We start from the raw sequence: 59,696 nt of genomic DNA, 5'->3' as shown, positions 1-59,696 counted from the left end.
AAACAGGATACAAATGAAGGCAGCAGGAGTGGACAGATAAGATACCTTGGAGATTTATCCTTTGAGGCCCAGTCAGAAGCTACTATAGGCTGAGCATTCTACCTCTTGGACTGGAGAAGTAGGTATTCCCCTCTAGGCTCAGATTTAAGGGCCTGCACACAATCCCTCCTGACCCCAGCAGAGTACCCCATGGGCCTCCCTTGCAATGAAAAGATGGCCTGATAGGAGAAGGGCTTGGAGACAAGAAAGGGGTTGCTAATTACAGTAAGCCAAAAGTTTGTGTTATAATGGGCTTTCAGGGAGGAGGCATTGGTCTTGGTGTCAGGCATAAAGTTGAAGCTGAGATGCCTCCATAAAGCCAGAAGACCTGAAGAGATACTACTTCAGTGAGAGTATCAATTAGTCAAAATCTGCAACAATAGACAACAAGAAAGTTTGTCTATTTTGGCATGAAATTTATGTAGATTAAAAAAAAGTTCTGCCCTGCTCTGACTCTGGTTTGGGGTTTGAATTTATACTTTCTGCTAGCCAAGATATTAAAATGAAAAGAGTCCTGTGCTTGTAATACTTTTAGGCTGTGAGGAAGAAGCAAATGTAAAAACTGTGTGGAGGAACACACCTTCAAAATCAGGCCAACCAGTATTCTCTGTGATAAAGCCATGCCAAGTATGAGCTCATAATCCAAAATTGTAAGATAACACACAAAACACACAGTCAGATTATGTTTCCAAGAGCTTCAGATAATAAAATGATCAGATACAGACTACAGCATGAGTATGTTTAAAATGAATAAAGAAATTTTAAAAGCACTTAAAATAAGAAAAAGGAATAAAATGTTTTTAAAAAACAGATTAAAAATAACCAGAGTAGTTCTAGAAATTAAAAAATATAATCACTAAAATTAAAAAGGTAATAGATTGATTAAACAGCTGATTAAACACAACTGAAGAGAGAATTAGTGAAATTGAAGATAGAGTCAAGGATATTACCCAGAATGAGAGTAATGCAGAACACACTGTGGTGAAAATTCAAATCAAAATCAAAATAAAATTCTAAAATATCTCAGTAAGAACAAAAAGAAGCACACAATTATCTATAAAGGAACAATGGAGTAATCAGATTGATATTAGGCTTTTCAACAATTCTGATGGAATACAACAATGGAACAATATCTTAATATAATGATGAGGGAATGTAAGTTCAAACAAGAATTCTAAACCCAGCCAACCATCATTTGAGTGTAATAGCCCCAATCTGGAAACAACCCCATCAACAACAAGTTGATGGATAAACAAATTTGTTATATTGACACAATGGAATATTACTCAACAGTAAAAAGGAACACTCTCCTGATGACATATGCAATAACATAGATGAATCTCATAAACATTATGGTGAGGTATATAGTATATGATTCTACCTACATAAAGTTCTAGAGAAGAACAAATCTAATCTATAGTGATATAAAGCAGATCAATGCTTGGTAAATATGGTGAGAGCAGATGGAGGTAGATCAGGAAAAGGCACAGGAAAATTTCCTGGGTCAGGGTGGAAATGTTCTATAGTTTGATTGGGTGGTGGTTATATGACAATTGTCAAAATTTAAACTCTACACTTGTCATAAGCCTTCAACAAAACACAGCTTCAGCATACTTTCCATCCCAGATCTGGGAGCTGGGGAGAAGGGAGGGATACTGGATGAGGAACAGCAATTTCCACTCAACAAGTCAACTCATATTGTCCCCTACACCTTGCATTTAAGGAAGACCACTATCTTAGAATTGGCAGCAGAGTCCCAATTTCAAAGGTTCTGTCCTGGGGTTCCCCAACTCTGTCTACGAGTACTAACAAACCACATACCTGGATGTTCCAGTTTTTCAGTCGCCTGGGCAACTCCACTTCTGAACTTACTTACCTAAGTATTTGTGGAATACCTCAGGTGACTCTTAAGACTGGGAAAAATTATTAGCCATGACCAGTCTTTCTAGGTTGTAAGAACCTTTCTGGAGACCACATGAACAAGTGAGATATGGGTATCCTTAGAAGCTGGGGTCTGAGACAAATCAGTCAGCTCAGAGTGAGCACGGCACAGCCCCCCAGGCATTTATTTACCTGCAGTCCTCAGGAGCATCTGACTCCCAGCAGCTGGACTCCTGTGCTGGCTCTTTATAGCCAGGCAGCTTCTCCCAGCCCAGGCCCGTCCAGACTTGCTCAGCTCTGTCTTGCTTTCTCCTTCCTCTTGGAGTAAGAGTTTCCTCAGCAGGCAAAGGGCCAGCTGGATGATTGCTTAGTTTGTAAGCAGAGTTTCTTCTTTTCTCCTCCCCTTAGACAATGCCCTTGTGACACGCACAATTAGCCAAACTGGATGTGCTCAGTAGAGCTAGAACTAGATGCTCTATCAGATTTGTCTTCACCTGGAGGCACCAGAAAGAAGGGCACCTGAGAGTTTCTTCTGCCACCAGGTAGTGCTGGGCCTAATCTTAGTTTTTCATGCAAGTTGTGCCCCTTCTTCACTTTGCAGGGCAGGAAAGCAGGGAAGTCACAGATCCTCATTCCTCTGACAGCCACAGGGATCAAATTGCTCTGGCCCAAGTGGGGGCCCTTTGCAATCCTTTTGTCCTCCCCACCTTCCCCCCACCCTCTTACAACAGGAGTAGGTAGTGAGCAGCAGGGGTCCATCCAAACCACCTCTTCCTAAGGGGGCTGTCCCTGCCTCTCCTCCGAGGATCCTTGGAATGCCCATGGCAATCCTACCCAGTGAAAACTGGGATTCCCTGACCCTTCCTTCCACCAGACCCAAGGAATGTTTGACATTTTCCAGATTAGGCAAAGTCTGTTTATTTACTGTCTCTCTCCTTGATATTAGGGACCACTTTCTGTTTTGTTTATCACCATATCCCCAGTGCCTAGCAAATTATAGATGAGGAATACATGAATGTTTATGGAATGAAGACTGCCTGTCTTGAGTGTGAGTGGGGGAGGGTCTTTCTTCCACAGAAAGTCCCAATTTTCTATGTATGCCAGGGATGAGAGGACAGAAGGACCATGACCTACCAGCAGTCCTTTTTTTCAAGACTTCAAATTAAATGAAAACATTGGTGAGTTAATCAATAACATATTGGTCCATAGACTCTCCCACCATTTATCAAATGCATTAAAATCAATAAAGATATGCTCATTCAAAAGCTTTTATTATATAATATTTTGTTTCCAATAAGTGTTTTGACCCATGATTAGAATAAGAATCATGACCTTGATCAGAGCACTTGTCCTGGCTTGTTTCATTTAACTCTCTTATTAACCCTTCAAGGGAGGGGGTGTCACCGAATTCTCACATTAAGGGTGATGAAGATGAGGTACAGAGAGGTTAGTAGCCTTCCCAAAGGTTGCACAGCTAGTAAAAGGATGGCGGATTTGAACCCAGAAATTCTTCTATATGGCCTATTAGGCCTTGTTTTCTCATGGAGGAAAATAATATTTATTTTTTAAGGCAGTGTTGAGGATTAATTTGGATAATGTCTGAAAGGAGTTTTATTGCAATGGTTCTCCAACTTTGGTCCTGTCAGAATCACTGGGTGAACTTGGAAAAAGCACAAAGGCCACGGACTCTGCTACTTCAAGGGTCCTGGGGCTCTGTGCCTTTTTATCTCCCTAGATGATTCTGATACCCACTGAAGTGAGAGAACCACTGATGCAACACATTATATACACTAAAACATGGGGGAGCTAGAAAACAAACAAGCAGATACAAAATTCCCACAGGTCTCAGAGGTGAAGAGGGAGTAGAGGGTGGCCAAAGAGAAGGGGCCAGAGAAAGTGCCAGTATTGTACCATCCCCGTAGCACCCCGCATTCTGCAGGTGCTGCCCCCCGGGCTTGGGAGAGCCAGGCCTCTGGAGGAGGTATTAGTGATAGCCACAGCCATGCTGCCCTCGTGCCACAGCAGCCTCAGGCAGCCACTGGGGAGCGTGCCCCTGTGTTTGGGCCGACGCTGGGCTGCTGGCGAGGAGCACCTGGTCATGCTGCCCTTCACCAGGCAGGTCGCCCGCCCTTGCCATGGACGTAAGACTGAGTGTTTTCCAACCCAACAGCCCCACGAGGCTTTTGGAGTCAAGCAAATCTGTCGCCACTGCTGACAAGAGGTGACCCTGAGTAAATCTTCAGAGCTAGTCAGGCTGGGGTATGAGCTATCAGATTTATTTTCACCTGGAGGCCCCAGGAGGAAAGGATCTCAGAGTTCCTTCAGATCACATGATGCTGTCAGGTGGCACTGGCTCTCAACTTAGTTTTTCATGTAAATTGTGCCCCGTCTTTACTTTTGCTCCCAGAGGTCAGGGCAGGAGAGCAGAGAGATCACAAACCCTCATCTCTCCTAGAGTGAGAGGGATCAACTTGCTCTGGCCCAAGAAGGGATCCTTTGCAATCCCCTTGTCCTCCCCACCCTCCCCCCACCCTCTTACAACAGTCAGGAGTAGGTCATGAGCAGCAGGGGTCCATCCAAACCACCTCTTCCTAAGGGGACTGTTCCTGCCTCTCCTCCAAGGATTCTGAGAATGCCCTTGGCAATCCCACCAAGGAATTGTGATTCCCTGACCCTTCCTTCCACTAGATCTAAGGAATGTCTGACATTTTCATTTGACATATTGTGGAAATATTTCTAAATCAACACATATGATCTATTTCATTCTTGTTTACCTATTAATATTTTATTAAAAGTTTTGAATAGGTAGCATTCACATGGTTCAAAATTCAAGCAATATGAAAGATATGTAATGAAAAGTCTGGTTCACCTATGTGAATTGGTTCCCACCACTGTTATTGCCAAACAGGAAACTATTTGTGTTAATTTCTCATGTATCTTTCTAGAATTTCTTTATGCACATAAAATCAAATATGAAAATACATTCTCCTTCTTGTCCTTTTATCCAAAAAGTAGAATACAACAAACTTGTGTCCACATTTTTTATTTACTTAATAGATCTTGGCAAACTTTCCATGTCAATGCAGAGAGAACATCCTCATTCTGACTACTACGTAATATCCCACTGCTTGCAAGCACCGTAATTGACTTAGCCACCCCGTTCTTAGTCATAGGTCATTTGGGTTGTTTCTCTATTGCTTGTAATAACAAACAGTGTTATTCTGACCTGACTGTATATTTTTGTGCACATTACACAAATGTCAAAGAGGTTTTCATGTATGTTGTCCCAGTATATGAGAGTTCTTATTTTTTTCACATTCTTGGCAACCATGAGTATTAGTAAAATGATTTAAATCTATCTGCCAATCAGATAGGTTTGTAAAAAATGTATTTTGTTTTAATGTGAATTTCTTTGATTGTATATACAATTGAGTATATTTTCAAATAGTTGTGAACTATTTTTCTTTTTTGTGAGCTGCTTTTTCATGTCCTTTGTTGATTTTAATTGGGATGTTAGTCTTTTTTAAATTGATTTAATGAGAATTTTTTATATATTAAAGATTTTTATATATTAGCTGATTTAAAGAGCTTTTTATATATAATAGATATTAATATTATTATGTGTTAGTTAAAAATATTTTCCCCAGGCCGGGCGCGGTGGCTCACGCCTGTAATCCTAGCACTCTGGGAGGCCGAGGCGGGTGGATCGCTTGAGGTCAGGAGTTCGAGACCAGCCTGAGCAAGAGTGAGACCCCGTCTCTACTAAAAATAGAAAGAAATTATATGGACAACTAAAATATATATATACAAAAAATTAGCCGGGCATGGTGGCGCATGCCTGTAGTCCCAGCTACTCGGGAGGCTGAGGCAGTAGGATCGCTTAAGCCCAGGAGTTTGAGGTTGCTGTGAGCTAGGCTGACGCCACAGCACTCACTCTAGCCCGGGCAACAGAGTGAGACTCTGTCTCAAAAAAAAAAAAAAAAAAAAAAAAAAAAAAATATTTTCCCCAGTTTCTTGTTTGCATTTTAGCTTTCTTTATTATAGTTTTATAACATTTTTTATTTTCTCCCAAAATGATACATGTAGTTATTAAAAAGTAAAAGTACTATAAGCCTTATAATAAAGTAGAAGTTTTTGTCCCACCCCTACTCACTAAGTCCCTGATTCCCAGAAGCAACTGTTCTCACCTCTTTTAGTTGTTTCTCTGGCACTTACCTTCAACTTCTAAATAATAATAAGCTTGTGTCGCTTTTCTTTATTATATCAGTTTTAGACATTTTCTATTGACTTCTGTCAATGGATTTTGAAAATTTATCACTTTTATACCAGCTTCTCATTCTCCTCCCAAATATACATTTATACCCTCTGTTGGCTCTTTCTATATATGTACCATTTAATTTTCAGTTAGGTCAATATACAGTGCTTATATTATTTTGATTATTTAAATATTATTTGTATTTGGGCCGGGTGCGTTGGCTCACGCCTGTAATCCTAGCACTTGGGAGGCCGAGGTGGGAGGATCACTGGAGGTCAGGAGTTCGAGATCAGCCTGAGCAAGAGCGAGACCCCCATCTCTACTAAAAATAGAAAGAAATGATCTGGACAGCTAAAAATATATAGAAAAAATTATCCGGGCATGGTGGCACATGTCTGTAGTCCCAGCTACCCTGGAGGCTGAGGCAGAAGGATTGCTTGAGCCCAGGAGTTTGAGGTTGCTATGAGCTAGGCTGATGCCATGGGACTCTAGCCTGGGCAACAGAGTGAGACTGTCTCAAAAAAAAAAAAAAATATATATATATATTATTTGTATTTGAACTAAATAATTTACTGTGATTAGATTTCCATTCCTATCAACTCTTTGTTTTTCCTGGAGTTAGCAACAACCTCAGGTTTTTGTTTGTTCAGTTGAAATTGTTGGTTTTTGTAGGTCCAACATAGTTGAATATTTTCAATTTCATATATTCCAATCTAATACACACCTTTCACTGATTCTTTGCAAATGCTCAAATATATCATAAAATTATCCTCACTAGAATCAAGCACACTGAATAAGATATTTTTTCTTGAAGATACCATCCTGGAGCCCTTCAACCTCTGTAGTCTTCCTGCTTAGGTTGCAAGATGCAACCTAAGAAGGAGGGCTGCTGTGTCTGGTGTGCTGTGCCTGGTGTCCTTGAGTCCAGAAGCCCACTGGGATAATTTCTTAGACAGTAAACCTGCTGTTTAGGGTCAGGTAGGCTTGGTCAATTTTTTGGATGGGATAGAGGTCAAAATATGAGATCCTAGTTTTTCTTTTTATAAACATTTAATTGATTCTTCTGCTTTCAGTCTTCATCCTCACCTTCTGGGGCATTTGGTGCTTCTAGCTTCTGAGCCCCTCAGGGGTTCTGTGAATAAATTGGATTGCTTCTCACTGACGTATGTCTTTGTGACTCTTGGGTTTCCATTTTCTTGCTCTGCTAAGTCAGTTACCACTCATCTAACCACTTTTATAATTTTTCCCATCACTCATCTGCTTTCACCTCTTTCACTTTCTTTGCTTTTGTGAATTTATACCATCTTTACTGTTTTATGAAAAAACTGCCAAAAATTTTGAAATGGTTAAAAATTATTAGTGAGTGTTCTGTCTAGGCCACTCATTCAGGTGATCTCTGCCTCTGGCTATTTTACAATTAAAGCAAAGTTAACTTGTAGAACTGAACATAATGCAAGTATTTCCAGTCTATACCTATGTAAATTATTCCTGACCACAGCAGTGCAAATAGGTTTTGTCCAGTAGGGAATGTAAATCTCTGCAAGTCAAATCCTCATTTGAATCAGTAGTAACATCTTACTGGTTCCCTCATTAATTAATGAGTTAATTTAAAATCTTTGCCAAGTGTTCATTTTATATTCATGTGAGTTATGATATTATCTTTTGAAAAAAATTATCTTTTAACAATTTTGGAGTTCCTGCTAAGATACATAATAAATTCATCTGGCAGAGCCAGGTAAACTATGTGCCCAGAGAAGTACACTTCATGAGCAGCTTAAGCCAAGACACATTTTACTCTTGGCTTCTGTGGGTGAATACCAAGTGGCAATAGACCTTTAACATTGCCAGCTCTATTCTCTTGGCTTTTTCCCCCCTCTCAATTAATTTTGTGTTTTGTTTTAGATTCATTTATGGCCAATAGGTTGTACTTCATTGGTAGTAGCAATGACTGGGAATTTGGCTTTAAGGTCTGACCATTTGGTGATCTCTGTAGATAGGTGATAGATACCTATTCTCTGTTGGGTAAGAGATGACAGAGAATCTGATTTGTTTGCTTCCATGTTTGTCTATTTTGAATGCAAATCAATTAAAAATTTCATGCCTACTAGAAAGGATATTTCTTTGCTATCTGGAATGGTGAGGGTTTTTTTTTTTTTTTTTAAATTTCTGTGTCTCTTGTGTCACTTGACTTGTGGCTCAAATTGTAGAATTGAGGCTATAAGCACTCTAACTGCCTATAATTTGGAAAAGTCTTTGCCTCTCAATGTGTGTGTATATTTTCCTATTTCTGGAGGGTGTAAATAAATTAGATTACAAAGTCTTTTAAATTAAAGAAACTTTGCTCTTATTGGTTTATAGAATAAATAAGTGCCTATATAAAATCCCTAAAACATAAGGTAATTAAATTTCTACTACTTTAATATGCTATAAAAATGTACTAAAAATGGTTCTTCCTAAGCTAACTCAAAAACCTTTTAAGAATCTGAATTCACATAACTAAAATAAATGTTTGGCAAACAAGACTAGTTTACCAATGTGGGTTCATAAAAACATCTTTGTTTTCTCTGATTTATCACTGTTAAGTATAATACAAGAAAGTAGTTTATTCTACTTGGGTATGCTTTTCCTAAGCACTTTTTTACTGATCAAATAAGCTAGCTTTACATCTATGTAATGTTCAAGATTCTGAAAAATGTAAATTTATGTTCAACTAAATGGAATCATTATTCTGACAAACTTTTTATTTCAATAGTAATTATGTTTTCTAGTATGTCATATTGAAAATAATTTCCAAGATCTATAGGAAACTTAAAACATTGACCTGATAGCAAATTAAATTAATTGGTATGTAATCAATAGATATCTAGGTACTTTCTAAGTAGGATAGAACACTGACACATTGATTACTAAGCATAATTTTGCTTGTTTTTTTATGATATCAGGGAAGCTATAGCCACGGGTCATGTTAATGAATGTGCTCATTTTTGCCACACAGGGATGCATGTGACTGTAAAAACTTGTGCTATGAGCGTTGTTAATCTGCTAAAATGCTTCAGTATGACAGAAAGCTCTTAATTATCCAGTCTTTAGTTCTCTCTGAGAAATAGAAGCTAATTACTTCAGTTAAAAGTTATAATTAATATGAGTGGTTTCAATTGCACCTGGAACAATAATGACGGAGACATGCAACTGAAATATGCTTTTGCTTCTCCTTAAAAACAGCAGTTCTTCAGAATTTTTATTTTCATACCACTTCACCCTTATTGAGGACCTCAAAGAGCTTTTGTTTAGGTGGTTACAACTATTTGTGTTTACTATATTAAAATCAAAACTGAGAAATATTTAAAAGACTCATTTATTTGAAGAGGGCAATGATAAATGTATAGCATGCTATCGTAAATAACACCTTAATATTATTATAAAATTAGTTTTGAACTTGTGAATCCTCTGAGACTGTAGTAGAATAAAAGTGTCACCAGAGTATTAAAGAGCATAATAAATGAATTTTACTTGCCTGATTTATAATATTAAGCCTGAAAAGCCTAGTATTTAAGCTAGCAAATGTATTAAACATTTTTGCAACATTCACTCAGTCTTGATGGGCTTGCTTCCTTCATTTACTGATTAATGTCTTCACCTACAATGTGAATGGCTATTCTTTCTAGGGTAAACAACCTCCCAGGGACTGAAGGGTTTCCTGGATGTGGAACTTTCTGTGCTGGAACCAGGACAGTACTGGAGAGAACAGGATAGCTGGTTGCCCTACTTACCTTCAGTGTAATCTGCCTAGAAAGCAAAGATTCTGTGACTTATCTGAATAATTTTATATCTGTATGTTGACTTTATGCTCTTAGTTATGAGAAAGAAGAAGAAAAAGAGAAGGAGGAAGAGGATGGAAAAGATAAGGAAAAACGTTCCTCACTTATGAAAGTGCTAAGGTTATTTACAATCATGTTGCCCTCTATTTTTATTGTTAAATGTTTTATTGTCACTTTGATTCAGTAGGAAACTGAGTACTATTTCTCAGGCACCCACGATCCTATCTTAATCAACTGTCCTAATCTTCTCTGACCTTTTTTTTTATTTTTGCCTTTCAAAAATAAGGTCTGAAATATAGATGAAAATAAAATAAAACTTGCAGTACATTTTTTACACCTAAAACAGTCTTTGAGATTTCTCAGAAGTTTCCTGGAATATCATAAAGATTTGTTCTTTGATCTTATAAAGAGAGGTACTAGGAATAATTAGGTTTGGTGGGGTGCAGGGGAAAAGTTGTGAAATCAGGAGAGATATTCAGTCATTCATAGGTTAAATTTATATAGGTAAGATGCTATTAATATAAACATTTCAGAAACTTTATGCCTTATGAGGTATTTGTCAATGTTTTGATTTCTCTATGTTTTAATTTTAAGGAAAACACTGATCAAAAGTCTTACAAAGTAGTTCTTTTTTTTTTTTCTTTAATGGCTCAAGCACAATAGTTTATTTCTCACATAACAGTTCAAAGCAGATGTTCCTGTTTAGCCAAGAGCTTTCCTCTGTCAGCGATTCAGGGATCCTGGCTTTCTTCCTCCTGTGGTTTCGCCATCATTTCCTGGGACCTCATCATCTGCAATCAGCCACTGGAAATGGAAAGAGTGCCTGGAGTGGACACATCTGCTTCTTAAATGCTTTGACCTGGAAGTACCCCATATGACGTCTGCTCACAATTCACCCTTGAGAACCAGTCACATGGGCACACAAGAGGCAAAGAGGGCTGGGAATTGTAATCCCTGGTTGGAAGACTCTTTCTGAGAGACATGGGAAGGGGTAGGGGAGCACAAATTTTAATGGATACCTACCTACAGCCACCACGTCACCTAGTACCAACTAATGAAGAGAAGGCTCTAGGAGAATCACTTGTAGAGATCGGAGGTGCCCACAAGAAGGGAGAGCTACCACCTCACCCCTTGGGTGGAGGCTTGCTGAGCTGCACAATCTCAATCTTGCTCTGGCATTGCCTTCCAGAGAGGGGCGGGGTTCTCAGGACATCTTATCGTACATCCACTGAGTCCAAAGACTAGAGCTTGCTTTTTGTCTGGGTATTTCTTTTTTAAAATTAATTAATTAATTATTTTTAAATTTCAGAATATTACGGGGGTACAAACATTGTGGTTACATATATTGCCTCTGCATGGCCCAAGCCAGAGCTACAAGTGTGCCAATCCCCCAGACAGTGCCCTCCACACCCATTAGTTATGAATTTAAAAATATGGAACACTTCACAAATTTGTGTGTCATCCTTGCTCAGGGGCCATGCTAATCTTCTCTGTATCGTTCCAATTTTAGTATATGTGCTGCCAAAGTGAGCACCTTATAAAACAGTTCTGTTGAATTTTCCTGTATTTATCTGAATCTTAGTGTTTTACCTGATGGTATTGAGCAAATATATATTTCAACTGTTCTTTAAGATATTGATTGGCCAACAGCCTTTTTTCTTTTTTAAAAAAGCTTGAATCAAGTAATTTTTAGGTCAGTGGTTTTCAATGAATATCAGACCTACTCACGAAGTTTTGTAGAAATAGAGATGTCTAAGCCTTACTCCGGACTTACTGAATCTCTTTACTTCACATTCTTGATAGATTATATTAACATAATGCTATAGCTAAGGATTATTAGATATTTTGTATCTTAAGAGTTTTTTTCTCTATGAAAATATATTCATATAGTTTTATAAAGTAGACATTCACTGACTTCTTAGAAAGTAGACTGAATTGTTACCCTAGGAGATATTTGTTTAACTTCTTTTGGTGAATGGGTTTATCATCTTTGTTTTGCATGCCACCAATCAACAAACGTTCCTTGTGTTATTCTTGCATTATTCTTATTATGGATTCTCATCAGTCCTTTTACATTGAGAAATTTTCATTAATAAAATAACCACAGGTCTGTCATTTATAAGTAGTTTTTGTTTTACTCTAATGGTTGCTGAAGTCTCTCCTATTAGCTATAGGCCAGAGTTTGTGTCTTCAACAAAGAAAGACAGGCTCAGAGCTTTCTGGAAAAAGATAATTCAAATACTGACCTTTCCAAGAACTGACTCTTAGGTAGAGGTATCTGAACTGGAATCACTTAGGCAACTTTCAGATCATCTCAGTGGATGGAGCCAGGATTTCTAGAACTCTTTTTAGTTGAGAAACAGGTGGCCTCCTGAGACTACTATCCATGTATAGATTTGTATCATCTATAGATAATGATAGTCTTGCCTCCTTATTTCCAATTTTTATACTTTATTGCTTTCAATTGTCTAACTGCAATGGCTAATCCTTCCAGAAAAATATTAAATAAAAGTGATGATAGTGGACATCTTTTTTATTCTTGATTTTAGTGAAAATGCTTTTAATGTTTTGCCAATAAGACTGATTAGTTTTTAGTCTAATATATCTTGTTAAGAAGTCAGCCATTCACATCTATTTTATTAAGCGTTTATTTTTAAGTTAGTATCAGTAGTGGATGTTCAGCATCATATGACATTCTCCTTTGACATATTAATATAAGAAATCATATTGACTCTTCCTTATATTCTAGGAATTAACATCATTGTTTGTGGTATATTTCTTAATGTGCTTCCTGATTATATTTGACTATATTTATTTAGAATATTTACATGCATATTTATAAATAAGGTTAACACATCTTTTTATTTATTTAGAATATCTTGTCTGATTTGGGTATAAATATTGCACTGGTTTGTAAAATGAATTTGGAAGCTTTTCTTCTTTTTCTCTTTGTTCTAGATTATTTTATAGAAGAGGTATAATGGTTGGAAGTGAAGACTTAAAACTGTCCTTATTTGAGATTATAAAATCATTTACCTGGGAAAAATCAGAAAAAACACCCAATCTGTTAGAACTGATAAGAGTTTGCCAGATATAAGAGCAATATACAAAAAGCAATAGCATTGCCAACCATAACTTACTGAAAAAAATATAATAAAAAAAGAAGAAATTGTTCACAAGGGCAAGAAATCTACAAAGAACCCAGGAATTAACAGAAGCAAAAGCACACAAGATCTCTAAGGAGAAATCCTAAAACTCGTTAAAGGACACAGAAGATGATTAAATAAAAGGGGAGACATTCCATGCTCTTGGATTGGGTAATTTAACATTGTAAAGATTTCTATTCCCCATAAATTCACCTATAAGTTCAATATACTCCCAAATAAAATGCCAGGCAGATTTTTTTGAATATGATAAAATTACTCTAAAATTTATGTAGAAGGATAAAAGTCCATGAATAGCTAAGTTTTTATAAAGAAGAGTGACAGATGGGGATTTGTCTTGCCAGATATTAAGATACACTACAAAGCCAAAGTAATAAATACACAGTGATATTAACACAAGTTCAGACAAACAGACCAATGGAGCAGAACAGAGAGCTCAGAGACAGACCCCTGTGTATATGGGAAGTGAATGTACAATGGAAGTGGCACCACAAATCAATGGGAAAAGGATGGAGAATGAGCAAACTAGTTCATTATACAGAGAAGAATAAAGCAACATATCTCCTGAACACCCCTTACAAAGGTGTAGTCTAGGTAAACTAAAGATCTAAATGTTAATGGTAAAAATATATAATTTTGGATGAAATTATGGGAGACATTTTTGGACCTAAGAAAGGAAGACTTCTTAAACAAAACTTCAGAAGCTCAAAGCATAAGGCAAAAAAATCATTACATTTATTACATATAAATTAAAGGTTTTGGAAAATAATAGAGAAATTTCTAACATTTAAAAAAATAAATTTCTAACATTTCTCTCCCCGAATTAAGGATTTCTGTTCAACAAAGGATATCATTGAAAGATTAATTTATAACAGAATGGGAGAAGACAGTTGCAATATCTAAAATCAAGTGAATAATATCTAGAATATGCAATAAATCCCTGCAAATCAATGAAAAAGAGATAATAATCCTAATTTTTAAAATGGGCAAAGGACACATACTAGCACTCGTACTAGCGCAGAAAAGAAAACTCAAAATTATATAATAACAAAGAAATAAAATGTTATGCAAACTCATCAGGACTCAGAGAAGTATGAATTAGACAATAATGTGGTATCTATCACTTTACAGCCATTCAACCAGTCAAAGGTAGAAAGCCAACTGTGGTGGGAATTAGGGGACACAGGCATATGGCAGCTTGAGGACGTGTAGATGATGCAGCCATTCTTGAGCACAATCTGGCCCTACGCAGTGAAACACATAAAGTCTACACATTGCCTGCGTTTTTCCATTTCTGTTCCTGAGTGTACATCCTGAGGCAATTCTCACATAGATCCTTGAGGGGATTGGATAGGGACGTGGTAGGAAACCTGTGTATCCATTACTGGGAAGGCGGAGAGGTGAAATGTGATGGATGTACGTCATAGAATATTATGAAGCAATTAGAAGCAATTTATTAAATGTATACAGGGCAACATGAAGAACCCAACCCATGAATGGAGCAAAAAATTAAAAAAGTAAGAAACACAGTGAACTATATAATACAATTCCATTTACATAGATTAAAGGTATAGTACCACAAAACAATGCATATCTTGTAAAAATATGTTGACACTAAACCTATTTATATGGTTCCTTATGGAGAAGGAGGGAATGAGAAAACAAAGAAAAAAAGAAATGAAGTTATTCACACCAAAAAAAAAAAAAAAAAAAGAGGAAACCTTGAAAGAAAAAAATGCAATGGTATTATTTATTCCTTAAAAATTTAATAACAATTTGCCTATGAAACCGTCTGGGCCTAGTGCTTTTGTGAAAAAGGGTAGTTCTTTGACAACTTTCTCAATTTCATCTAAGGTATTTGGTCTCTTTAGATTTTTTGTCTATTCTGGGATCAGTTTTGGTCTTATTTTATTTTATTTTTTTAATTTCAGCATATTATGGGGGTACAAATGTTTAGGTTACATATATTGCCTTTGTCACACCCGAGTCAGAGCTTCAAGTGTGTCCATCCCCCAGACGGTGCACACCACATCCATTAGGTGTGAATACACCCATCCCTTCCTTCCCCCTCCCTCCTGCCCGACACCTGATGAATGTTACTACTATATGTGCACTTAAGTATTGATCAGTTAATACCAATTTGATGGTGAGTACACGTGGTGCTTGTTTTTCCATTCTTGTGATACTTGAGATAGGGTCTCACTCTCTTGCTCAGGCTGGGATACAATGGTATAATCATAGCTCACTGCAACCTCAAAGTCCTGGGCTCAAGTGATCCTCCTGCCTTGGCCTCCCAAAGTGCTATGATTACAGGCATGAGACACCATGTCTGGCCTGGTCTTTTTTATTTTACTTGAAAATCTTCCATTTCTTGAAGAAATAGTATCTGTGGCTATTTCCCCACTCTATCTTTAATTTTGTTTATTTATAATTTACTTTTTCTTAATTTGGTTAGCTAGTGGTTCTCTATTTTTAAAGATCTAACCCCTTGGTTTGCTCTATTTTTCTATTTTCAATGTCATTAATTTCTGCTTTTTGCCTTAGCAATTTCTTCTTCCTATTATCCTTATGCTTATTTTGTTATTCTTTTTCTAACTTTTAAATTTTTAATTTCATTATGTCCATACTTTCTTTGTTGAGCAATATTAAGTATTTAAGGGCATGAATATTTCCTCTGAGCCCTGTTTGAACTATATTCCTTAAGACTTTATATGTAGCCTTATTTTAAAAGCCTTTTGTTTTGAAATAGTTATAGACTCACAGGAATTGCAAAAATAGTCCAGAAAGGTCCCCTGTACCCACCATCCAGCTCCCCTTATATAATGAGAGAACATGATCAAAACCAGGAAATTGGTACAATTAATACAATTAACTAGACTATAGATTTCACTCAGATTTTGGAGGTTTTTTCATGTTTTCATTTTTGCATATCTTGTGTACAATTTTATGATATTTAGTCGCATGTGTAGACTTGTATAACCATCAGCACAGTCTTGACACAGAACAGCCCTGTCCCCACAAAGGAGCTTTCTCATGCTGCCCCCAGCTGCCCCTTAGACCACCTCCTTCCACCTCTTTCCCAGCCCCTGGCACACACTGCTGTGTTCATTCTCCATCTCTATAATTTTGTTATTTAGATAGTGTCATATAAATGGAATCATACATTATGTAACTTTTGAGATTGGCTTTTTTCACTCTGCATTATGCCCTAAGATCCATTCAAATTGTAAGTATCAACAATTTGTTCCTTTTGTATTGCATTCATACATTGCATGGGTGTACCAGTTTTTTAACCTCTCGCCTGCTAAAGGACCTTTGGAATTGTGTTTATTTTTTGGCTATTACAAATAAGATGGCTATCAACATTCATGCACAGGTTTTTGTGTGAACATAAGGTTTCATTTCTCTGGGAAAAATACCTGAGAGTGTGATTGATGGATTGTATGGTAAGTGTATGTTTTATTTTTTAAGTAACTGACAGGCTCATTTCCAGAGTTTCCCTACCATTTTGTATTCCCATCAGCAATACACGAGTGATCCAGTACTTCTGCATCTTTGCTAGCATTTAGTATTATCAGTATTTTAAATTTTAGCCATTGTAACAAGTATTTGACAGTATATCATTGTGGTTTTAATTTGCATTTTCTTAATGTCTAATGATGTTGAACATCTTTCAGTGTGTTTATTTGCTATCTTATTATCTGCATTGGTGAAGTGTTTGCTGAAGTTTTTTGCCCATTTTCTAATTGGATTTGTTTTCTTACTGTTGAGTTTAGAGAGTTTTCATTTATTTTGGATATGAGTCCTTTGCTGAATATGTGATTTGTCAATATTTTCTCCCATGTAGTTTTAAAAATTATCATCAATTTCTAACCATTTTGCCATTTAAGTTTTGATTTACAGTTTGATCCAAAAGTTTTTTTTAAGAGAGTTAATGGACCACAAAAAGAATGGAGTTTATTAATGACACAGTGTCAGTCAGGAGACGTTACCCAGGTGTGATCGAAAGGCATCTTGCTTAGGTGGGGATTTTAGCTGAGTCTTGAAGAATAGGTAGGGCTTGGGGGAAAAATCTGTGGTTGCTTGCAGCAACCTTGAGGGTAATTAATCAGGGGCTATAAAATGGTGAGAGTCCCAAAGTACAAAATAGCAGAGATTTCCTTAAGAAATCCCTAGGCATTATCTTAATACCCTAGATTAGGTGATGCAATGCCGACCTCATCTAGAGAACAGACCCTCTCAGAGGTGACCTCTTCTGTGGGCTAAAGGTCCCCACCTACAGCTACGTGGCAGGAAGATTTCTTAACATGGTCTGGAAGTCTTCATAGAAGGGCCACAATGAAAGCATGGTCAAGGTTGGGTTGATAACCACAGTGTGTGAAGTTCAGGCTATTAATTAACTTATTGTGCTGTCTAGCATGCAGTAACTCAGAAAGCACAAGAAGGGGTGGGGAGGGAGAGGAGAACAGCATGAGACCAGGTCCTAGCTGGCTGGAGGAAGTCTGATGGAGGCCCTGTGGCGATCAGATGGGTCAATAAGAAGGCGCTCCTTGGCAGGCAGCTTGCCTTCGCCCTTGTGCCAAGATTACAGCAGCACCAAACCAATTGAAATTGAGTGAAATTAGTTAGGAAAGTGTTGGTCAAGGAGGGCTTCCTGGAGGAGGAAGTTCATAAGAATTTGCTAGAAAGGGAAGGATGAGGCATTTTTCAGGGTAAAATGGGAAGAAAAATAGTGTAGTTCAGAAACCATCACATTCATTTTAGTATCCTGGCTCAAACAGAAAGGGTGTGTCCAGGATCTTCAGAGGAGGGACTTACGGGCCTTAAACACCAAAATGAGGAGGGCACATGCTATATGACAGGAGTTAAAGTGCCACCGTGGGCACAGGCAATTCCCCAAACTCTCTCCCCAACCACTTGTCATGGTGTCTGAGATGTCACAGAGCATCTAAGAGCATTTCTTTGCTTGAGGGCTCATTGCTCCCTTCAGGTTCTTCTTCTAGAAGCAAAAAGTCTGAAGATATTTCTTCCCTCTGATAATCTCCCCACACAGAGGACCAGCCCAATGTACTCCACCTGGGGCTGCATGTCTGCGCTTGCTAGAAATTTCCCCCCTTACCTTTACAAATATCCAGCCGACTTTTGAGGGGTCTTTCTAGACTGCTGCATCCCACGATGCTCTCTATATGCCAGTGAGCTCCTGGAGCACTGTCTGGGGTAATCATTTGGCCCCTGGCCTTGATGTAACATTTCCTCGGTGAATGGCCCAGCCATGGCCCCAGCGATGAGCAGGCGACCAATACACATTTACGGAGGAACGAAAGACACCAGGGGGACATCTCAATCCCTTAAGGCCATTTTGAAATTATCTGACATTGCTCCCATCTGTTTATTTTATTTCATTGGGTTTTTTTCCCTGTTGCTGCTGTTCTTGTTTGTCTCGATGCTTTTTGTATTTTGGTTTAAAACAACAGAAATTTATTCTTTCAGTTCAAGAGTCCAGAAGTTAAAAAATCCAGGTGAAGGCAGGTTGGTTCCTTCTGGAGGTTCTGAGGGAGGGTCTGTTCAGTGCCTGTGTCCTAGTTTTTAGTGGCTGCCAGCAATCCCTGGCATTCTTTGTCTTGTGAACATGTCACTCTAATTTTTGCCTACATATTTAAATAGCCACCTTCTGAGTGTATCTCTTTCTGTATTTTATAAGGATAATCTTATTGGATTTAGGGCTCACCCTAATCCAGTATGATCTCATCTCAATCCCTACTTTAATCACATCTCCACTGGGTTTTAAGTAATTAAATTTCTAAGAGAACCACCATTTTATTGTATTCTCTAATTCTTGGCTTCTCTAGGATTCAGAACAAGCTGAGGTTTGTTAGCGCTTCCCCCCCACCTCTGCTACAATGTCCCATTTTTCTGGCTTTTTGGCATCCAGGCTGTGAAATGTGGCCTCATGGGAAGGGTATAGTCTCTGGCATCATTAAGACCCAGGTGCCATTTCCAATGCTGCTGCCTCTTGGTTCTGCCTGTAAATCCCTATGGAGTGGAAAGGACGTCTTGCCATCCGCGGATATGCCAGACACATGGGGTCCAGAGGACTGGGCACAGTGGTCTTTACTGGTTCCCATCAAGACACTGTCAGTCCACACGGAGGCCACCCTGATTGTGTATCTGAGACTGCCTGTATTAGTTACCCATTTCTGTGGAATAAATTACCCCTAAACATGGTAGCTTGAAACACACAAACATTTACTATCTCACAGTTCTATGGGTCAAGAATTTGAGAGTAGCTTAGCTGGGCTAGAGAATCTTCTTTAAAGGTGGCTCACAGGCTGTTGGTGAGAAGCGTCAGTTGCTCTCCACATGGGCCTCTCCTGAGGGCTGCTCAGGTGTCCTCATTGGCCTAGTGGCTGGCTTCCCTCAGATCAAGTGGTCCAGGAGAGAGAGCAGGGGGGAAGCTGTATCCTTTTATGACCTACTCTTGGAAGTCACATGCCATCACTTTGGCCACCAGTCCGCATTCAAGAGAAGGGGAATTAGTTTCCACCTTTTGAAGTAAGGTGCGTCAAAGAATTTGCCAAAGTATTTTTAAAACCACCCCAACTCCCTTCTCCACTAGGTCTCCACTGGCTTCACCTACTTGGTCTTATTACTACTCTGCTCCCCTTGCCTCCTATTGCCCACCCCTGGGGTCTAGGATCTACATCAGGGTGGTGAGTTTGTGTGTGGCAGTGGGTGTGGTGGGTGTCAGATTTAATCCTAGAAACCTTTGGCATGACTGGAGGGGGATTTAGTTCCTTCCAATTTTATTTTATTTTATTTTATTTTTTTATTTTTTTGAGACAGAGTCTCGCTTTGTTGCCCGGGTTAGAGTGAGTGCCGTGGCGTCAGCCTAGCTCACAGCAACCTTAAACTCCTGGGCTTAAATTATCCTACTGCCTCAGCCTCCCGAGTAGCTGGGACTACAGGCATGCGCCACCATGCCTGGCTAATTTTTTTCATAAATATATATATACATATTTTAGTTGGCCAGATAATTTCTTTCTATTTTTAGTAGAGATGGGGTCTCGCTCTTGCTCATGCTGGTCTCGAACTCCTGAGCTCAAACAATCCACCCGCCTCGGCCTCCCAGAGTGCTAGGATTACAGGCGTGAGCCACCGCGCCCGGCGTTAGTTCCTTCCAATTTTAAAACATAAGTGTCTATAAGAAAACTCTTTCTCTGGTTAATACTGAGCCTGCATCTTGTTGTATAAACTCAGTGCTCTCAAAAATCTCTTCTTATTCAGTATTCCAAAGAACCTCTTGCAATAAAAGATGGGTGAGGTAAGAAAGAAAGGGGTTAGGAAGAAAGAATACTCTATTTTGACATATGTAAGTGCATAAATTTAAGCAATTTCACTAACTTCTCGGAGATTCAATTTATCAGGAGGTTGAGGATAATACTTATCTCACAATATTGTTACATTAGGACTATTTTAGTTGCAAGTAATAGAACCCCAACTCATGCTAGTTAAGGAAAAACAAAGAATCAAATTGGCTCACAAGTAAAAGGTCCAGGGTTAGGGTGGCTTCAGGAAGGGCTGGATCCTGATGCTCAAATGATGAAGCACCTCTTCATCTCTTACCTCTGCTTTCCTTCGTGGAGGCATCCTTTCAGCAAGGCTCCATCCATGTGATGGCTCTCAGCAGCTCCAGGCTGACACTCTACCCCTTTGGTATTCCCAAATGGTAAAGAATATCTCTTCCCCAGTAGTTAAACTAAAAACCCCAGATTACGTACTTGTCCCAGTCCAGGGACCTTGAGTTGGATTGGCCAGATCTGTGCTGTGTGCTGTGTGGAAATGGCTGGAGGCAAAGGAGGTCGATCCTATCTGAACTTTGTGGACTGAGTGTTAATACCAGAAGGGGAACACATGTGTGACAAGCAAATTGGCAGTGGTCCCTGTACTGATGGTGAAGATTGAAGGAGATAAAGGATATACACTGGCTGGTGTTTGATGAGAAAATTTTTTCTGGATTCTTCTCCTTTCCTCTTTCTCCATATTTGATCATTTGATAAGTCCTTTGCATTCTCCCTTAGCATTGCTGTTTGCAGCTGCTCCCTCCTCTCCATCCTGCTGCCTTGCTATGGCCCTCACTGCTGCTGCTGGACTACTGGAGCACCATGCCGCTGAGTCCACTCTCATTCTCCCAGAGTACCTGAACCTTGACTTGGCTCTGGATGATCCATCATCTCCACACTCTTTCCAACATCCCCTTGTCTACAGAGGTCCATGTTGATGGTTTATGCCAGAGCAAGCTGGCTGCAGGTGGGTGGTAGAGCAAGCTGGCTGGGATGGAGTGGAGATGCATGGTAGCCATGATGCTGGCTCCACGGTTCCCAATGCAGCCCTGGAGACCAGAGCATCTATGAACTGAGGGAGAACAGACGACTAGAGTGCACTAGAGCTTCTCAGCCTCCACATCCAAGTAGCTTCACCTTCCATCTCCCTCACAGGAGAAGTGGCACTTTCTGTGCTTTGATCCACAATAGAAAGTGCCTGGCTGACCCTGCTGGCCAGCCCTGCAAGGGTATTCGTAGTGAAGGCAGATGGAGTTTGATTTTGTGCAGGCTCATTTATTTATTTTAAATTTTATTTATTTTAACTAGCTTAAAAAGTCTTTATCATCGAATATTTCAAACATCTACACAAGTGGACAGGATAGTTGAATGAATTCCATATACCCATCACTCAGCTTCAACATTTATCAACTCATGGCTGGTCTTATTTTGTCTCCATTCCTGCTACTTCTTTCCTCCCCAATTATATTGAAACAAATCCCAGACATCATATCTTTTTATCCATAAATATTTTAGACTGTATCTCTAAAAGATAAGAATTCCTAAAATACATGACCATAATGTCAATATCACACTAAAAATTTGATAGTACAGTATTTCCAGTAATATAAAATATTGGTCATTTAACAAATTTCCCTAATTATCTCATATTTTTGTTTGTTTTAGTTTATTTTGTTTTTACTGTCCACTTGTTTGAATTGGGATTTAAATAAGAGCCATACAGTACAAATAGTTGATATGTCTCCTGAGTCTCGCTTAAGGGAGTAGGTTCCCTCTCAGTGCCTTTTCTGTTCCTTGCAATTTATTTTTTGAAGAACAATATTGTTTTGCTTGTCTTGTAGGGGTTCTCAGTCAACATTTTACTGATTGCATCCCCATAATGTCCTTTAACATGTCCCTCTGTCCCTGCATTTTCTGTAAATTTGTAGCTGGATCTAGAGACTGGATGAGCCTCAGAGTTGATCTCTTGGCAGGACACCTCACAGGTGGCATTGTATAGGAGGCACAGACACCATTAGGTTGATTCTCTATTTTGTGACACTAACAGCCATTCATGATCATTGCCCTGGCCCATTAATTTATGAGGAGTTAACTTTTCTTAATTATAAAAGGAATATATTCTCATTTTAAATGACTTAAATGATATAACATGATATAAGGTGAAAAGTAAATTCACGCGCCCTGCTTTTTTTCTAGCCCTCTAAATGTCACTCTTTAGAGGTAACCATGTTTACAAGTTATCATGTGTTTGTGGTAATTAAAAAAAAATTGATATAATTACTTCAGGAAAATGAGTGGGTATGTATTGTGGAGGTATGGTAAGTGTGGTATGCACACACAACCCACTTGACTGTGTATAAAACATCTATTATATGTATAAAATAAAAAAGTATATACATATATTATATATGATGTTATATTTATATAAACATTATAGAAAACAATAGCAATACAAGACAACCACCTAAGAAAAATTTCAAGAGACACAGGATTAATTACCAAATGAGTGACTATTTTAGAAAAGATTACTTTTTAAAGTAACAAAACCCTACTGGCTTAAGCCTGAAAGAGAAATGTGATATGAGGTTACAGGAATAACTCTTGGGAAGTGTTACTTGGTCTGACAAAGGATTGTCATGTCCAAGATCTGAAAAGCCACCAGGAACATAGCAGCTGACTTCCTAGGCTCTCTCTGCCCATTTGATTCATTTTTCTCTCTGCAGAAAAGCTTTCTCTGCCTTTCCATACAGAGGACACAAAAACGCTCCTCTCACTGTCCCCGTCCCAGGCTATGGTTTCTCAATTCCAGCAACGGCAGAGACTGACCAGCATCTCTGAATCCCAGTTCCGGTTCCCAGGAGAGATCAGATTGGCCCTGATGAGTCAGGTGTCCATCTACCCCTGGTCCAATCAGCTATGGCTGCGGCTGGGCTGGGAAGCACAGCTGTGCAGCAGCTCAGTCTCCTCCTCCAGCACCTGTATAAGCGGCTGGTCTCAGAGAACAGGGGAGGGTTATGAGATGGGCAGATACCCACCGAATGGTGTGGCAGTCAGTGTACTTCATTACAAACAGAACCTACTCTAGTCTAAGTGGAAAAGGAATAGGTATCCCACAATCTCTAGAATCGAGCTTGGAAGCTATGCATCACAAAGCCATGCACACTCTACTCTCAGCACTACTTACTGTCCTCGGCCAGCGTAGATAGTGCCCATGAAACTGGACACCGGAACCAGAAGCTCCACCACCGCTGCCATTCCAAAGCCAATCCCTCTGCTGCCACCATTTCCAAAGGATCAAATCTGCATAATCCACCTTCTTCACAGAGTTCTCTTTCTAAATCTCTTCACTGGGCAGCATCTAACTGAGGGGACTTCAGCGTCATGCCTGGAGCGTGGTTGCAAGGTAGGCTGGGAAAGCGAGTTCTTTCTTCTACTGATACCTGGGAGGGATGGAATTCCTAATGAAGGAAATTCCCCAGCCCTGGGAGAGTTGTTCACAAGATGGTGGGCAGCCACAGATGTGACCGATGTCCCCTAGGGATGTCTAAGACAGTGGTAAGAATTAGAGTTAAGTGTTAGGATTTCAAATAGAGTCTCCAATGGGGGAATGCAGTGCTGGGGGTGAAGAACCATTTGGCCCAGACATCACATTCGTGAAGGGTTTTTCAACTCTTGACATTATCTCCAAATGGACTTACACATGAAGGTTGCAGAGAGACAGTGATGAGACAGTATTAAGCCTGTTTCTGTGGTTACGGATTTATGTAAAATAAGAAACATTACTCTCACTTAATATGTATTTCTTTGGGAAGATTAGTGTCATATGAAATTAATTTTGAATTAAATGTGACTATCCTATGATAACTGGTATTCCTACGTGGTATTTCTCACTCTTTCTGTTTTCACTTCTGAGAGAATGGCTGCCAGGTTAATTCTGCTCAAAGCCTGGTCATGTCACTCTCCTGCTCAAAAACCTCCCGTGGCTCCCACTGCCCACTAAGATTGATCCCATTATTCAAGCTGTTCAATCACAGTGGTGCTGAATCTTCCTCTGGGACCAGAGGCTCCTGAGGGTGGGGCCACAGTTGCTCCTTCCATGCACACTCATGCTAACAGTGCCATAAGTTTGAACCTGCACCTAACTGCTGGGTGAGGCATTTATGTATTGCAGGTGGAGGTCTGATGGGGGTCTCCGTACTTGGCATGGATGGGAACTCATGGTGTTTCAAACATTTCTGGATGCCCAAAACGTATGGCACTAGATCAGTGCCTGGTACATAATCGGCCTTCATTAAATATTTGTGTGATGAATGAATGGTCTTTGTAAGAATCTTTACCTTTGAGTTTTCTAACCTCAGGGACAGAGACCAGGGCCATAAAGGTGCAGGGGTCTCCAGGATGTTAGGCAATTCTGGGTTTCCATTTCCTTGCCCTAGGCTAGGGAAATGATCTCTATAATAAAAAACAAACAAACAAACATTTCTTACGTTGTGTAAGGCGGGGTTTCTCAGCCTTGTGACTACTGACATTTCGGGCTAGATGTTTGTTGTGGGGACCTGTCCTGTGCATAACAGGATGTTCAGCAACATTGCTGGCCTCTAACCAATAGATGCCAGTAGTGCCCTGCACGCACGTTGTGAAGTCAAATATGTCTCCAGACACTGCCAAATGCCCCTGGAGCTGGGGGTGGGAGAGCACTCCGTGACCCCCAGTTGAGAACCACTGATCTAGGGCAACAGTTCTCAACTCCAGTTGCATATTTGAATCACCTGGGGAGACTTAAATAGTAATGCCTGGTATTTTGAGACATTCAGATGTAACTGGTTTTGGGAAGTGGCCTACATATGGGGAATTTTGAAAGCTTCCCAGGTGGTTCTAACATTTAGTTAGGTCTGAGAACCACTGGTCTAGTGCTTCACAGTCTATTAAGTTTCATGTGTTTTACAAGCTACACAACCCATCTGTGCTGGAGGTGAGGTGGGTTATTATTGTGGTTTTCTGGCTGGAGAAGCAAAGTCCAGAGGGGTGTGGAGTTGCCCAGTGAGGGGTGAAGTTGGGCTTTCTACTCAGCTCATCTGACTCCTAACTCAGTACTCTGTTCAAGGAGTGCTCTGCAAGGCCTGGGCAGATTGTCAGGTTGACCCAGGGCGTCCTTGCTGTGAGTCTCCCCTTTTCCGATTGTTTTCCCTATCCATGACCCCCCACTCCTCCTCATTCCCCCTTTGGTTTCCCTGTTTCTCTACGCAAAGGCACAGCCTAGCAATCATCTACACTCTGGTGTGAACGTGAGGCTGCTCTCTTTCTTCTAGGGGGATTTGCAAGTCATGCCTCATCTGTAACAGTGAAAAGAAAGGCTCTATATCAGCCCATTGATGGGGTGGGGATGGTCTTGGGGTGGTAAACTGTGTGTTCGTGACATCTCTGAAATCAAATCCGGTAGGTAATTACCTTTGGTTAAGGTTTACCTCATGCTAGATTTGGGCTTAAAGTTCAGTTCCATTTCATTCCAATTCCATTCCAATTCCATTTCATTCACAAATAATCATGGAGCATCTCCTTTGTGTACAGCACAGTCATGAAGCCATTCTCTGTTGTTCGGATCTCCCTAACTAGGTCTAAGTTCCCGGGGTGGAAGGTGTCTTCTCCTGCTTCTGTGGCACTCACTATACTTTAGTCCCATTTAGACACATAACATGGTAGCTTTTTAATACGCAGGTGATCGAATGTCAGGTCACACTCACCCCGAAGACCCAAACCCGTACTCCTGGAGAAAAACATGCACAGGTGCAACCTCAGGACTAAATTTGCAGATGTGTGGCTGAATTTCTCCCTTCTGCTCTTGAGTGGCATCAGGAGCTGGCCTCAGAAGCCCTGGGGAAAAGTGAGCGTAGTGGGGTGTGAAACTTCCCTAAAACAAACATCTTGAACAGAGATCACTTTATTGGTATGGCTTTGTTTTAAGCAAAGGACAAAAGACAAAGCCAAGAGACAGACTCTTCTAACAGATGCCTGGGGCTGGCTGGACATTTCTGCCCCTTGCTGTGCAAAGAGGGGGATCCGGGCCCACACACCCACACCACTCATTCCTTGACACCAGTGGTCTGCCTGGGCCTCAGTGCACCTTCTTGAATACTTGCTTGCAGACAACACCCTGCACTCTCATCTCCTGAAACAAAAGCAGATGCTGGTCATTGGCCAGAGCAAAGTCACACATAGGGCTTAGTGCATCTCAGGACAGGAACTTTGAAAATACTCACTGGTGGCTATCCTCCCTCAAGAGTTGGTTTAACTAACCAATTCTTTGGATAGTCAGCTAAACTGGATAGTGGAGATCAGGCTCTGCAGCACGCTAGAGATAGAGCTGGCTGGAAGGAACAGATGTGGCTCACAGCTGACCAGCAGGACCCCTGTGCCTCCTCTCCCGCACCCCCTCTCCCTGACCTAGACTGAGATCATGGCTCCGGGAAGCTTAGAGAATTCTTGGCTCTGGCCTGCACGATTTGGCATGGTGGATATATACATCATTTGGGAGCAAATTTGCTTCTGCCACTTTATAGATGTGCAATTTGGACGTGTAATCTAAGCTTTCTGGGCCCTCACATCCTCATCTCTAAAACAGGAACCATATTCCTATTTTGAGAGAATAGAAAGAGATACAGGATGTGAAGGGCTTAGCTCCTTGCTGATGCTTAGATGTTCCTCTTCCCCCATCCCTCAGATTAGGCTGTTGGGTCAGCCTAGACCTTCAAAACACATTGCTCAGTTTTTTAAGTCACTCAAGCATCTTCTCCAGGCCCTTGGACCTTAACAGTAGTGAGGGCCTCTTGGGGCCCAGCCTGGCCCAGCCCATAAACCTACCAGGTGCAGCTCATCACCCTCAATCCACTGGGTCCAGCCGCGCCCCTCCTTCTCGCCCTTCTGCACACACTGGAGCTTGTCCCCGTCCCAGCTCACCGTGGTCTGCCAAGCAAGAAGCACAGTTGTCAGTCCTGAGCAAGCAGGCAGCCCCTAGGGGTAGGGGAGGGGACAGCTGCCAACCTTGATAATCCAGCATGTGCTCACATCGATTTCATTACAGAAAATTTGCAGCCTGAAACTCCCTGTTTACCACGTGCTTTTATTAAAGTGTGTAAATCAGTTTTAAAATTTATGAAATCTTTATAAATTTTGTTTAAAAGCATAATTAGGAGGGAAAAAGTCACTGGGTGGGGCTGTCATTGCAAGAGCTGAGAATGGGGCTGGACGGGGAAGGGGTCAGGGGAAAGGCTTCTGAGGGCCCAGCACAGCCCCGGTGTGGGCAGGGTGTGGGCTCTGTTCCTGCATCTGGCCGGTGAGGGGCAGACTTCTCAGAGTACCCTGCCCGTCCCAGACATTTCATCCATTCACTCATTGTTCCAACCTTTGCTGGGTCCTGGGCCCTACCCCTGCCCTCAAAGTGCTCTTCATCTCACGGGGACGATGACCTTAGACAGAAATAACCAAGTGTAGGTACGAATGGCAGCCATTAGTTGCCTGCCTGCTCTCCAGACACTGCCTGTGCTGTCTCTAAGCCTCACGACTGTCCGCCTGGAGCATGAATGAGCATCTTCCTCTCACTGATCAAGTTAAGGGACTTGCCAAGCTCACCCTGGTGTCAGAGCCAGGTCAGAACAGGGATCTGTGGGGCTCTGCAGTCCCCCTCCCCACTGTACTGCACTGCTTCTTTAAGCGCCCAGTGTCAGCAGTTACAGGTCAGGGGCGGTGGGAGCCCAAGTGAGAGTCCACGGAAGAGGCAGGTCTGGGAAGAGAAGGCACAGGGCTGGGCCTGAGGAGGACAGTGGAGCTGGAGGAGAGGAAAGGAGGTGTGGGGGAGAGAGTTCTTGGTGGCCATCACGAGATGAAGGCACAGTGGTGGGACAGCAGGAGTTCAGCAGGCAGGCACCAGGGAACCATGGCAGAAGGAGGAGGAAGGTCCTTCTGTCCTGCCCGGGCTCGGCGGAGCATAGGTGAGCTCTGCCAACACCTCCTCACCTTTGGGCACTCACATCTTCCCTGAGCACTGAGTCTGCCAGGTGCTGGGCAGCTGAAGAGAAGACAGGCAGGAAGTGGAGGCCCAGCCTGTGTCCTTGGGAGATTTCACTCTTGTTTCTTGGAACAGAAAGGGCCCCCCAGGAACACAGTGCTTAGTGTTAGAATTCAGAGGCAAGGCAGTCTTGTCTCCCCAGCGTAGCCATGAGCGTGGTCTAGATTGGGATGTATGTCCCAGAGCTGGGCACACACAGAAGGCACAGTGGGCATCTCTCATATTTGCGGCTGTCCACCTCCTTTTGAATAGCCTTTCCATCTGGGGCAATTCCGTGTTATGAGTCCTGCCTCCCCCTGTAGTGGTCAGAACTTTGCTTGCCCGGTGCTCACTGTGTGGCCCTGAGCAAATCCATCCCTCTGCTGGGCCCCTGTGTTCCCATCTGCCACGTGAGGCCATGAACTCAGAGGCCTTGGCTTTGGAGAGCCAAGGTTCTAGGATTCTTACGTTCCTTGCCATGCTCAGCCGAGAGTCAGGACAGTCGGCAACAGCCTGATAAGGATGTGGGAGAGGAGAAATCTGGGAAATGGATGTGGCATAAGTGGGGCCACCTCCAACATGAGGATCCCGCACCCCCAAGGCCTCCCTTCTGCACTTGCTGATCACTACTGCCCTCTGCTGTGGGGACGATGCCTGCAGCGAGACAGCACAAGGCAGGTAGAGCCAGGTGTGTTCCCCCAGCTTTGCAGAGGAGTCAGTCTGACCTTTGCCCCGGACCCTGTTCCAGAGGGACAAGGGGCACAAGGGGAGTGGGGGGCAGATCTCCCCAACGGGTCCAGAGATTCACTCACGGCACATGTCTAGCCCCAAGCCAGAGAGACGGTCCCACCTCTAAGCCAGCACATATGGTTAATGTCTGGTAAGACATGTCACAGGCAAAGACTGCTAATGATGTCATGCCATAAATAAGACAAGATGCCCCGTCACTTCAGCCCTGCTTCATTTGTGCCAGGCTGGTAAAGGGAAGTGGGGACCGAGAAGTCAGTCCTTGACATCAAGGAGCTAGTAAGAACACTTGCTTTCCTCATCAACTGATCTTCTCTTCATGGGTTTATCCAGAAGTCTACCGTGCATACGAAAGGCTCCTGGTTCAATCAGAGGCGCCAGAGAGAACTGCTTGTTTTCAGCTATGATACACACACTTTTGCCTCTTCTGGAAACATTGGCCAGTGAGCATATTCCCACAATTTGTATTGGAAAATGGAAAAAATGCTCAAAGAAGAAAATAGTAATAAAAAGAATACGTGTAATCTTGCTTCTTCAGAGATAACTGTTCTGACATTTTATGTGGTTACAATGTATGATGTATTCCATCCAGTCTTTTATCTATCTATCTACATTTCTGTTTTTATAAAATTAGGATTGCATCATTTATGGTTTTGTATCCTCATTTCTTCATTTAATAGAAGAAATTTTTCATTTCAACAATATTCTCCATAGCATTATTTTAACTGTTATATAATATTCAGGAAATGGCTACATACTTTGTAGGGCACGGCACAAAATGAAAACGAGAAACCCCTTGTTCAAAAATGATTAAGAATTTTAAGACAATGAGAGCAGAGCATTAAACCAAGTGAGGGGCCCTTCTGGGTGTGGGGCCCTGAGGGAACTGCATTGGTCACAGGCCAGTGACGCTGGCCCTGGTACTATTTCACTATACATACATATTATTATTTAGCTGATTGCCTATTCATGTACATTTAAGCGATTTATAATTCTGTACTACTATAAATAAGACTTCTTATATACATAGTTTTGAACACATTGTTTCCTTAGAATAAATTTCCAGAGGAGGAATCATCTCATCAAAGACTGTGCACATCTTTAAAGCTTTCGATAAGTATCGCCAACTTGATCTCCAGAAAGCTCATACATGTTTAACACCAGTGTCATGGCAGAAATGTTTGTTAATGGTAAAGCAGCCTTTGCTCCTGTGCCACCATGTCACCCTTCCCAGATCACTTGGCATCTTTTAACAAGGGCTATCTGGATATAAATAATAATCCTACCTTAGCCCAGAAAAAGACAGATGGCAGAATTTCAGGCAGATCCAGGGTACAGGGAGCAGAAGCCTATTTCAGTGTAGAGAAGCCTTTCTTGGAGCCCTACAAATCTGATCTCTGAAAGGGAAGGATCCCTATCACATGAATACTATTAATACATGTTTCCAAGGAAGCACTCTGTCAACTCCAAGCTTACGTTGACTGTGATCCTGGGTGAGTTGGACAGAGCAGAGATTATTCTTGACTGTATTAGATGCAGAGGGGTGGCTGAGCTCAGAGAGGTTTTGTGACTTTCTCAGTGTCATCCAGTTAATGAGAAAAAGAATTTGGGCTGAAATATGGGTCTCGCAATATTTGGTGCCCACTTGTTTCCCCGCCCAAAGCAGGGCACCCACCAGATGCCCACTAAAGTCTCTGGGGGCTGCAGAAAAAACGTGGGCATTGTGCTAAGACTCCGAGCAGCCTCCTGGAGGAATACCCTCCAGTTCACTCCCCCCACTGCAGGCTGTGGGTGCTGGGAGTCGGACAGGGGTCTTAAAGGCTCCTGCCTGTAAGGAGATCGCCACAGAGAGGTGCAGACAGAGGAACACCCGGCTGTCACTGCCTGATGTGGTAGGTCCTGTGATCAGGGAAGCACAGGGCGCTGGAGTGGCCACTGGGGGCCTCCTGATTCCCAAAGGGGTTTCAAAAAGCGGGAGAGGCATTTGGGGCAGAGTGAATACGGATGCATGTTGGCCCGGGGAGCAGGCTGTGAGGGAGAAATGACAAGCCAGTGCTGTAGAAGTCTATCCTGGAGTTAAGGAGAGGGAGGGACAAGGCTGTTGGGGCTGGTAGATAGACAGGGCCACAATGCCACACTGAGAAACTTGGACTATGGCCTGGAGCATGTTTTCAATGCCTGTCTTTGCTGCCCATGCCCCTCAGTTTGACCCAGTATTGGCAGCAAAGCACATGTTCCTTGGCATCAGAGAGAGCTGGGTCCTCAGTTCCCGGCTACGTGGGATGACTTTGGGTAACTAGATTAACCTCTCTGAGCCTCAGTGCCCTCAGCTGCAAACGAGGGCTAAATGATAAACTGTGCTAGACAGTTTATCCATTGGTGGCCCCCAATGGATCACATGATATTCACACCCCTGTGAAGTCCCTTCCCACATCAGCTCCGCTTGGCTATGTGACTTGTTTTGGCCAGTGGGACATTAGCAAGCGTGATGTAAGCAGTGCCTTCGTAAGCACTTGTACACTGGGGGCTTGTCCTCTTGGAATCCCCCCTCTTGAAACCCAGCTGCCATGCTTTAGGGCAGCCCAGGCTATTCTGCTGAAAAGAAAGGCCCCATGGAGAAGCCATGGAGGTTGAGCGGAGGGGCCACTTGGAGAAGAGGTAAGACACCCCAGCTGATCTCCCAGCTGAGCACCACCACACGCAGCTGAAGAACTACCCAGTGAACCCCAGAATCATGAGCATATACGGTTGCTGTTTTAAGCTATTAAGTTTTGGGGTGTTTTGTTACATGGCATTAGATAAAATATCTACTTTACCAACTTGTTCTGAGGATTAGAGAAATTATACAGAAAATGCATGGGCTGGCACACAGGAGGCGCTAGGTAATGGTAACCATGATGCCCAGAGCTTGGATAAGGAAGGGGTTTGCTTGTCGAAGATGAGTAACAACTAAAGTCTTTATTTTTCCTTTTTTTAAAGAATTGGAGATTTTTAAAACAGTGATAGACGTGCTATTCGTCATGGCTAAAGTTTTGGGAAGCTCCTTCTCCTTCTAGGAGACTTGGATCAAGAGGAGGGCTTTCAGAGGCCGCCCGCTGGGCACTGCCACACCTGCTTCCCCTACACCTTAACTAGTTTTTGTTTAAGCAGAAGATCTCTTTGGAGACTCCCCGCTGATAGCTGTGATGGCTGGCTGTGTGAGTTAGTTCTCCCACTCAGTACCCCGTGTTTGCTTTTGGTACAACTGGATTTTTCTTTTTAAGCTTTTTGTCTTGAGGGAATAAACTAGCCATTTCTCAGAGGATCAGATTTGTCATAGAACAGAAAATGGGTGGGGGAGGGAGGCAGGAGGGCAATCACTTAAAAGTAAATGAGAGGGAAAAGGAAACAAGTAATGTTGGAAGGGGGATGGGTGACAAACCATGGTGACTCATTTTCTGGTAACACAATGTAACTTCTGGTAACAGCCTTCCCCAGGAGCCAAGCACTTATTCCATGGCCTCCCTCTGAAGTCATCAGCCGGCCCCCTTTGCTAGATCAGGGGCAGAGAGCAGTCTGGGACAAGGATTCAGCCATACCTGAACGCCAGATCTGAAAGGGTCTTTGAGGGGTTATTCAGTCTGGTTTCCTAGATTAATCCAATTATTAAATCAGGGTCTAGTGGAGGAATTTCAGGTAGGAGGACGTTCCTGATGCTTTTCAGGTCCCACAGAAAAGGCAGGTGCCTGTGAGGATGGGGTGAACGGGGTACCAACCAAAGGGCTGGGCAGTGCTGCTGCACCAACCCCACCATGGGCTCTGGGGCCCCACCTTAGAAATGAAGCCCAAGCAAATCCCAAACCAGGGGAAGGAATGGCCATCTTCAACTCACCTTCTCACCAGTAGTTCTCACCCCACAGACCACCTGAAAGTCTGCAAATGGGCTGGAACCCAGGGAAGCTGGTTGTAAAGTGAAGCCAGTCTCACTTTTCTAATAAAAACTAATAATAACTCTCATCGCTTTGTCCTCGTCAGCAGTTTTCCCAGAGAGATATGTGTCAACAGATGAATGAAGACAGCTTTGCACCACAATGACAAGGGACTGTCACTTCAAAAGCCATTATCCAGCGCCTCTGACCACTTAGAAACCCTAGCTGACACTGCTGCCTGGGACCAATGACACAGAAAGCCCAGCTCCCACGGGCAGCCTGAGTGAGCATGTCCCAGGGATGCTGTGAGGCCCACTTGCCCTGCTTAGGTGACCGGTACTGGGAGTGACAGGCAATTCCCACTAAATGGAACCATCTCTCTTGACAGTGACCTGGCATGACCTACAAATGGTGGTACTCAACTTGGCTGTCAAGAAACTTGCAGCATTTGTTAAAGCTCCCACATGCCCCCAAACACCCACTCCCAAGAGCAGGGGACGATGGGTCACTCATATTCCTTTGTCCTCATCCACCTGGCCCTAGCAGTCCCTCTGGTAATGGACCCACGTCTGGAAAGCTGCGACTCAATCCCAATGGCTCTGTGGTTCCAGAGCCAGGTTGTAAGAGGTGTGACTTTGCCCAGGGTGATGCTTACTGCTTGCAACGGCCAGAGCCAGGACTCTCTAGATTTGGGGGTAAAATTTAAAAACCAGACAGTGAGTAGATATTTTCTATACATAATGCAAATTGCTAAAAGATGCAAATTGGCCTTTCCTCTTGGAGTTTGATTTTACAGTGTGCTTCTCTCTTTGAGGGTATGTGTGTTCCTGGGCAAACAGAAGGTTTTCAGCACCTGCTGCTTGTGTTACATAAGCAATTGGGAGGGAAGGGCAGGAAGGTAACAGAGAACTTGCCCAGTGCCAAGTACTGTGCTGGGAGCTTTCCACAATGTTTCACTTAATCTTCCAGCTTTGGAGCTGATAAACATTAGGCTTTTGTCAGTAACCAGCCTGTCACTTAGGGGCTAGAGCTTGAGCCCTAACTTGAACCCGGAAGTCTGTGAGCTGCCTGCAAGGCCAGGCTGGGCGAGGGGGTGGGTGGTGGCTCCTCTTCTCTGGTCCGTTCCTGGGGGGCTGGCATTATCTAAAATCAGCATATTCAAGAGGAAATGCCAGTTTCACTCTAAAAGCAGATTAAAGCTAAATTAATAAGGCCTTAAAATGTGAACGAGCAATTAGAGACATAAAAGCTGTTAAAACCAACTAATACGAACTAGTAAAGCCACAACAAGGCCTTTGTGGGTCTGAAAGAATGCAATTCTAATACCATGAAGACACTAATAGCAAATGATAACACATTTTTTAGGACAAACAAAATGAGAAAATGTTAAGACTAATAATCTTGACATGTTATAGTTTTTTTCCTTAAATATTAATATTAATATTTCAGACACTGCCTAGAATCAGTTTAAACAGTTGGAGTGCTCAAGGCCCCATGGAGGCCAAGGATCTGGGTGGGGAGGTGGGAAATGGATTTTGAGAAGGTGGGGGGCTCTGTGGGACTGCATTCGTTCATTCCAGGGGCCCAGTGCTCAGGGTGGCCCGAATGCTGGGCTGGACCCAAGTTCTGCCACGGGGCAGCCCAGCCTGGAGCGAAGGCAGACGTGTATACTGGCAGGGCACCACTGTGCTCTGTGCTGGACGGGCGATGGCACCCACCCCAGTCGGGGGTCCAAGGAAGGCTTCCCGGTGGGAGTGATAGCATTGCTGTCATTATCACTGTCACCGTCATAACCATAAGAACATGCATGGAGTACTCATTATGTGCCAGGCATGGTATTAAGCAAAGCATGTGTCACATCAGTTTGATTCCTCAAGAACTCCTGGAGCAAGTATGCTTCTCCTCATTTTACAAATGTGGAGACTGAGGCCTGACGTCTCCCAGCCACGAAGTGGGGAGATGAGATCTGACTCTAGAGCTCGTGCTCTTGGCTACTGCGTTCTGCAGTTTCCTGACCTAAGCTGCCTCTGGAATGAGCAGCAGGATTTTGCAGCATGGTTCTGTGCAAGGGAACAGCGTTCAGCGATCGTGGGTTCCACATCTCCTGTACACCGGCTGCAGGTGCCGGAGAGAGGGAGGTAAGGCAAAGACCTTGCTTTCCGGGGCTCACAAACTATCAGAGAAGAAGAAAAGAAGACAGAGAATTCTAGCAGAACGCTAAGTACTGGCAGACAGAGGTGCTGGGGGTTCTGGAAGTGGGAAGGCACCTTATCAGCTTCCAAGCCAGGGAGAGGCCCATCAGGGAAGGCTTCCTGGAGGAGGTAAGGCTACAAGTAATGCTGGAACTGGTGCCAGAAAACACCCTAGGAGCTCGGTTAAAAAGTAGAAAGAGGAAGAGGAACAAGGGAATCCCAGGCAAGGGGAACATATCATGGACAGTTGCAGGAAAGTCAGGAGCAGCAAGGGATTCTCCAAACGCGCTTTGCCCAGCTGGACTCTCCTGTTTGACCCTCTTCATGAAGCCCAGCCGGAACTGACGGCTCACAGCCTCGCTGCTTCCTCACGTCATGACTGCATGCTCTGGTTCCAGATGCTTGCTTCTCTGCTGGGCAGAGCAGGCTCCGCTACCAGGGACCAGTGCAAGGAATCACTCTGTTATCAGTTCCACCAGCACTGGTGTGTGAGGGGGGATACAGGGAAGAATGTAGGAATAAGGGAGGGGCGTCCTGCCAGAGAGTGCTAGAGGGTCACTGGAGACCTCTTCTCTTCCATGGGAGGCTCCGGCCCCTATTTTTTTTTTTTTTTTTAAATATCTTTCAAGGCAAATAGAAATAAACAGCTCCCAGAAGATAAGAGGTCCTAGCCTGGTAACCAGGGGAGAGTGAGAAGGTCAGGATCTCTTGACTGAGAGCTCCTTGGGCTCTGGGGTGCTTTTATTCACTGCAGGATACCAGCCCTCATCTTGGAATCCGTGGCAGAAAAAATGTGCATTACCATTTGTTGAATGAATGAATGGCAGAAAACATTCTAGTGGTACTTTTGTAATTTTTCAGGCAACAAACACCCCCTTTTCTTTCTTATGTTCCAAGCAATGTGGCTGTTTATTCTTCCATAGATGAGCCGTATAGAAATGGGTTAGCCATTGGAGTGCTCTGCTCTGGCCTTGGGTCTCTGAGGCTCGGAGAGCTTAGCACCATACCCAGAGCCACACAGCTAGGAAGAGTATGAGACACGGTTTAAACTCCCTTATGCCCAACTCTCAGCCCATGACCTGCCCACTGTTCCCACACGCACATCTCACTGCCATGGGTACTGTGGCCATTGAACAGCACCTGGCAGGCTATGGGTCAGCGGCTCACCTGCCCAAGCTGGGCACTGAGGAGGGACCCAATGGCAGCCTTGGATAGGCCTGAGCTCCAGCCCAGGCCCACCTCTTTCTCACTGGGTGACCTTGAGTGATATACTCCACCTCTCTGAGCTTCCACTTCTCCATCTGCAAAATGAGGCTAGTGAGCTCTGCCGCAGAGCACAGCCAGCAGGATGAAATGAAACAAGGAGGTGCAAGGGCCCATTTCAGTGCCCGACATATAAAATACACAGCCAACAGTAGTGTCGGCCTGCTCCTGGCCTTGCCCAGCCTGCTCTCTGTGGGTGTGGAGAGGCAGGTGCCCCTTCAGGCCAGCCTCTGCCCTCATAACCCTGCTAGCTCTTCTCCAGGTGGCCAGGTGTCCCTTCACACATGTGACTACCACCAGAATTTCTCTTCTGGAGGTCACAGTTCATGGGACGAGAGGATTAATTATAACAGCTCATATTGATGGAACAGCTGCACTTCAGGTTTTCCCATACACCACACACCATTCATCTAATCCTCCCCATGAAGTAGGCATACCCTACTTTGTAATTATCCCCATTTCACAGACAAGTAAAGGCACAGAGGGGTGAAGTAACTGCCTAAGGCCACCCAGTTTGTAAGGGGCAGAGTTTCCAAGGATGATGGTCCGGCCGATCTGGCGGATCAGGCTTCAGAGCTGAACCAGCTACGACGCAGACTGCCAGGCTCCTGCATCACAGGGAGTCGGGCCGTGGACCAGCAAGAGCTTAAAGGAGGGTCAGAAACAGCTGCCTCCAGCCCTTGAAGCTGGGGTGCTTGGCCAGCAATGTGGCCTCCACTGCTGGGACAATAGGATGCAAACCAGACCTTCCTCCCCTGCAGCTCACGACTCCATCCTACAATGTCACTGCTTCATCAGGGGACACTCATCTTAGATTTCAAAAGCCTCACAGAGAAACTAATCCAGAGCTCTGACTCCTTAAAATAACAACTGTTCCATCTCTCCCTGGTAACAGTCTGGAGTTAGACTGTCTATTTCAAATCCTAGCTGCACCAGCTACCTGAAGTCGGACAAGTTATATCACTGCTCTGCATTTCATTTTCTTCATATATAGTATAGGAAGAATTCGGGCATCTTCATCATAGAATTGTTGTGAGGATTAAAAGAATTAATGCATGGAAAGGGATTAGAAGGATTCCTGGGACATGGGAAATACCCAACAAACACTGGCTATCATTAAATGGCAAGTGGACCTTGCAGTGATATGGCCAATGACTACCATTTGTATATTCGAGGTTCTGTTATTTCCACTTAACATTCATTTAATGAACACATCGGAGCCCACTGTGCTAGGCACTGCAGATATGGAGGTGTGGCCCCTGCTGTCCAGAATCTCAAACTAGCCTCACAGGTGCCCTAAGAGCAGCACCTGCAGAGAGGGGCCAGGAGGCAAAAGAGGGGAATGGTGGTGGGAGGGGGCGTTAGGATGGGATCAGTGGAGCCTTAAGCCTGGGCTGAGTCTTGACCAACAGGTAATTATCCCCCCAGGGGAAGAGGCAAGGAGACATCCCACGGAAGTGAGCAGGGAGAGGGGATGTCAGGAGGATGGCAAGTGAAGCCACTAACATATGGAGGGATGGGTCCAAGCACAGAGGTGAGGGAGGAAATGGGCTGGAGACTTAGGTAGGGCCATGACCTAAGAGCCCAAGTGCCATCTGGCCTTTACCTCTCAGCACTGGGGAGCCCCTGGGAGTTTTAAGCTGGGGAGTAGCATGATCAAGTTCCCTTTTTAGACTGTGAAGGGTGGGCTAAAGTGTTGAGCATGGTAGAAGGGAGATCAACGTGAAGATACTGCAGTAATTAAATGAAATAACCCAGGGAAAGCGCTGGGTCTGGCACATAGTAAGAACAAGAAATGTTAATTGTTATTATTATTGTAGGCAAGAGATATTCAGAGCAGTGGGGATGGGGAAGAGAGAGATGTTAAGAAGTAGAATCTGTGGAACTTGTTGGCTGATTATCCATAAACAATTTTCATTTATCTTCATAGTGATCATTTACATGGCTACATAGTGGTCTATGGAATTAAATAGCCACAGTCTTTCTAACCACCCACAGTTATTTGGTATTTAGGAGTGCCAGCAGGAGACATCCTATTCCATGAACCACACAAAGTCAGCAATCAGAGAGATCCGAAGTCAAATCACAAGTCTATGGTTAGCCAGTAGCGTGACCCTGGGCAGGACTTGCGTTTCCCTGTCTGTAAAATGGGAGAGTAGCACCTCCTCTCCAGGCTTATTGGAGGATTAAATAGATACACCTAGAGTGGTAGGCAGGGCCTGCCGCCTAGTAGGCCTTCAGACAGTGGTTACACTTATGTGGGTTGTTGAGGATTATTATCAGAGTGACAAATACCCTTGTACAACCGGAATAATTTTCCTGAAATATAATCCCTTAAGTGGGATACCTGATTTAAAGAGTAAGATGATTTTCTGACTCATTGCACATTGTTAGAGAGATTTTTTTATAATTTTCTGAGTGCAGGACTAGTTCCATTGTAAAGTTAGCAAAGGTGGGGTTTGGAGCCTGGGGTCTCTGCCATCCCTACCTTCATGCCCATCTTGCTTATGCAGGTCTTCCCCAGAGTACTGCCCTGCTGTCCTTGGACCCGCAGGTCAGAAAAGGAAGAGGGAAGAAAGTGGGGGTGGGGGAGAAGAGGAAAAGGAGGGGAAGAAGGAAGGAATGAAGAAGGGAAGGAAGGACTCATTAGTATTCCTATATTAATAGTAGCTAGCTAGCGTTCCGAGGTGTTTGCATTTTAAAGGAAACACCTGGAGAAGTCATTGGATATTTAACCAAAATAAATGCACTCTAATGGTGGCATTTGAGACAGCATGACATACACCTGAGGTTCCTCTTTGGAGGACAAGGGGCAGTGAGTGTGTGTGAGTGTGAGTATGTGTGAGTGCAGGTGTGTGCACTTGTGCGCGCTCTAGCACAGCTCAATTTATACAACAGAGACACCTACAAAATGGTTCCCAGGGAGAGCGCGACTGTGAATCAGGCACAGTCCTTGCTCTCAGGGGAGTTTTCAGTCAACTCCAAGTCAAAAATACAAATAAATCCCTGAGCCCAAGTAAAATGTCTCCAAAGGCCTAGGCTGCAAGGGCTGGTTTCCAGAGACTACTCGCAGTGGGGTGGGCTGTCCAGGGAAAGGCACAAACTCCCTCAACCCCTCTTCTCGTCCAGCAAAGGGGACCCTAGCAGGGGACAGCAGTGAACATCTTCTGGGTGCCTGGAGGGCTTACAGCCCCACCCACTGCGTCAGGTTCCAGTGCTGCGGAGCCAGGGGTCCTGGGTTGATGGTGAGGGCCCAGAAATCCTCAGAGGCTGGGAGGGTAGAACAGTGCAAAGCAGGCTCCCACGCTGAGCTAGAGTCCAAAAAGTCATTTCAGCTACGCTTAAACTCATCTCCTTGAGACTTTGGAGGGGGATGCAGGGCTGAAGGTGAAGTCCTGGGCTGCCCCAACACTCGTAGGTTTTCCCACAGGACTCCCCCTTTTCCCTTCCAGAATGCCATGCCAGGGCCAGGGAGATGAAAGTTCCTGCCCCAGCTGCAGGAGCCTGGCCCCTGGCACTACTGGCTGCTCCTCTCCCATCTTCACAGAGTCCTACACAAGATTAGTCAAAACAGCCCAACCCTGACAGACCTTCAAATGTTAGCCAAAGAATAACGTTCCAACCCCCACTGAGCACTCACTGTGCGCCAGGCTCCATGACACTGGCCTAGCGTGCGTATAGCACACTGAGCTTTCCTAAAGTCTCTGCCACCCTACATGTTCTTCCAGAACCTTGCCATGCGTCCATTAAGATGTGGCATCTATGTTCCCTCGCCTGGAAGATGGGTAGGCCTTTGCAACTGATTTGACCAACAAAGTATGGAAGACTTGTTGCTATATGACCTCAGATGCTAGGTAGCTCATAAAAAATGCCTTGCCTTGTTCTCTTGAGACTGTCATTCTTGGAACCTAGCTGCCACATTGTGAGGAAGCCCAAGCAGCCAAGTAGAGAGTGTGAGTTAGCCATCTGGAAAGTGGAGCCTCCAGCTCCCAGCGACAGAGCAGGCAGCAGGGACAAGTCATCCCCTCTGAGCCCTGACCAATTGCAGATTTGGTATCACTTACCTGGACCCTCAGTTGCAAACCATCATGGGCTACTGCAAGACTGGTGTCCCCAGGCAGGCAGAAGACTGTCCCTATCTGGGACAGACCTCTTTACTCCCATTCATCCCCCAGAGCCAGGCACATTTTACCCCAGCACAGACGTACTATACTGAATCGTGATGGGAACATCACAGGAACCTCGGCATGGGCCAGCCTGCTTCCTCGTTTCTCTTCCTTGGTAGTTATCAGAAGTGTGGTCCTTGAACCAACAACACCAGCTTCATCTGGGACTTGTGAGAAAAACAAGTTCTCGAGCCCCACCCTAGACCTTCAGAATCAGAAACTCTGGGGGTGGGGTAAGCTCAAGTTGAGACCTATTGCTCAAACTGCTGATGTGGGTCGTAACCCATAATCTCTGAGGTCTGAATATTTTAGGATGTTTTCAGATGCAAGTGATAGGAAACCAGCCCAAATGGCTTAAGGGGAAAGAAGGGGAATGTATTGGTTCAAGTACACGGGAAGTCTAGGGATGGTGTTAGTGTCAGGAACTCCAGTAACCCTGCAGTGTGGCATTCTCTCTCTCCCTCCCTCTCTCTCTCTGCCTCATCTTATTTTTTCCTTCTATTAGGTTTTTCCATGCAGCTGCAGAAGGGTGGGAGGGGCACTGGCTTCAGAGAGCTCCAAGCTTACATCGTACCAGCTTATCAACCTTTAAGGGAATAGAACTCACCTCTCTCTCAGAGTCCCTAAATTAAATTCCAGGAAAGGGTGTGATTGGCCCAGTTTGGGTCGTGTGCACAATCACAGGCTATGGGAAGCGGTGATCACCCTGGTAGAAAGTGCTCATCCCAGAAGAGACAGCGTACTGTGACTTGCCGTCCCGCCAGGCCCAGGACGGTGAGCAGGGGTGATCCTCACCATACAGAGGAGGTGCTTCTCTGGGTGGGAGCCCGGTGGTGATGTGGTCAGAAAAACAAACAGCTGAAACTCATCAGTAAACTCCTGGCCTTCATAAGCTATTGTGCCTTGCCCCTCACTCTGGGGTATCATGGGCCCTGGCCCTGTTCTGCACATGGTATTGTGGCTTCACAAGGCCCTGCCCCCTGTAGTATCTCTATAGTGCTCAGCATTTGCCTTGCAAGGTAGGCTGAGCAGCAATCATGATGCCTGTTTTGCAGATGTGAAAATGGAGGTGGTGTGTCTAATCATTTAAGGTTACTCTGTCACTTAGGCAACAGAGAATTCAAAACCAGATGTTCTGACCTTAACACCAGCGCTCCTTCTACTCATCCTTGGCCTTGTTGGAAGTGGCCACCTACTTCCACACTGTGCTGAGGCTTGCCATAAGGGGTGCTTGCCATAAGGAGCGGGGTACTGGCCCTCCACAACGCTCTGTGGCAGACCTTGTGGCAGGGAGCTTTATAAACAGATTGGCTAGAATCCTTCCTCTGCCACCTGCCAGCTGGGTGACCTTGGGCTGAAAAGGTACTTCATCTCTCTCAGCTTCAGATTCTCATCTGTGAAATGAGCATAGTGATACTTATAGAATAGTATTGTTGTGGAGACCAAAGGAGAAAAAGTACTAAAAGCACTTGGTGCAGGCATGGCACTTAGTAGAGATTTAGTACACGTTATTTTCCTTTGTTCCTGTCTGATAAAAACCCAAATCTAACAAACCAGTGTGATTTTTGAAAGCTACTTTGTGAATTTTATTTGGGTTGCTTTAATTCTTCTTTTTGTAATCCTCAAAAGCATGCTGCTGACACTGATTTCAAAGGTCGGAGAACTTCAGCTAAGACATGAAAGAGATCCTGTGTTTCTGTCCTGGAAAGGACCCAGCTGAATGCTGGGTGCCTGATCTGGGCAGGGGCGGCTCGCAGAGCCTCCCAAGTTCAACTGCTTTCTCAGCTCAGCAGCCCAGGGAGTTAATTTTGCCAGTGGCATTGTGTTTTTAAAATAAGAACTAAAAAAATCTCTTTAATGGGTCAAGAACAGGATCAGAAAGCTGGCAAAATTTAAACCAAAGTGTTAATGTGGTTTGGTGGATTTCATTTATTACCGTATATAATTAGATGGAAGGATGGATGGATGGACGGATGGATGTAAGTAAGGCAGTCAGGGGCAGAAAGGAAGGAAACATAGTTAAAAAACTCAGAAAATCTGTAAGTGCTGATATGGAAATATTAAGTGGAAAACATATGCAGAGAAATGGATTCTTTTCCTTCCCTCCCTCTCTTTGTTTCTTCCTTCCTTTTGGCTTTAGAGAACCTATCAATTGAACAACCCACAGACAGATATCGTATATGTTTGAGGAAGATTTCTGTACAGTCCACCAGAAACGGTAACAGTGACAACCTCTGGAGGGTGGGAATTGAGCCAAGTAGGGGAAGGGGTCCTTTCCTTTTCAGGCCGCACTCTCTTGTGCTATTTGAATTTTTTCTTTTTAAAATAAAACAAAGAAAGCGACAGTGGAGAGGAGGGTGGAAGTGGGAGGCGGGCCCTGTGGAGGGGTCATCCTGAGTTCAATGCCGGTCATGAAGGCAAGGTCTCAGCCAGGGGAGGAGGCGCCAGGCCCCTGAGTGAACAAAGCTGCCTCCTCCAGGGAAGACTGACCCGGTGTCCATGGCAGGGTGACAAATGGCCCTCCTGCCATCACCACGCAGAGCCAGGCTCACGGCTGTGATTCCTGGCCCAGGCTGTCTTCTTCCACAAAAGCTGCTCATGCTAGGGGCGGGGAGGGCAGACTTGGAGACAAAGAACAGAAGCCTTCCGAGGGACTCCCTTGCCCAGGGGGAGTGAACACTATCCGAAGGTGAAGAGCACCTTCCTTTCTTAAGACTCCACCTGCCAATGCCCACATGGGCTATAGTCAGCAAATGATCTTGGTTTCTCGCTGGGCCTGATACCCCATTTTAATGGACAAAGGCATGTAGGAAGCAATGGAGAAAACCTGTGTCTGTGCAGCCGAGCCCAGCCTCTATGCATTTCCGCCAAACGATAGCCCCTGCTGTGCGTGGGTCACATAAAATCTGAATCGACCAGACTGGAAATGTGAGCTGCGTGAAAGGGCAGACAGCAACGCTGACCTGAATCCCTCCCCCACTCAGCCCAGGGAGAGGCCACACGGCCGTTGCAGGTGGCTCTGGGCAATGTTCGTAGGGGCCAGGCGATGGGCCAAACCAGCCAGTAAAACTATACCTAATTTTATAGTTTTTCCACCTTTTATGGAGACACAGGCAGGTACAGAGAGATGTTTCTGTACTCCAAAGCCATGGCTCCCAATCTTTGGTTGCATCAGAACCACCTGGAGGGCTTCCTGAAACAGATTACTGGCCCCACTCCCAGAGTTTTGATTCAGTGGGCCAAGGGTGTGGCCAGAAAAATTTGTATTTCTAAGAGATTCCCCATGATACTGGGGCTGTCTCTGCTTTGGGACCATAGCTTTAAACAAGAACACACAGTGCAAGCAGTGGCAAACAGCCATTTGATCCTCAACTTTGGGTAACTGGGCGGGGTGAGGACTGTTACCTGAAAAGCAGTGCTGGAGAATGTCCCATCTAAAGGAGGCAGTATTCCAGTGACCCACACAGTGTAGGAATAAAATGGCGCCCAGTGTTTTTGGCTCTCTTGACTTTTTTTGGGTGGGGGGGAATAACAGCCAGAAATATGGATTTTCTATGAAATCTTACAATCTTTGGTAACTGACTCTGAAGTTTTTCAAACATTGTTTAAGCCAAACAAAATACATCTGTAGGCTGGATTTTATTCTCTGGCTGCTGTTCTAGAATACAGATAAGGTTCCATGGAAAAGAGGCAGGACCAGAGACCTCTAGGCAGCCAGCCTCTGGCCCTTTGGGGAGGGATGTCAGCCTGGCCATGCCTCTCCCAGCAAGGGTTCCCAGAGACCTGTCAGGGGCACATCTAGGCTCCCTGTCAGGCCCTCCTGGCTGTCCTCTCTCCCCGCCATGCCCTACACACCAGCCATGCTAAAGTCTTTGCAGTCTGCACTTCTCTCTCCTCCGAAACCCCCTCCCAACCAGGCTTCTATGACCTCTGGGCCATTGTGCATGTGGTTCCCTCTGTCCAGAAGGCTCTTATCCCTTTCTTCACATCTGCTCTACTTACTTGACCTTTAAGCTCTCCCCTAGCTGTCACCCCCTCCAGGACCTTCCCTGACCACTGTTTCCCCAAGTTCCAGCTCTGTGCTCCTCAGTCTGCTGTGCCCCCATCATGAGCTGGGCTGTAATGGCCTGAAGATGCATCTGTCTCCTCCACTGGCTTGGGCGTCCAGGGGGCCTTGCTGCCTCTGTGACCCCGGGGCCAAGCCCAGGGCCTGGTGTGGGACAGCTCTGAAATAATATTTACCAAATGCTGTTCTCTTGGCCTTGGCCTTCCTCTTAGCCCCTTTCTGTTGGCCCGGCTACTTCCTGTCTCTCCTTCAAGCCACAGCTCAGACTCCACTTCCTGTGGGAACCTTCTCCCAGACCAGGGAGGGAGTGCTTCTCCGGCCCATCAGCACACTGTCCCCTACCGTGCTGCTTTGATCTGCCTCCCCCCACACTGAACGCCATGACGGCAGGAACCGCGTGCGATTCGTCTGACCAACACAGGGGTTGCAAACACAGAGTAAGCACCATGAGATTGCCCAGAGAGGAATGAAAAAAACAGATGAATGAATGATCCCAAGTGAGAATGAGACTCCCGTGTTGTGCTGGGAACAAACTCTTCCGGGCCATTGCTCCTGGCTGGTGGGTGCCAAACATGTGGGGCAGAAGCTCCCTCCCATTCATAGCATCAGGCCCCACAGTTGCTATAATTCTGTCATCCTACGCTCATCCAGCCATGCTCTTCACGGTGCTCCAAAGCTGCACACCACCCTGGGGGCAGCCGGAGAAGGGCTTCTCTGCACTGCAGGGGACCCAGGGCAGGTGGGAGTGGAGCAGTGGTGTCGTCCCACCACCATCAGGCTGTGACAGGTGAGTAAGTGGCTGTGTACTTGGGATGGGGCCTCCCTGAGTCCTGGGGCAGTGACAGTGACTATGAGTCCTGGCCCAGTTTCAACTAGTTTGTCCAGCTGCTAGGCTCCACTGTCTGCTCACCGACCATGAACCTGATGCTGGCCTTGAGAAGAGAAGGTGGCCATTGCCCCTTCCTTTGTATCCAAAATCCTCCCTTCCACCTACCCCACACCCCAATGCTCTTTGTTCTTTTCATTTACAATTAAATACAAAAGTCAACTCCCCCAGAAATCCTAGGATCCCCTCCTCTGGGTGCTCACAATGCCTCCATCCTCCACCCCGTGCTTTCCTTTGTAGTGCTGTGTTGTTGCTGTTTGTGTGTCTGTCTCTGCCACAAAGACTGTGAGTTCCTGGACATCAGGGACTGTGACTTGCTCTACTGTGCTGTGCCCGGTGTGGTGACCAGCATGTGAGGGATGCAGTGCGTACAGAGCAGTGGTTAATTCAGATCCTCCCTCTGCCACACACTGAACCTCCCCAAGGTCACACGGTAAGAAATCTTGTCTCGGTTTTCTTACTGGTAAAATGGGGTTGGAAAGGGTGTTGTGAAGATTGAGTTACTATAACATTTGAACAGTATCTGGTACATAGTAAGCACTGGGTGAGCGCAGTATTCACTAGTATTATCAGGTAATCAATAAATGTTACATGTGTTAATGGATGAGGGAAGGAATGAAAGAGTGAAGATAAATAATTAGCCAAGTACAAGCAAGCACATTCCAGAATCGCAGTGACCCAAAATGAAGAGATGTTTGATGTGTCTTGCGAGTTCCCCAAGAGTGAGCTGGGGCCGAGGGCTGTTCTCATGGAGCAGACGTCCCTGCAGTGGGCTGGGGAACAGGTCCTGGGCAGTAATGAGAAAGGCAGACCCTGTCTGAAGGTCTCTGTTCCCATCGTGAGTCTCTCCTGCAGATTAAGAGGCCTTGAGACTTTTAAAGTCACAACCTGACATTTCCCTACAACAACAGTGTTTTCTCCCACGAGTGGTCCCTGTAAGGCACTCCCTGCTGACTCCCTCTCCTTCCCATCATTCCAGACAGCAGACTCACACACCAGTCCTGACTGCCTTCAGATGGATAAACAAGGTGGGGGATGAGTCACCCAGGCCCCGGCTCCTCATTCACAGACCCTGGCATCCCTTCAACCACAGTTCTGACAAACCTCAGCTAACTGGTTTCTGCAAAGGCTACCAGCAGGGGAGCCGGGCAGGGAGCAGGAGTGTGTGCCTCAATGTCAGAAGGCCTAGGGTTCAAGTTCCATCTCTTGCAAGTGTCTTCCTCCCTCTGAGCCTCAGTCACCACGTAATGTGGGGTTACTTATCCCTGCCTCACTAGGCTGCAGTGTAAAAGGACCAGCACAGTGCAGGGCACACTGCAGACCAGTGCAAAGACCCTTGGTGAAGAATGGGCGGGGCTGGCGAGGACCCCCACCAATAAGCAAGGCGGCTCTGGGCCGAGCATAAGCGAACTCTGGACCCAAGACCACAGAAGGGAGAACGGAAGTGCCCTGACCTCCCAGCAACCCGAGAATGTGGATGGAGGCCTGGGGCTGACCTTCTGGAGTCTGCTGTGGTAGCACTAATTGGGGTGTCCCTGGTCACAAGCTTCCCACCCTTGGGGGAGGGGAGGCTCATGCTGCTTCCCTCCCCCACTGCTGCTTCCTCTGGCCTGGGCTGCAGGGGCGCTGACCTACTGAGTGGGTGTTGGCGGTGAGGTTCTAAGGAAGCTCAGTGGACAAACACTGGATGATAGGGTGGGCAGGGAATGGCCAGCAGCCAAATCCCAGCTTTGGGGCAAGGAGGGGCAGGCCAGAGGGCTTCCAGCAGAGACCAAAGGTCTCCCAGCTTCCTAGAGTGACACTAGGTCACATAGGAAGTTTACACTTCAATGGGACTCCCTGTGTTTCTTCACTGTTTCTTCCTTTCTTCCTTTTCCCCCCACCAGCCCACTGCTGGCCAGAGGAGAATAGTCTACAGACTTGCTTGGAATTCCAGCCCAGCCCCTCCCTAGCTGTGCTACTGCGGACATTACTTCATCTCTTTGAGACTGTTTCTTCATCTGTAAAATGGGCGTACTCACATCTTCCTCAAAGGTTGTGTGAGGCTTAGGTGAAGTCATGTGTATGAAGTGCCTGGCAGAGCGCCTGGGCATAGTGGAGAATCAACAAATCGCAGCCCTCGTAACTATTACCATCCGGTTTAGAGGGAGCAGGGTGCTTCATGAGTCTGTGCTGCCTACTGTGGGGGCCGGGAGTGGGAATTTTCCGGACGTCCCCCTCCCCACCAACACAAGGGACCTTGCTCCCTCTCAGATGAACTAGTCCAGCCCTTGGTCACGCCCCCTGGGCAGGAGACAGCGTGGGCACGCAAATCCTCACCATGCACTTGCGGTCATCTATGCCGGTCAGATCCTCCTCAAACTCCTTCCCAACCTGGAAGTCCATGATGTAGTTCCTAAACGTGCTCAGCGTGCGGATGATCATATGGTCGCCGTCCTGCAAGATCTCTTTGTCTGGCTTCAGCAAGTTGGCGATCTTGCGCAAGGCCACATTGACATCTGCAAGGGGCGCGGGGCCAGAGAGGGGCAGAGAGTTGACAGGAAAACTCAGAGAACTGTTCCCCAGGTAGCCGGGCCCCAGAAGGCCGCTCCGCCCAACGCTGCTGGGGTTTCCGCTGGCTTTGCGCCGCTCTACGCGGTCTCTGCGCGCTGCCTGTGCCTTATTTTTTTTGTAACAAAGTTTTCTGTCCTATGTTAATCTTTTCAAAACATAAAACTAGCAAACCAAGCCCAGCTGTACTAATGGAATTACCCTCGTCCAGAGCCAACTAGCAGATACTGGCCACCAATTAACCCAAACAACCCCGGATCTTGGAACGCGCAGCCTGCCGGCCACCCTCGGGGCGGTGGTCGAGGACGCCCTTTGGCGCCCGAGCGCAGCAGGCGGCCGCTCGCAGGCCGGGGCAGGAGGCGGCTCCGGAGGGCGCCGGGGAGGGGCGCCCAGAGCCGGAACCCCGAGCCCGGCGCGGCGGGCAGCGCTTACCGAGCGCGCGCAGGTACTCCTCGAAATTCTCGTTGGCCAGCATCTTCCAGTACCCGGTGAAGTCGACGGGCATTTTGGGAAGTGACTGGTGCCAGTCCGCCACGGAGCGGGAAGGAGCGGCTCTGGGTTCAGCAGGGGCAGCGGCTGCGGCTGCGGCTGTGATCCGGGTGGTGGGCGGCCCGAAAACGCGCGCCCTCCCGGGACTGGGGGCTCTGTGGGGCGGCGACAGCTGGATTCCAAGCGCGCACAAAGCCCGCGGGAGGATCCATTGTAGCCGTCGCTCCTCCCCCCTGAGAGAGGGCGGGGCAGGGGCGGGGGATGTTAGAAGGCCAGGTTTGTCCCTGGCCCGCGGCCCCCTTCATTCAGACCTTGACTTCGCTTCCCCTATAAAGGAAGAGGAGATGATGGGAGGTAGGGAGTTGCTTAATGGGCCCCCAACTCTTCGGTTCCTGAGGAATTCCTTCAAAGGCCATGAACTTCTCACACTCCGCGGCCACTTGAGGGTTGGGAACAGTCTCCTCGGGTGTGCTGGAGTGATTAGGGAAAGAGGCCACTTATGGGCCTTTGTCTAAAGCCGGCTCAGCTCCGGCTTCAAGTGCATATGACTAAACAAGCCCTCTGTGTGACTCTGATGCACAATCAAGTTAGAGACCCACTGCTTTATGCAAATGTGAGCAATTACTAATATACTGCTTATTAATTATGCCTCCCCTTTCACCTAACAGCAGCACAGTACCCCACAGTGTTCTGCACTTTGCTTTCTCACTTAATGTATTCTGGAGACCTTTCTACATCTGTATATGGAAAGTATCCTCATTCTTTTGCAAGGTATTCCATTATTTGTCCAGCTTGTCCCCTACGTAGGACATTTATGTGGCTTCTGATCCTTCACTATTAGAAACAGCACTGAAATGAAGAACTCTGATTACATCTCATTTGCCACCTGTGTGGTTATGTCAGAGAGCTTTCAAATGGCTGTCTTTGCCACCAAGGAGATGACATAATTATGTGGGTTGACTTTTTGACCCTCTATTAAAGACTATCTCTTAAATTGCTTTTTGCGCAAATCACAGCCTAGGTGACAGCAGGTACATTTTCTTCCTCTCCAGCACACCCTCCCCCTCTCCACCTCCCTGGGGCTCAGGTTAGTGTTCACAGTGCATTTGGCTGAATTAGGAAAAGATGCCTTTTCCTCACGGTAGAGGCAGCTTCCTCCCAGGAAGTGGCTTGGATTTTAGCCTCTCTCGCTCCCTTGCATCTACACCAGGGTTTCTAGCCCCACTGCTATTGATGTTTTACGCTAGATAATTCTTTGTTATGGGGGCTGTCCTATGTATTGTAGGATGTTTAGTGGCATTCCTGGCTTCTACCTGTTAGATGCCAGTGGCACCCCACAAAGATGTCTCCAGACATTGTGAAATGTCCCATGTGGTGGGGAGGGAAATCACCCCTGGGTGAGAGCCACTGCTGTAGACAGCCACACCTGCCAGCAGGCCCATTTCCCTCTGCTCCTTCGTCTGGCTCTGGGATGCTCAGGCCATCAGCTGTTCACACAGGCAATGGCTGTGTGTCCGTCTCTAGCCAGTCCAGGCCTCATCTTGGTGGGGCATCCAGTGCAGCCTATCTCAGTCCTCCCCAACCTGAAGGTGCAACAAGACACCTCTGAGGTTCAGTCAAGGGGATGGATGGGGCCTGGCCTGGCCTGGGCTTCCTTGTTGTCCTGACTCACCAGAGTGGAACATCAGCCAAAGCCTTAAACAGTGAACTGGCCACTCTTTGGTCACCCCCAACTAGTCTAAATTCTTCTCCCTGCTCTCTGGTGCCATTCAGCCCAGCCAACAGGATTTCTTACCCTCCTCAATCTTCTCCCTTTTGCTGGGTCTCCTGAGATAGTTTATGCCAAATGACCAGCACAGTGCCTGACACACAGCAGGGTCCAGTCAATCTGGCCCTCTGCCCTGCCCAGAGTGGCTCTTTATGCTCCAGGCAGAGGCCTGCCCCTCCTCCCACCTCTCCATCCTGAAGAACCAAGATCTGGCCACTCCTCCCTCTTCTGACCACTTTGACATCTCCTTCTCCACGTAATCTCACTCTCCTGAGCTGGTTGGCTGAGTACCTAGTACTTAATTCAGCTGGTTTTGCTCAGTTTCTGTCTGCCTCTTTGTTTAGTCCCCCAAATGGGTCAGTATACTCCTGCCCTTCTGGGCCTCCTCCCAGGAAGGGTCTCTCAGGTGCAGCCCTGGTGGCTGTGCTATCTCTTGCGGCTGAGGGTAGGTTGCATGTATAGGTGGTAGATGCAGAATGCCTGGCCTAACACTGGCTGTGTCACTGAAGAGCTGAGTGATCTTGGATAAGTAACTTAGCCTTTTGTGCCTCAGTTATCACACCTGTAATATGGGGACACTCTCCCTTCCTACCTCCCAGGGTGGTGAGAAGCAAAGGAGATAAGGAATCTATGGAGCGTGGCACAGAGTACTATTCCAGATCCACTGCTGTTTGGGCCAGGGGAGCCTTACAAGTGAGGGAAAAGGCAAGAGAGAGAATGTCGCTGGTCTGTGCCCCTTCTGGGGCCTTAAGATCAAGCTAATGAGTTGGAATGGGGAGTGGTCTGAGGAAGCATCGGGTATATCATGGCTGTCCTTCCTCAGCCCAACTCTGTTATGCTTCATTTAATTCATTAATCAGTAAGTATTTATTGGAGATCCTTTCTGTCTGAGGTGATACTAGTTGGAATGTGGAATGTGTAAAGCAAAGAAAGAGCAACCGAGGACAGTATGCAAAGAAGAGGGAGGGTCTGTGTGGGGCTGGCAGTCAGTGAGGGCTCCCTGGAGTGGGTGAGGCTCTAGCTGGATCTTGAGGACAGCCGGAATCACAAAGGTAAGGAGGAGGGGGCGATAGTGCAGGGGAAGGAGGAGATCCGTGAACAAAGAAATACAGAAGGAAGGGGCAGACTTGTTAATGATTGAGAGAGAGAGAGGTAAATGAACAAAGAAATACAGAAGGAAGGGGCAGACTTGTTAATGATTGAGAGAGAGACAGAGGTAAATACACTAGGACACCTCTAATGGGGCTTGCTTCATTCACTGGCCTTAAAGAAGGGCAGTGGACATCCATGACCAATTCTTGGAAGCCCAAAGAGCCACCAAGGCCACAAAGAAGAACCAGGCCAGTGGGGGACTATTCTGGGCTGTGTGTGCCAGTGGGTCGGTGGTTCAGACAGGCAGCATGAACAGTCTTGGGTTGGGGAGAGGAGGGAGGAGAGGAGAGAGCCAAGACTGGGTTCCTGGGTCGGGGGGTGCTCAGTGACACTCCAGGACCTTCCTTAGAGGATAGGGAGGAATTGTGCCTTTTCAATCTTTAGCTGATCCGTGGACTTCACAGGAATAACTTAGAGCTCAAGGCAATATGTCCATGAATGATTCCCCGGTTGCCTGCCTTGTGAGGTGAGCAGCACGATGCCTGCGTCACTGCAGATCAAGCAGCTTGCCAGGGCCCCCGGTTGCTGGAGTAGCAGAGCTTCCTGCGGGCAATGGGGTTGTTGCAGGGAGCCCTGGGACAGACCCTGCAGCTTGGTCCCTCGCCAGAAGATGCTCCTCTCAAGACACTGGGGCAGGGAGTGACTTCCAGCCTCCTCCTGCTCTCTCTGCCAGGTCTGCCACACCACTCACTTCTCATAGGGGACAGGTGGCCTGGTGCTTCTGCCTCATAAGAAAACCTTCCTCATCCTGCTGCACTAGCTCTGACACCCCGTCCCTGCTTCTCTTCTCAAGGGCTCATTTTATCTTGGAGACTTGTAAGATCTTCTCTTGTCCTGTATTCCATTGTGTCTCTGGAGTTCTGCTATGGAGAATAACCCCACTCCAATCTTCGAGCTGTCACCATGCCGTCTGTGAGGTTAATGTCTGAAAGGATGAGAATGGCCCAACAAAGCTGCCCTCCTGTGTTGAGGAGTGAGAAGGCTTGTCAAGAGGCCACAGGGGCTGAGGGGCACAGAGGTCCACTGAGGACACTCTTCTTTGATGGGCTCATGAATATTCAAACATGAAAATGACACACCATGTCTACCAGCCCCAGAATCTTAAGCCTACTTTGGAGGGTGGCTTGGGGATTTACTTCTGTGTAGAAAATGGTTCTGCAGAGTGGTCAGCTACCTTCCATCGGACCCCCTCATCCACTACGTGACAATTGTTTCTACATATTCTGACATACCCTGCAAGGGAAGGGTTTCCTTCTTTTACTTTCTCTCTCTCTCTCTCCCTCTCCGCCCCTCCCCCTGCTTTCTTTCTCTTTCAATTATTTTATTACGCAAAATTTTAAACCTACATAAATTTAGAGAGAATAGTATGTTGACCACCATGGCTTCATTCTCCAGCTTCAACAATTATCAGTATTAACAATCCACAGCCAATCTTGTTTCATCTATATTTCTGCCTACCCTACAATTTCCAAAATTATCTTGAGGCAAATACCAGATATCATATTATTTCATCTGGGAACATTTTGAAAAGTATCTCTAAAAGATAAAGACTCTTTTGTTTTTAAAGCTTCAAACAACATGAATTTATTATCTCCAATTCTGAAGGTCAGAATTCTGATAATAGGTCTCAAGGATCACAATCAAGGTGTTGGCAGAATTGTGTTCCCTCTGGAGACTCTACGGGGAAATCCATTCCTTGCCTTTTCCAGCTTCTAGATGGCGCCCACATTCCCTGGCTCACGGCCACATCATTCTGACCATTGCATCTTCCTTTTCCTGTCCTAGACAGAGTCTCACTCTGTTGCCCCAGGTAGAGTGCAGTGGCATCATCGTAGCTCACAGCAACCTCCAACTTCTGGGCTCAAGTGATCCTCCTGCCTCAGCCTCCCAAGTAGCTGGGACTACAGGTGGATGCCACGATGCCCGGCTAATTTTTCTATTTTTAGTAGAGATGGGGTCTCCCTCTTGCCTAGGCTGGTCTCAAACTCCTGAGCTCAAGCAATCTTCCCGCCCCGGCCTCCCAGAGCACTAGGATTACACAGGTTTGAGCCACCGCGCCTGGCCTATTGTTTCCTTCTTACATCTTCTCTGACTCTCTTGCCTTTGTATTCTATAAGGACCCATGTGATTACATTGGCCCACTCAGATAATCCAGGATAATCTCCCCATCTATAGATCTTTAATTTAATCATACCTGCAAAACCCCCTTTGCCATAAAAGGTAACATATTCATAGGGTTTGAGATTAGGACATAGACATAGGGTCATTATTCCACATCAAGGAACAAGAAAAATATCATTCCAGTAATAAAAACATGTCAGTCAAGATAATAAGCAAGACCTTAATGTGATCCCCAAATTCTTTCTCCCCAGTTTATGATTTTGGGTTGAAAACCCGCAAGAAATCATTTTTCTATGTTTTGCTTCTCTTCTGTTACCAGAAAGCTGGGCCTTTTTAAATTTAATTTTTAATTTTTTATTCCTCCTATACCAAACAGGCAGAGGGGTAGTGTTATTGGATTGGGAAGTTCTTACCTGACTTCCATTTTAATAATATGCTCTGGCTCTCTGGCTTGGTGGGTATTCAAAGATAGTTCCTTCTCCTGGAGCTCTTTTGCGGGTCCCTCTGATAGCTTGCTGAAAACATGTAGTTGCATAATAGCACATGAACAATGTAAATTCTTGGGGTGACTCCTTCTGAGAAGGATTCGATTTTTAAGAATCATAACCACAACATCATGATCACATCTAAAAAACAATAGGAATTCCTTATGTCATCAAATATCCAGAAAGTGCTTAATTATCTCACTTTTTTTTCAGTGTGTTTGTTTGAGTTGGGTTTCAACCAAGTTTCATACATTGCCACTGGTTGATATATATTTTTTATTTTATTGTTTATCCTTCCATTACAAAATATAAATTTAAATATATTGTATGTCCATACTTCCCCTTTCTTAGATGAATGGTATCATACCATATAGTTTTTTTTAACTATTAAAACATGTTTATTAAAAACAACCTAGAGATTACTCTTTAGTAATATACAGAGAGCTTCCTCCTTCCCTTCTACGGCTGCATAGTGCTTCACTGTGTGGATGTACTGTAGGTTATGGAACCAGTACCCTACTGATGGACACATGGGCTATTTCCTGTCTTTTGTTGTAACAGATAGTGCTACAATGAGCAGGTTAAGTCTTTTTATATTTTTGCCAGTATATCTTTGGGGTGGATTCCTAAAAGTGGGATTGCTGTGTCAAAGGGCAAATAGTTAGTGCACTTCTGCTAGATGTTGCTGAATTTCCCTCCATAGGATTGTATCACTTTGTCTTCTCAACAGCAATGAGTGAAAGCATCTGTTTCCTCACAGCTTTGCAGGTTATGTTGTCAAACTCTTGGATTTTTGCTGGTGAAAAAGGGCATCTTGGGGTAGTTTGCATTTGCACTGGGGCAGGGTTTTGATAATAAGATGTGAGTAGTTATTTTCTTATTTAGCCAGGATTATAAAAGCCTCAGTTGATCCCCTCTGTACATGTGAATGACTGTCAGAGTGGGATGGAAATGCCAAATACAAATACAACTAACTTATGGGTTTGTTTTATTAAATTGTGTTTATAAATTCCAGTCCACAGTCTATATTCCTGGATGTTGTCATGTGAATGGCATGCTACCAGAAGTGCTGAACGTCGTAGGCTCAGGGCTCCGAGGAAAGTGAGGTCTCTCAGGATGTGGTCTCTCAGAGGAGGTAGCCCCATGGGCAGCCATATCTGTCCGCCATCTTGGTAGGCTTCCCACCAAGTCATGCCAGGGCCCAGTTTTAGGGATGGAGGGTCATTTTTCACATGCCTTCCTACTATTCAGCCGCAGGCTTGTGTGGTAGACTCCCACACAAAGAGCACCTTGGAAACGGTGGTACAGCAGGTGGAAGTTGGCTAGGACCTTGCCCACAGTTATGACAACATGGTTCAGTGGACAGATCCAGTTTTGTGAAGGACAGAACACCTTCTACTTTACCTCCCCCGGCCTCCCTTGTCAGCCCAATATCTTTCTGCAAAGATACCTGGGTCCCAACTCTTCAATCCTATGGCCGCACAGACATCTATCCATTCGCAAGAGAAATGGCTCCTGGAGGATGAAGCATGGGTCCTGGGGAACCCTGTGGGGTCTGTGGGGCAAGCACAGGTGTGGGGGTGGGGTTATCCATCAGCTGGGGGAAGCCCACACACATGAGTTCCAAGGCCTTGCCGGGGGGGGGGGGGGCATGTCTCATGTCCTGACAGCCCTATCCTGGGGAGGAGACCTATGGAGTCTCAGAGGCCCTCCAATCCAGTGATCGGACGATTTTGGTGGAGGTATGGATGCCTAACAGGTTGGTTGCCCAGTGCATTTGTTCAGCTGAGAGATAGCATTTCATGTAGTGGCACAGCTGGTAGGAAATCAGAAAAGTCAGCCTTTGTGTTTGTCTTACTTCAGTCTCTAAGTGGCCACTTCAACCTGTGAGAGACTTGGGAGTTGGGAAGACCAGAGCATGTCATGATTCCACGCCTCACTGTGTCATGACAGTGGGTGGGAACTTTTATGTTGTCAGAAGCAATTGCTAAAGGAAGTTTTAAAATGAGATGTCAATGACAATTAGGTTATACTAGAGTCACTTAAAGGTTGGAAAAAGGTCAATATAATTTATCTGCCTACTGGCCAGGCAGCCCCTCTCCCCTGAGACATGCCCACGAAGGGACTAAAACAGGAGGGGGGCAAGCTGTCTGAGCAGCGGTCACTGGGAACAGCTATTGCCACGCTGGTTTTAGACAGAAGATGGGTGTAGGCGGGTTGTTGACCCACATGGCGGCTTGTTTGGTTTTCCACAGGCCCATTGGGCCAGGCTGGGTAGAGGAGTCCAATGTGTTTTTGTTTTTTGTTTTTGTTTCTTCTGTTTTTCTGATCTCTTATCTTGAGCAGTCTTTCTCAAGTACTAGGTGTACTTGGGCCTTGAGAGCTTGAGACTTAGCAGAAGATTTATAAATTTGGGGTTTTCACTTTGATGATACTCTCAATATGTAGTTATGGCCAGTAATAAATTTGAAAAATATTTGAATTATATATATTCATCTCACTGCCCCTCCCACCCTTACCCCCTGCCTTTTAAGGAAGATCATGGTTCTGTGTATTTCACCCTGTACCTTCTCACTGAGCTAATCAGGGGTGCTGGGTGGAGGTGAGGATTGCAGGTAGCCCTGTGAGGCGGCCAGAGAAAGAGCAGGCAGCTTCCCTTGGAGGAAGAGGGGGAGACAGGGAAAGGGTGAGGGATAGCAGGGTGAGATGAGACAGAAGTTCTAACAGAGAGTTAAACTTTGCAAAAGTACTCGTTATGACCATATATGGGGTTTGTGCTGATTATAGAATCCTGGGTAAGATAGGACTTCATTGGGTTCTTATTTTCAGAGGAGAATGAGGTTTAGAGGAGTGTTATACCTTGCTTGAGGTCACATGGGTGACATGGCAGGGCTGGGGACTCAATCCCAAAGCCCAAGGGCTTAACCACCTATTGTCTCCTGAATGCAGCAAAGGTCCGTGGGGATCCTGGCCTGCTGGATCTGATAAATATGCCTGCAGAAGGAAATCCCACTGAGAAAATACGTCTCCCAAGTCATCATCAATATGGAAGTAGAACTTGAATCCCCACGTGAAATGAAAGCACAGGGCATATATTCTAAGCAGAAAAATCTATAAACAGTTAAAGATTAATGCACCTTAGTGAGGCTCTGGCCAGATTTAAAAAGAACAAATCTTGCCAGAGCAATGTTTTTGCGTTTTGGGGGCAGAATTATACAATGAAGAGATGAAAGGAAAGCAGCTGGTCAAACACATATTGATTTCCAGAAAGCACGTGGCTGAATCCTCTAAGGCCTTCCCTGGGAGTGAATCCAGATCAGGGGTCATGCTGACCCAAGACTGGAGGGGATGGTCTCAGAGGGTGGGCCAAGGTCACCCATTTGGGGCTCACCTCAAGGCCTCAGTATATGTCCTGTCTCCTCAGAAGCAGTAGAGGGCAAACATGCTTTTTTAGGCAGCTTGCAAAGAGTCTGTCCATCTGAAGATAAGGAGTAAGCCAGGAGCTCATTTATTCGGAAACAGAGAGCACATTCCAAGCAGCGTTCTAACAGTCTTTATTAAGACCCCTCTTATCTGTGACCTTCCTTCCTGCTTCATCCTGCCCACTGCCTCTGGAGTGATGGAGTCCAGTGGTATAAACATAGCTGGGTTTTATTTTCTTTTTCTTTTTTATTTTTTTGAGACAGAGTCTCATTCTTGCCCGGGCTAGAGTGCCATGGTGTCAGCCTAGCTCACAGCAACCTCAAACTCCTGGGCTTAAGCAATCCTCCTGCCTCAGCCTCCCAAGTAGCTGGGCCTACAGGCATGTGCCACCATGCCTGGATAATTTTTTTTCTACATATATTTTTAGCTGTCCAAATCATTTCTTTCTATTTTTAGTAGAGATGGGGTCTCGCTCTTGCTCAGGCTGGTCTTGAACTCCTGACCTCCAGCGATCCTCCCACCTCAGCCTCCCAGAGTGCTAGGATTACAGGTGTGAGCCAGCGGGCGTGGCCAGAGCTGGGTTTTAGATTCAGACTGGTTTTGAGTCAAGGTCCAGCATTTCCTAGTTGTGTGATCTTGTGTAAGTCATGTAACGTCTCTGAGCCATCACCCTCACAGGGTAGTTTTGAGGAGTGTGACCCACCAGCCTTACTAAATTCTAGTTTCCTTCTTTTCCTTGTCACCAGAGGCCCTCTGCTATCTGGCCCCAACATCTTTTCCCAGCCCTACACTGGATTCCCCTTCAGTCACCATCTTGTGCTAGTGGCTTTGTCTTCTGTGCCCTCATGGCCAAGTCTTACTCTTGCAGATACCCTGGCCCAAATACTCTCCCTCCTGTCCTTCTCCTCTACCCATTGGTTCTCATGTTCCAGTTTCACCACGACTCCTTGTCCTAATTCTGAGAGCCCTGAGCTCTCCCAGTCATGGTGCTTGCTCTGCCTTGGGTGGACAGAGCTATTTCTCACGTGTATACTTGTACACACCTGCTTCAGCTCCCTCAACAAGACTGTCAATGCTTTGTGGTCAGTGATTGTGCCTTAAATTCCTTCTATATTCCTCACAGCACCTGGCCAAGAGCTGGACACACAGTAACATGAACTCAAAATGGACATTCATCCAGAGAACAGGGGGAGGCATTGAAGCTGCAAGCTTATGGATCCTTCCAGGGAACCGACTGAGCACCTTCCAGGTGCTTGGAACTGGGTTAGATGCTGAGGGCAGTGCCATGAGTGAGACACCATCCTAAGGAAGTCAAATTCCAATGGGAGACAGGATGTAACAAGTAGAGAATTGTACACTGTGCTTCAGGGTCAAGGTGGTGGTTGAGCATGGAACACAGTTTGAAGGATGAGTAGGAATTTGCCTGACCGAGGATGGAGTGGTACTCCCAAGAGGGAACAGCACAAACAAAAGCAGGGCTGTAGGAAAGTTGGCCTCCTCAGGGAAAGTGAAATAGTCAGATTGGCTCAGCCTGTCCACTGGGAGGCAGGGAGCAGGCAGAGGGCAGGAGGGATGGGCCGGTCTGACACACTGGGAGGAAGTGCTGGAGGGACAAGTGGGTCCAGGCCATGGAGGGCCTTGTCGGTGGTAACAAGCTGCTTGCACTCCATGCTGTAGGAAACGGGGAGCCAGTGAAAAGTGTTAAGCACTGAGTGTTATCAAGAGGCTAAGGAGAAAAGGAGAAAAATGCAGTCATGGTAACAGAGCTGTGTGAGTGAGCTCTTGTGGCAAGGCAGCCTGCCCGGGAGGAGCAGAGCACACCGTGGGGGTGCAGTGGGCAGGGAGGGGGATATTCTGCTTGCCAGGAGATGGCCAGGTCTGGACAACAGCAAGCACAGGCATCTTGTTCCTGTGCCACCTGCTCCTGGGCTATAGGGAAGAG

The 59,696-nt window shown here is 45.3% G+C and overlaps 1 protein-coding gene and 1 non-coding gene across 2 annotated transcripts; both read right to left on the bottom strand.

Annotated features, from left to right (window-relative positions):
- Positions 1 to 11,420: 11,420 nt before the first annotated feature.
- LOC138388733 (U6 spliceosomal RNA) lies at positions 11,421 to 11,527 on the bottom strand. Its single transcript, XR_011234225.1, has one exon. It is a non-coding gene; the product is annotated as a U6 spliceosomal RNA (small nuclear RNA).
- Positions 11,528 to 26,389: 14,862 nt separating this feature from the next.
- On the bottom strand, positions 26,390 to 49,017 carry RBP1 (retinol binding protein 1). The gene is given in 5 exon segments (XM_069473164.1): positions 26,390 to 26,663; positions 27,356 to 27,457; positions 48,086 to 48,264; positions 48,749 to 48,869; positions 48,871 to 49,017. Coding segments are annotated over 5 exon segments (603 nt in total). The 3' UTR covers positions 26,390 to 26,609.
- Between the last annotated feature and the right edge of the window lie 10,679 nt (positions 49,018 to 59,696).

This window comes from Eulemur rufifrons, chromosome 7 (genome assembly GCF_041146395.1).
Source record: "Eulemur rufifrons isolate Redbay chromosome 7, OSU_ERuf_1, whole genome shotgun sequence".
NCBI classification, from domain to species: Eukaryota; Metazoa; Chordata; class Mammalia; order Primates; family Lemuridae; genus Eulemur; species Eulemur rufifrons.
The sequence above is the reverse complement of the archived record's forward strand: the minus strand, read 5'-3'. Positions and strand labels throughout refer to the sequence as shown.